The sequence below is a fragment of the Gossypium raimondii genome, chromosome 4 (assembly GCF_025698545.1).
Source record: "Gossypium raimondii isolate GPD5lz chromosome 4, ASM2569854v1, whole genome shotgun sequence".
NCBI classification, from domain to species: domain Eukaryota; kingdom Viridiplantae; phylum Streptophyta; class Magnoliopsida; order Malvales; family Malvaceae; genus Gossypium; species Gossypium raimondii.
The window spans coordinates 8,457,622-8,529,710 of record NC_068568.1 but is presented as its reverse complement, the minus strand read 5'-3'; the positions used below and the strand labels follow the sequence as shown (position 1 = coordinate 8,529,710).

Here is a 72,089-nt window from a genome sequence, read left to right as displayed (position 1 = left end):
TGATTGTACAAGAGCAACAATGCCAACTAACCTAAGGCTCATTCAACCTTTATAGAAGTTTTTAATGGTAACTTGTTTGGTAGATTTCATTCCCTTAGTACCAATATAACACTTATATTGATGAAGAATATTTTCTATGTTTTGAGTAAAAGGAAACTCAATAGCTTTCTCTTTAAGGCTACCCAAGAGCTAAATAGTTAAATTTTAATTTATATATTTAATGTCACTTATTAAAGATTATGTTTATTTAATAAAATATAATTAATAGGTTTATTTCTATGGAGCAGCTATAACTTTACTTAAATTTTGAGATAATAGGTTAATTTAATAAATATGTATTTCATAATTATGATTGTTTTTGTTATAAGTAAAAAGTTGTCATAAAGGATTAAAATAAAATATTGAAAATCAATTCTACTAAAAATATAGTTGCTATAATGAAATGTTGTTATAGAAAGTGATTGTTATAAAAGGGTTGAGTGTACAATATACATTGTGTCCTCGATATATTTCGTAATAACTATGTATCAAATCATAAAGTTTACTCAATCATGTTACACCAATGATGTAAGTGAAAGAAATTATTTTGAGCAAAAGAAAAAAAAATTTAAAATTTATTCAACAATGATCATTATTGGAGTGATTAAAAACTTGTGTTTAAATCTTATTAACACGGTTTCAATCCAGAGGCAGAGCTAGAGGGCTGGCAGAGGCCCCAAACCCCTAAAATGGAAATTTTAATTTTTAGCCCCTTCATAATTTATAAAATTTTAAATTAGTATATGATAAAATTTCACTTTACCCCAAAATAATAAAAATTTGATTCAATCCTTTAAAAATTATAAAGACATAAGCTATTAAAATTGTGAAATTGCATATTTGCTATTGTAGAAATTTGGAACTTAATTCTACCCCCTTAAAAAAATTTTCTGGCTTCAACCCTGGTTCAATCCTTAGGTATGGATAAAAGTGTTAGGATCTAATACCCTTAGTGTAGTGATATCATCAAATGTATTTGTAATTTTCTGAACAAATTGGCTTAATAAAATTTCATCATTTACATTAAATATCTTTTGTACAATGTCCTCAATGATTTTTTGGCACTCAAAGCAAAATTTAAGCAAATATTAGCTCACTGATTATCTAGCGTTTAAAGTGGCATGATGTGGTTGGATCATAATTCGAAAAGACAACTTATATTACTAGATAATCTAAATGGTTCATAGTCTAATCGAATTTAAGCAAGTCGAAAAGACTATTGTGTCATCTATCAAGTCTAAATGGGAGATACCTTGTAAGTTTGCATATTTTTAATTTTAGACTTACACTTTGTGTGTTCTGCATTTAATAAAGTTATGCATTATGTAACTTCTATGCTAGTTAAGTATGCATCAGAAATAATGACATGCATTATGTAACTCCCATGTTAGTTTAAGTCTGCATCATTAAATTAAGTCTTGCATTAAGTAACGCATTTAGTTTGCATTTCAAACCATGCATTTAAGCATCTTAGTTTAATAAATGAGTTGCTGGACATTTATTCAACTCATCTTAGTTTAATTAATAAGTGCTTTTTTTGTTTAACTTTATTTAATAAGTGTTGCTCTTAATTAATCTAGTTACTAGGATTATTTATTGATGCATGAGTTTAAGTTTATTTATGCTTCTTTAATTAACTAGTTGCTGGAATAATGACTCCAAGAAAATAAAGACATAAATGTGGTTGACTGAACTGACAGTATATCGAATAGGACCAAATTAGAAATATCCTAGATCTATTTATGGATTTATCCATTTGTGACATTCATAGTGTGACTTGTATACTTTGATGTATTGAAAGTCTGAGTTCAATTGGTAATAGAGTCAAAAGCTACTACATTGAATATACACTTCTACATGACATAGCTTCACTTACAGTAGTGGAATTCATAGCCCAATAAAAGGCAAATGATATCCTCTCATTGACATTACATGATAAGTGGAAAAGTAACGTGACCAAGGGTCATATATCTAGGACAAATGATTTAATTATTATGTGTTAATAATTGACTTTTCCATGAAGGAATATGTAATTGTTACCATGAGATAAAATAACATCACATTTGGTGAGTAGATTTAACCTAAAGAGATTAAGAATAACCTATGAGGGTAACACACATATGACAAGGTCATTGGACGAGCATTTGATAAGTAGTTTTCCTAATGGTATATAATAATGGAGAATTTGGTCATGGTACTTTAATAAAATGACTCCAAACCTAAATAATGTTATAATTAATAGACGAAAAGTCAGAGTTTAATTGCAAATTATTTAAGCCCAAATTATATATGTCTAATTGGTTCCTTCGTTACTGTAGTACAACTTTGAACGGTTTGCAATTGAATCAATATGATGAACGAATGAAAACGAGTTAAAAAATAGATCTCATGTATCACTATTCGTAGTGAATGAGTTTTCTCGCCATATGAAAGAGATGACTTAAAGATTAAATTAATTTCTTTGAATTATTAACTAATTGATTGTGATTAAATAATTGAAGTTCAAAATGAAAATTAAATTAAGTCATCATAGTTTAGTGAACAAGCTAATTAAATTCATTTACTCATATATTCTAGTACAATAAAGTCATCATGATTTTAACGAAATTAGAATTAGATTAAGGAAATAATTTGATTAAGAAATTAACTAATTTTATTTTCATTAATTAAATAATATTTTTGAGAAATAGAAAAATAATTATTAGGTTGGTAAATTGTATGAGTTGACTTAAAGACTAGATAATATATATATAATTAATATACATTACAATAGACAAACCTAGAGGCCCATTTGAGTAGCAAGAGGCAGCAACCCTAATTCCAATAAGGGGATGTCACCGCCCCATGTATTCCCATTAGGGAATATAAATATTTTCCTATTAAAATAATATTATTTATTTAGCGTTTAATCAATTGAGACTCTTCTATTTTTTTCTAAATAGAGACTATTGGCTTGGTAAAAGGTACACCACTTACGCACCAAGAGTCTGTCAGAATCTAGTGTGATTTATTTCCCAAACAAATTATATATTTTAAGAGAGTTCATCTTTTGGTTTCTAGCCTTTGAGATTTATTAATATTCCCACCAAATATCAATACAGTTTTCATTTTGTATGATCGTTCATGAAATTAGAGCCTGCATTCTAAGCAAATCAAACTTGGATTATTGGAAAAAAACCGTTTTGGTTAAGGCTTATTGCTTGTTTTAGAAAATTTTCAATTTTCTGCTATGCTAAAAAATCAATTTCTAAAATGAAATTTTCCAACAAAAAGTATCATAGAGCCCCCTGTACTAGGAGTTGGATTACATTTTACCTCTTCTATTCAAAAAATAGGTAAATTAGTCCTTGTACATTAGATCAAAGAGCAAACTAGTCCTTTTGTTAGAAATTTCATCCATTTTTGCTATTAAATGATGACATGACTGGCAGAGCAACCAAACAATAACATGTTTGTGTGCTATGTGCACCTCATGCTGATGTGGAGAGACTCATTCAAGCAAAATTGATGGATTTTTTAGCAGAAGAAATGGATAGAATTTTTAATAGATTGTGAAATTTTTGAAATTTTTTACATGAAGTGACTAATTCAAGCAACCAAACTGTAACACCCCTAACCCGTCACTGTCATCGGATTAGGGTTACAGAATATTATGACACATATCAAATCAAATAACAGTATATAACCATTCAATTATTAATTTAAATATCAAATATTCAAAACCAATCATCATTCATAGGATATATACGAATACAAGCCTTATAACGAGCTTACGGAACCTAAAAATCAATTTAGAAATAATTAGGGACTAATTTGAAATAAAATAAAAAATGTAAAAAAATTAAAAAAAGGGGTCACACGGCTATATGGCTAGGCCATGTGCCTTAGGGACATGGCCATGTGGCTCAGGGACATGGCCGTGTGGCCAAACTATGTACAGTTCGAAAATAGAATCACACGGCTGTGTCGTCAGACCATGTGCCAAACCGTATGTGATTCGAAATAAGGTCACGGCCGTGTGATAGCCAATGTTGTAACAGTCCGTTTTTCAGTAGTGCCAAAAATAGTGGTTTTGGGGCCACCAAATCTGACAAGTAGGTTCGTAAATATTATTATTTAATATTTACGAGTCAAATATGTTTTTAAAAAGGTTTTCGATTTGATAATTTATGTTATATAAGTGATTTATTAAGTTTAAGTGGTAAGATTCTAAGGTCAAGTGGTTTTAAAAAATGAGGTATCAAGACCTTGTTTTTATAAATCGAGTCGTAAATATTTTTATAAATATTTACGGAATTCCATCAAGGTGGTATTAAAGTTTCGTTGAAAAATTTTAACGTTTTGATAGTTAATTGCGAAAAGGACTAAATCATAAAAGTTGAAAAGTCAATCGTTATTAGTTTAAAAGTGTTAATTACTTAAAGAATTATAATTGGATGGCCTTAATGAGTAATTTACCCATACCTAAGATAATGGGATGGTGGATGCTTTAATTTCTTTTAACTGTATAAGTTTTATAAGTTATTTTATTATAAAAGCAATGAATAAAGGTTAAATTAATAATAAAAATAAGAAAACATAAGTTTCTTCTTCATTTTGGCATGTTCATCACCGAAATACACCATAGGAAAAGCTTCAAGCTTCGATTCTTCTTGAATGATGCATGGTAAGCTATTTTTCATCCATTTTTAATAATTTTTATGTTTTTGATATCATTACAACTAGGTCCAGCTAACATGTACCTTCGATTTTGAAACTGTTAAAGATTGTGAATGTTTCCATTGATGAATCTAGTGATTTTTATGTTGAATGATGAAATTGAAATATTAGTTGTTATTTAAAAGTATTTTGTTAAGTAATTTTGATGAATTTTCCAATTAGGGACTAAATTGTTAAAATAATAAAAGTACAAGGATTTTATGTGAATTTTTTCAAAAATGGCCTGATATGGAGGCTATGAATATTTGGATAGTGTAAAATTTCAATAAAATGGTTAATTTGCATGTTTTAGGCTCAGGGACTAAATTGAATAAAAATAAAATGTTAGGGGTAATTTTGTAAAAATGTAAAAATGACTAAATTGCATAAAACACATTGTTTTACTGTCTAAATTAATAGATTGATTAAAATTATTAATTTAGATCAAGATCGAGTGGAAAGTCAAGAGAATGGAAAATTACCAAAATGCCCCATGAACTTTGTCATTTCTGCAATTTAGCCAGGTAAGTTTGTAACTTGGTGAGTAAAAGTAATTACTGTTTCGATAAATTATTATATATCTGTGTATATATGTGAATCAAATTTATTAGCTTGAAAGGAAACGAATAAAACCAAGGTTGAAAGGCACTAAGGCAAACAACATAAAAATGTACAAGACTATGGTTAGACCATGACAATGTTTACATAAGACCATAGGCTAGGCTATGGCAGTTTTTTAGATACAAGACCATGGTTGGACCATGGAAATGTTTACATAATACCATAGGCTAGGCTATGGCATTTTTTTATACGCAAGACCATGGTTGGACCATGGCAACGTTTACGTAAGACCATAGTTGGGCTATGGCAGTTTTTCAGACGTAAGACCATGGTTGGACCATGACAGTGTATATATTATATGTAAGACCATAGCTGGGCTATGTCATTCTAATGGTAAGATCATAACCGGGTTATGGCACTATGAGCGTAAGACCATGGCAATACCGTGGCAGTGCACATGTAATACCATAGTTGGACTATGGCACAATATGAAACGTGTACCGAGGTTTTAATCATCTTTACAATGTTCATCGAATATAAAAAAGGAAGGTTTCGACCATCGATTAAAAAAAGGATAGTTTCGATCATCGTTTAGCACACTTTGTGTAAGCTTCGGTAAGGGTTCCGATTGATTTCATTACGACAATTATCGAAAGGTATGATGTATCAATGATTAAAGTATGAACATTCATGTTTATGAAAAGTATGATTTAAGTGATGTTATGTTTATGTACCATATGATGATATTGTTAAGTTATGTGTTTAATCACTAGCTTGTGGCTATGGTTAATGTTATGTGTTATGCAAATGAAATGGTAAGTGTTCAATATGAACCAAGACATGTATGTATGAAAGACTTTGAAATGGTGAGCTATATGAAAAATATGTTATGTTGAGATGGATGATAAATCCAATTGAATCATGCTCAAGTATAATGATTATCCATGTCAAATTCATATGAATCATGTTTAAATGAATTAACATGTGTTGTTGATGTGCTTAGGCTTATGCCAAGTTTGTGGATATGATTGATGTTTATGATTATGCTTGTACTATGCATATGAAACGGTAAGAAAAGGGAATGAAACGATAAGTACATAATTGGGATGTGTTATGATGTTAATAAAGGTTTAATGTGATAAATGATGTAATTGCATGTGAGCAAATTGTTTATGCTATGGATGAATCTACCTATGTCATGGATAAAAACATTGAATCAGGAATTAATAATGTTGTTTAGGCTTATGATAAGCATTGGGAACGGAATGGAAAGTAAGTAAATAAAAAGATATATGATCTTATAAAAATGTTGATGATTATATATTATGTCTCATGAAATCCTATCATGCTATGAATGGTCAATGAATATGTGACATTAATGGACTTATTCATTTATGAGTTGATGACTATAGTTTGATAAGTCTTGAGGCATTGTTATAGGTTTATATTTAACCTATAATGTTCATTATTGAAATAGAATGCTCTTACAAGTTGATACGAACTTACTAAGCATTCATTGCTTACGTAATTATTTTCTTTTACTTTACAGATTATCAGAAGCTTGATCGGGTTAGAAGCTAGTCGGAGATCCATCACACTATCCATCGATTTTATCGGTAGATTTTGATGCTTTGGTCGTGGTTATAATGGCATGTATAGGTGGACTATGTCTAATGTTTAGTTGATGACATTGGCATGTAATATTGCTATGAATTTGTGAAACTTATGTTATTTTGATGCCTTGATGGTTGGTGTGCTTTTGGCACTTTGATGCTTAATGGTTGGTGTTTATATGATCAAATTAATGCATAGTTTTTATGGCCAAAGTGGTAAACGTTGGCATGTTTGCAAAATGATCATTTAGGGCATGATTTGATATGGAACTTAGTCAAGTATAATTGGTTGAATTATGACTCATTTGGTATGTTTGAATGTGAATTTGGCTTGTGGTCAATTATGGTATAACTTGATATGAAATTAAGCTAAATATATATATATGGATGAGTTATGGTCACATATATATTTAAGTTAGGTATATGCGTATTTGAGATGCATGTAAATAATTATTCAAATGATAAGTTATATTCACATGGTATAAGCCAAGTATCGTATGCTTAAATATGCACATGTTTAGGTATGTTTGGAATGATCATGTTTGGTATGTTTATATAAGTCTAAGTGGAGTTATGCTTTTAGGTAAATATGAACTAATTGTAATAGTATAAATGTGGTCAATCTACGATGAGTTTTGAAATGCAAAATGAATTAAGTGTTGATAAATGGAATGTGTTAAGTACATATATATGTTTAGATAAATTGTATGTTTACATTTAAGGTGCCTATATGGCATATTGGTTGTAAGGATAAATGACCTAATAAATGGGCCTTAATATGCATGCTTTGGTATGTTTAAAAGCTTGATTATATGTGCAAATGTCTTATAGGTGTGAGCTTGAAATGGGTGAAAGGAATGACTTGAAATTGATCTATTTCTTGTCCACACGGCCTAAGACACGGGCATATGTCTCAGCCGTGTGTGACACACGGCCATGCGACACAACTGTGTGTCCCCTATAGGTTTTTAAATGTTACATTTTAAGAGTTACATGGCCTAGCACACGGGCATGTGGCTTGGCCGTGTAACCCAAGTCAGAGAGTTACACGAGCACGGACACAGACTGGGACACAGCTGTGTGTCATTACTTTGAATGCCCACACGACCTGAGACATAGGCGTGTGTCTCAGCCGTGTGAGTCACATGGCCTAGCCACACGGCTGTGTGACCCTTACAGTGTGAATTTTTTCATCTTTTTCCAAGAATTTTTAAATGTTTCCGATTTAGTCTCGAATCATTTTTAAAGTGTTTCTAAGTCCTCAATGGCTAGTAAAAGGGATGTTATGTATGTGTTTGATTGGATTTTGCAATGATTATGAAATGTTGGAAATGAATGATTTGAGTTATGTTGTTACGGTAATGCCCTATAACCGTATTCCATCGACGGATACGGATTAGGGGTGTTACATATGTCCTAGGCTGTGTGCACCTAAAAAGACTTCCAAAACAAGCCAAAACAATACATTCCTTAGGTGCTAATCCAAACCAAAATCAATGATTCACGTGCCTTCAAAACACACTCAAACAAGCTTAAAACATACCAAAACATCCAACCTAAGTGCCTAACCAATATGCCCTCATTGGCACCACATATAATCAACATTTATCAACCAATCAATTCATCCATTCTAGCACCCTAACTATCATTAAGCACACCAAACTTATTGCAATACAATCATCCAATAATACCATTCAAACATGACGTATAATTACACATTACCAAGATACCAAATATGCAATACATATACCAACTTTTCACATAAGTTCACTTACAACTAAAATACCAAAACATGTTCAACATTTGCAAAATAAGTATCATATATACATGCCACAAGTTGTAACAGCCCGATTTTCAGTGGTGTAGGAAATAGTGGTTCGAGGCCACTAAATCCGACGAGTAAGTTCGTAAATATTTACGAACTAGTTGTGTAGTTAATTAGTTTTTGATTAGGTGAGTTTGACTTAATTAAGGTTAACTAGATAAAAGGACTAAATTAAATTGATTGTGAAAATTTAATTATGAAATAGAAAAATCAAGGGACTAAATTAGTAAATAAACCAAAAATGTGACACTTGTGTAGTAATAATAAAATACATGTGTAATAAAATATATACATACATTTGTGATAATATGTATAATTTATTTATTATTTAAGTATACGATATTTTAGATTAAAATATTATTATATTATTATATATATATAATAAAAGAAAGAAAAGAAATAAGAAAGAAACAGAAAGCTTAAAACGAAATAGAGAATGAAAGAAGGAAAGAAAGAAAAGGGAAAATTAAGGTTTTGAAGTTCCAAGCTCAATTGGTAAGTCAATTTAGTCCCTATTCTTGTAATTTTTGAGTTTTTGGAATCCTAGAACAAATTACTACTTGATTTAAGTTGAAAATTTTGAAAGTTAGTAAATTTTTAGACGTTGTTCATGTTGAATTAATTGATGAATTAGGGGTTAAATTGATTGAATTTCAGGTTAGGAGTTAGTAAAGGGTTGATTTGTAAAATAAAACATAAGTTTTGAATAGTAGGGACTAAATTGAGAGAATTTAAAAATAGGGATTTATGGTGAAATTAGAGATTTAAATTAGTTTAAAGTGGGAATGGAATGAAAATATGAAATTAGTTTTGAGAATAAAAGTTAGCTCGGTTCAGGGACTAAATTGGAATTTAGGCAAATATTGAGTAAAAATTGAAATATTTAATGTGAGATTGAATCGTGTTGTATTGATGATTTTTAATTATTTTAATTCCGTAGCTAGTGTTGTACCGGAATTCTCGACTAAAAAGGGGAAAAATATAGTTAACGAAGAATAGCTCGGAATTCCTGGTTTGTATTTCTATAATCCGAATCTAATTATTAATTGTTGTATTTTGATTAAATGTTATAGTAAGTGATTGAGGTGAGAATTATTGTGTTTTACAATTGAAATGGATTGTCTTGATGAAATTATATTGGTTGAATTGAATTGGAACATATATATTATGAACATATATATATATATATATGTGTGTGTAAATGTGAAATTGTGCAAATATGATAATTGGATTATTTTTTATATGTATAAAATTTAGTTTTAATGCCCAAGTAGATGGAATTTAGAACTACTGGGATATTAGAGGCATTCCATTAAGGAACTTTAGCGTGCTCTCTGATTATTAGCACGTTAGTGCTCTCTGATTACTAGCACGTTAGTGCTATCTGTTTAGCGCATCTATGCTCTCTGTATAGCACTTTAGTGCTCTCTGTTTATTAGTGCATAATAATGCACCTCTGTATTTGTTCCGTATATTCGGTGTGTTCTATAAAATCTACTTTGGGCTAAGAATATGAGATAGTAAACTGAAAATAGAATGTGAAATATGTTGTAAATACATGGAATACATGAGTTATATGTTCATAAATTGATTGTGGAATGGATAGTGTCATTGTGTAAATGATACGTGAATAAATTATGGAAATGTGTTATATATAGCAAGTGATGACAATTGACTATTGTGTGATTTTAAATGTTCAATTGTGCTTAGCATTTTATTATACATATTTTATTGTTTTATTTTTTTAAAATTCGGATTATAGAAATACCATTGAGTTTTTACGCAACGTACGGTTTTGTTTTCCGTGCGCAGGTTAATTACTTAAGTTTGATCGCTGATTCAGCATCCAACAACGATCTCGAACTCAAATATGGTGATGTTTATTTCTTTGTGTCGGCACGTACCTAGAGTGTCTAAATATTAGTTATTTTGTGGTTTGATTGTAAATGAAATTATAAGATCTATTTTGGAGAGTTTATAATTTGGATTAAAATGATGCTTTGATGACTTGTTTTGATGATATAAAATATTTGAGATTTCTGTCTATTTGATCTGTAATCTCCGGTAATGTTTCGTAACCCAGTTCCGACGAGGGATGCGGGTTACGGGTGTTACACAAGTAACCATAAATTGAAACTTCAAAATCTACCGATGTCAAAAGATGGTAGGTGTGTGCTCCGTTGATCCCATTGACACGCTCTGGGTATCCAAAATCTACAGAACATATTAACATAAATAAGGATATAAATACTTAATAAGCTCATACAATTCAACTCAACAACTTACCTTAATTATTTAATAGTTAATTGAAAATAACCACTCAAAGTATTAACCTTATTACAACATAATTCAACCATTTCGAGTTAATAACTAATAAACATAAAGATATTCAGAGGTCATATTTTGTCCACTTTAAAGAAACAACTTCACACTGTACATCCTTTTATATTTTTCAGATGGAACTTTGTAAAATAACTCAATTTACAAATGCGAGAAACATATGATGCTCGTTTGAGCTATTCATATACAGAAATATATGTGATAGGTTACTCACCCGGGCTAAACCAGTGACATCACAGAAAAATAGCCAAGTTAGGGCTATAAATACATGTAAGGTTACCAATCCAAGCTAAACCTTTAAAATGACAACAAATTACCAGTCCAGACTAAATATGTGTCACATGTATATCCAAGTCCGCAACAAATGCTGGAACTCGGTCCAGAATGGAAATCATTCAGAAATCTCGTGTATGAGACTTCTACTCAATCTATCAAATTATCTCAGAAATTCAATTTTTTACCACATATTCTGATTTCCATTTCAGTAGTGTATACATGATTAAGCATCAACATTTAATAACAAATCATAATCATAGAAGATAGTATGAACTTACCTGTCAAATGATTCAACTATCAGGGACTAATCAACAATTTTTTCTTTTCCTCGTACATCCTCCGACCATTGAGATTCTTGATCTAAAGTATAGTTTAATTTAATTAAATCAATTCACATAAAATAAACAATCAAATGTATACATTTAAACCCCTTTCATTCATATTTTATAAATTTACCCCTAAACTTTACCCTTTATACAATTTAATCCCTAAGCTCAAAACTTCCAAAATTCTCCCGATTAAACCCAATCCAAGTTTAATCGAATTATTTAGGGGCTATGTTCAGACCATAACTTTTTAAATTTCACAAAAGTTCCATGCATAATTTAATATTTCATCAATTTAATCCTTTTACTAAAAACTAACCAAAATCACATTACTAAAATGATTCAAACACATCAATAAGCTCTAAACTAAACCACTTAACATCACAACATTCAAAAATCAAACATGGTAAACTTATGAAAATTTGACAGTTCCACAAATTAGTCCTCGAATTACTAGATTAAGTTGCAACAAACTCAAAAACATAAAAATCATGAAAAACATGTTGAAAAAATACTCACATGCAATAGCAATAAGCTTGGCTGAATGCTCCCCTAAATTTCCATGGTGATTTCTGTTCCAAACAAAACAAAATGGGGAAGACAATGACTTTGTTTTACTTAGTTTATGGTTAATTATTTATTTACCATTTTACCCTTTAATAATTATTCAAATTTCAATCCAAATCACCCTTAAATCGTCCACTCATATTAGTTATAGTCTAATTACCAATTAAAGCCTTCAAATTATAATTCCATACTCATTAAACACAATCAACTAATAGCATTAAAGTTTTGCAGCTTTTTTTATTCAGTCTTTTTTATTTAATTAACTATCTAAATGATAAAATTACTAGCCAAATTTTAATATGACATTACAGAAACTCTATAAATATTAAATAAATAATAACTACTGACTCACTAGTCAGAATCGTAGTCCCATAACCACTGTTCCCGACACCATTAAAAAATGGGATGTTACACAAACCGTGACACGCCATCACTTAACAGTAGAAATGGATGAAATTTTGAACAAAAGAGCCTATTTACTCTTTGATATAACGTACATGGACTAATTTTTCTATTTTCTAGTAGAGGGGGCAAAATACAATCTAATTTCTAATATAATGGCCTTCATAATACTTTTACATTAGATATACCATTTTAGTTCATTTATTTAAATATTATATAGAATGATGAAAAGATAAAATTACCGTCTAATAAGTTTTGACTAATATTAGTTATCATTTAAAAAGAAAATGGTAAATAAGTATTTTCCAAACCGAATTGGTACCCAATTAACCCATGACGTCAACTCAATCAAAAGCTTTATAATAAGTATAGATATTTTGTTTTAATTCACATTTCGACTTTAGTCAATATTGATTCGTCTTGATAAATGTAAAATTTTGATATTTATACATCAATTTTAATATTTTTATCTTAATTATTTTTTTATTGTTACATTTTGTAATAACTCGTTTTTTAATGGTGTTAGAAACGATGGATTCGGAACCTCATTTCCAATACTCGAGGTTAGTATAATGTTTAGTTTGTTCTTCTTCTTCTTCAACCTTACAAACCAAAGAAGAAAATTTTAGGGTTTGAGCTTTTAAACTTTCGGCATTAATTAGGTAAGTTCGATTTAGTCTTTTTTTTGTAATTTTTATATTTTTGAAGTCTTGGGAGCTTGATTTAGCTGACCTGTGTACCAATTTGCAAAACTGCTATTTTCCATTGATGAATGCTTAATGAAATTGGTGTTAATTTGATAGATTTTAAGCTCAGAAGTGAAAAAGAACTAGTTTGTAAAGTTTAATTGCTAGTTTTTGAACATAGGGACTAAAGTACATGAATTTTGAAATTGGTGTAATATTTCTATAATTATTGTTAATAGAGGGTTATAAAAGGATGTAATTGTGATATCGATGCTCAAATTTGAAAGTTATGGTAATTTTGATTTTAGGGACTAAATTGAATAAAATATGAAATTGTAGGAAACATTTAAAAATGGAATTGAACTTTCATATGCATATAATATGATGATATAAAATATTTGGAATTGATAAATTGAAATTAATTATCCTATAGATCAAGAATTGAATCAAACAAAGGAAAATCAAAGAAAAGGCAAAATTACGATTAGTCCTCGATGTTTTGTTTGTTGTTGTTTTTATCAGGTAAGCTCATATGGTGTTTTGTGTTTAAATTTTTATGTATTTAAAATTATAAATATATATGTTTAATTAAAATTGTGATTGATTACAATTTCGTATAGAAGGTGATATTTAGACTAAATTGTAAAGAAATAAACTTGAACTTATATGTTGAAAGTTACCCTGATGAAACTTTGTAAATGTCTCATACACATGGATACAGATTAATTACCGATGATTACCGAGATCTAACATTTGTTGTGGACTCGAACATACATATGACATTGGTTTAGTTCAGACGAGTAACTTGATATCATTTTAAAGGTTTAACCAGGACGAGTAACCTGACACGAATATATGTTCAGCTCGAACGAGCAACAGATGTGATTAGTACCTGTGTAATTGAGTTCATTACTAAATTTCATCGGGCAATACTAGTAATATAAAATGAGAAAATAAGATGACATGAAATGTATTTGATGTTCAATATGATATTAGTGAATGAATTAAATATGAAGCCTTGATATACATGTGTGATTATTTTAAATGCCATATATTGATATGTTGTCAATATGGTATATTACATGATTGATTATGAACTAAAGCTTGCCTTGTTGTTATGATTGGTTGTGTTAGGCAAACTTTTTCAAGTTAATTAGTTTGATTTGTTAAAATTTTAAATTATAAATCAAGGTAATTTTATCATTTTAATACTTATGAACTTATTAAGTATTCGAAATGTTGAAACAACACAAAATATAAATATAATAATAAATCAATTTATTGAACTTAATTAATTGTTGAGGGATTTCGAATTCTTTAGGAGAAACCTGTGAAGTGTTGTCTTATTGGAGTTGGAGAATTTTTCAACAAGTTCAATATTGTCTCTAGTAAGGGGTAGGACTCGTAAGAGCCCTATATGTTATACGACATAAGTTCGAGTCCAACCATGCGCAATGTGCATGGTTTGCCTTCTCATACACTTGATGAGACATTTCCACTATGTGAAATAGATGCCTCTTCAAGCCTTCGGTAAACTTGAGAAACAAAACTTCTATTGGGGGAAATGACAAACTTGTTGAGGGTGTCACCGGATCTGAATGAACGACATTCACAGACTACTCTCAAAGGAGTCAAAAATTCCTCAACAAAAAATGGTAGCATTCTCACCCATAAGACCAATGAACAAATTGTAGTAAACATGTAATTATTTTCTATTTATTTAAACAATGAACAAATAAATAAATTTAATTTCACATTTCACTATTATGTCTTTTGTATTTTCTGTCTTTTATATTTTACATACATGCAAAATTGTGACAAGCAAATATTAGCTGATTCATTGTCTAAAGTTCAAACTGAAGATAAGTGGCATTGTAAGAACATTTACATTGCGAGAAAGACAACTTACTTTAGTAGATAATTTAAATGAGTCTGTAATCCCATAAAAGAATTAAAGTAAGCATTTGATTCAAATACTGAGAAGGGTTATTATGTCATCCACAATTCTAATTGGGGAGATGACTAGTCTTGGCTATCGGAGCAGTTGACTACACGAGTAGAAACATAAATGTATTCATTGGTAGAATGATACATTGGACTAGACCCAAGATGAATTAATTCTGAATCCGTTTGTGAATTAATTTACTTGTGAAGTTCATGGTATGGTTTACCTAAATCTAAGTTAGTCACTGACCATGCGTATGCAACTCATGTGCTTTGATATAAGTGGAAGCTTATGCTCTAAAGATGATCGAGCCCATAGTCGGTATGTTGGGTACATGACTTGTATATGGTATGGCTTTACTAGCAACAGTGGAATTCATAGCTCAATTAAAGAGTTAATGATACCATTTCATTGGCATTGTGTGGATTGATAAATATAGATTGTGGCCAAGAGTTGCTTGTTCTCAAACGAGCAATTTATCACAGTCTTTTGTTGACAGTGATCATATTAATCATTAAGAAGACACAATGGTGACAATGAGATAAAATAGGATTGTATTGAGTGAACGAATTTAACTCAAAGGATTCAATGATATCATATGAGGGTAACACACACATGACAAGGTCATTGGACAAAACTGTTGGATGAATTGCTTTCGTAAAGAGTATACAATAATAAGTTTTCAATCATGGTACTTCTTGTGGACTAACTCCATGATTAAGTAATTGCGAATTATCGGATTGATGTTTCTAGTCATAATTACAATCACTATAGCCTAATTGTATATGTCTGATTGGTCCCTTCGCTAGCTCAACAAAAGCTCGATCGGACTGCATTTGAATTAGAAGAAAATTCTACGACTTTGGAAATAATTTAATTGAGTCGATTTATTCGATGTGGAATTAAATTAGGTGGTGGTGAGAATTGTTCAATTAGAGAATTTGATTAAAGATTTTTCTTTAAAAAATTAATTTGGAAAATCTAAGTGATTTTTGGAAAAATTAATTTTGATAAAGTAAAATTAAAGTAATCAAATTAGTTAAAATTAATATGATATTTTTGAAAATTAATTTTCAAGTTAAACAATTGGTCCAATGGGTAATTGAACTTAAAAATTAGACCTGAGATCGTAAATTGGGTCTGGGAGCCCAAAATCGAGACCAATACCCAAAAACTGGTCGAATCGGGCCGGCGGTCCAACTAGTGGCTCTATTGGACCGGTCAGTTCGTCACTGACCCAGACCGAACTGGTAGTAGCCGAATCGGCTCGGGGTGCCGTAAGGGTGTTGCACCTGCATCACCTGATACGGAGGTATCGATGATTGCAACGATGGCGTTCCAGTGACTGGCGGCGATTGGTCTTCAGTGGTTGAGTAGTGGAAAAGTTACACTCCTACTGAAACTCTACTAGAGAATTTGATTTCAAATTAACTATTTAAAAAATAATAGTATTTTAATAGTTTAATATTAAATTAAATTTAGTACTTATTTTAATAGAATTTATTAATTTAATATTAAAGTGATTATATTAATATTAAATTTAATTTAATGTTTATCTTGTAGATAAATATTCTATTATTTTAATAAGATTTAATATTTAATTTAATTTAATTTAATATTAAAGTGATTGAGTTTAATTGTAGTTGAACTTTCTAAACACTCCCTATATAAAGAGAGCGTTGGGTCATTATTTGACACACTTAAATTCAAGAGAAAATTTTTAGAGATATTTTTCTGATGTACAATTTGACCCAAAAGTTTAGAGAAATTACGAAATTACCCTACTAGTATTTTTTGTGAAAAATTTTTTGATTCGAAGAGAGCCCACACTTGGAGAACGTGAGCTTGGGGATAGCAGAGAAGACTACTCGGTCGAAGCACTCATCCTAGACGAATCGAAAAGGGAAAATTTTGATTAAGTGTTTATTACTTTTAGTTATCACAATCAAGATCTTATTTTGAAACATTTTTAAAATTCTGATTTTCCCTTAAATTTACTTTCCACTGTGTTTTCGAAACACATTTTTTTCCAACATATAGGGCATAGTTCAAGTTCGACCATATGTAGTACGCATGGTTTACCTTCTCATACACTTGAAGAGACACTCCACTTTATGAACTTAATGCCTCTTCAAGCCCTTGGTAAAGCTGAGAGACAAAACTTCCATAGGGGACAATGCAAAACTTGTTAAGGGGTCGTTATTAGATTCAAACAAACAACATTTTGCAGGCTTCTCTTTAAAAGGTAAAAAACCCCTCAACAAAATAAATAGAAAAGACACATATATTGATAGTACAAAAAATCTCAACTAATATAATACTGATAATCTTAATTTAGATTCTTTATCCATTCTTAACCCTCAAATCCTTAACTAATTGTAATAAGTTGAGGATATTATGAGCCTTAGTTCACTAGAATTTTAATTCTTTAAAAGTTTACAACAATATTGATTTTAAAATGTACCAAAATAGAATTGTATTATCTAGTTAAATTGGTGGTACAACCGATTTAATTAGTGACATATAATTGGAAAAAACATTTTCTAGTAAAAATAAAAAATTATGATTATGGTTTTTTATTTTCAATAAACAAAATTTTGAATTTTTTATTATGTCCTGATTTTTCTTTTTAATATTTTAATTATAAAAATTTATTTTATTTTTATTTTTTTAAAATGGTTGAACGGAAAGCTGAAGATTCAGTTTATTAATTTTCCAATTTAATTCTTACAACATTGGACGTTATCTTAATTAATAGGTGAATGTAACTGACAAATTCATCTAGTAAATGATGAGATCAAATTGATTCGTCTTCAATTTAGATTTTACATTATTTTAAATAAGACTAAATTTCAATAGATTTAACATTTGTTATTTAATAGTGTCAAGCTCATCATTGTAGAAGAAATATTTTATGTGGAGTTGATCTATAACTCTGATTAAATTTGATCCTTTAAATATTTTTAATAATATAAAATTTAAATTAATTAAATTTAACTTTTTAAATTTTTTTAATAATTGATTAAATTTGACTTTTTAATGATATAAAAATTAAATCCATCCACACCTTAATTAAATCTAACCGTAAGCAGTGAATCTACGTTAAAGTACGTACTTCAATTGTTGGATAACACGACAAGCGGCCCAAAAGAAAACACAAGACAAGTTCATGTCAGCACTCATCTCAACAGCAAGCACGTTTGGTTTTGCGGGGAGAGCCGTTCCGAAATCCTATTGGCCAGAGCACGTGCTATCACATCAAAACGCCACGTGTACCTAACGGCCTCAGCATTCCTTTAACCATCCTGCCTTCCCCAACTCTACTTCTTGCTCCCTGTTTCTTCATACAATCCCACATTTCGCTTCAAAGATCAAGATTCGCAACTCAAGAAAACAAAATCTTTAGCGGTGTTTCAGTTCTTGCGAATATGAAAACTCGACCGCCATTACTATTTGCTTTTCTGTTAACGTTATTGGTTTTACACGCGGAAGCCAAATCCATTGATCCTTACAAGGTTAGGAGCTTTGCTCCCTTCTTTATTTTTTATTTTTCACATGTTATGTGATCTACCAGTCGTCTTTTCAAAATAAAGATTAGAAACATTTAGATATGGAGACTGAATTGTTGTAGAGATTTAGCAAGAATTTATTATTTCCGTTAGAAATCATATAGGAGATTACAATCTTGAGTCGAAAGCTTTAGTGATTCGTTGAGGACATCAAGGATAAAAGCTTGAGCCCTCGATGAGAGTGACAAGAATAAGTAGCAACTTCACAGATTTGGGAATTGCAGTTTGATTTTTTTGGGGCCAAAAAGTTTCTAAAGAAGTTACTTGATGCTTAGGTACTAGGCGTGGAGAAAAGCGCGAGCCAACGAGAGGTTCAGAAAGCTTTTCACAAGTATGTTTTTCTCTGAATTTATCATCTGTTTATAAGTTTTTTGAATTACATTCCTCGGTGGACTAGGTTATGAACTAATCCTTCACTCGTTCTTGATGTGGTCATGATTTCGTAATACACATTATTTGAATGGTAGCCCTAATCAAATTGCACTGCACAATAAAGATCCACAAGTTCCATATTAGGCTCCCTATAAATCTGGAATGAATCAAATACTTTTTTTTTTTTTTTTCTGTTGAATAAGAAATGCTGAACTTGTGATATTAACTATTCACTTTCCTTATTCTTTCTTTCGAATCATATTTCTTTTGTCAGCTTGAAATGTTTATCATTACCGTTCTTGTTATGGTGTTTTTTGAGAATCTTGTAGGTTAATAATACATGCATGCTTATGCATATGCACATACATATATATGCCTAGAGAATCATGTAACGGCCTACTTGTTTTGCTTGAATTGTACTTAATAGGCTCTCCCTTAAATACCACCCTGACAAGAATAAAAGTAAAGGAGCACAAGAGAAGTTTGCTGAGATCAACAACGGTATTTCCAGCTTCTTACATATTGTTCTTCTTTGTTTCGTATACATATTCTTTAATTCATTCTCTTTTTCTCCCTTGGATTATGAAATAAGGTCTTTGTCTGCTAAATGATCTGATTCATCCTTGTTTGATCAGCGTACGACATTTTATCAGACGAGGAAAAGAGAAAAAACTATGATATGTATGGGGATGAAAAAGGTGGGCCTGGACAAAGTGGGTTTACATCTGGACCAGGTGGATGGCAGCATATGGGTGGGGACGGAAGTTCCCAAACTTTCTCATTTTCCTTTGGCGGCCCTAGTGGATCACGCTTCTTTGGTGGATCAAGTTTCTTTGGCTTTGATTATAATGATATTTTCTCTAGCTTCTTTGGGGGTGGTATGAACCATCAGGGTCCATTTGGCGGTTTCAGTGGTTCAAGCAGGTCTCAGTCTCAATCCAGGAATTCACGTAAGAGCATCAGAGCAATAAGTTCTGATGTCTTCAAAAAAGAAATATCTGACAAAGGGATGACTTGGCTTTTATTATCTTATACACCAGCGTTGCAGCAGGGGAAACAGCATTATGAATCTATCATAGACGAGGTGGCCGGTTTATTGCAAGGAGCTATAAAGGTGCAGTTGCAGTTATAAATATTTTTATAACTTGTATTTGCTAATCAGCACTTCTAATATCTGACTGGTCTCTTGCAACAGGTTGGGAGAATAAATTGTGAAACTGAGTATTCTTTATGTAAGGATCTTGGTATGCATCCAGGGAGAGCTCTAAGGTTGTTTGTTTATTCATACAAAAGAAATGAGAAGGGTACTCTGGAAGAATACAAGGGTGATTTGGTCGCTAAGAATGTCAAAACATTTTGCCAAGATCATTTACCAAGGTTTTCACGAAGGCTTAGCTTAAATCATTTGGACTTGTCTTCTAGTAATTTAGAAAAATACCCAAGGGTGATACTCCTTTCTACCAAAAAGGACACTCCTGTTATCTGGCGTGCTCTCAGTGGCTTGTATTATAGAAGATTCTCTTTCTATGATGCAGAGGTATGCTATAAATATCTATTTTGCGCGTCGAACCTTATGATTAAATGTTCCATTGATTTTATATTCAATTCAGGCTCTTTCTCTTTTCATGTAGGTTCATGATGTTTCTGAACCAGCAGCAAAGCAGTTAGGTGTTGATGCACTTCCGGCTATAATCGGATGGCTGCCCAATGGTGAGAGGCACATTCTAAAATCTGGTATTTCTGTAAAGGATTTGAAGTCTGCAATCAAAGATCTCAGCCTGTTGCTTGATAGTTTTGAAAAGAAGAATAAAAAGGTAGCTTCATCTCAGGCTAGCAAGAATCAGAAAGATTCTGCACAGAGAAAGTTACCATTGTTGACAGCATCGAACTCTGACGCTCTTTGTGGGGATAAAACTCCGGTCTGCATCATAGGTGCATTCCGATCATCCAGAGCTAGGGAGAAGCTGGAGTCCCTTTTATCTAAGGTGAAGATTTTGTCTCTTAAAAGAATGTATTTTGATGATGATTTTATGTATGGTGAATCATGTAGATACCACCATTCTATTATCTATTATATAAGAATCCATTTTTTGTTTCAATTGTTGCATGCTATGTACTTTCAGGTTTCACAGAAATCATTAACAAGGGGACCGAATGTGGCCTCGGGTTCTAGGGATTCAGTATCCTACATCTTCTTAGATGCTACCAAGCAACCATTATTTTTATGTGCATTCGATAAATCTGGATATAAATCATCAGATAACATCCTGGTGGCCTTCAAACCTCGGAAAGGGAAGTTTGCAGCATTTTCAGGTGACATGACCGTGGAAGAGGTAGAGAAATTCATAAGCTCTGTTCTTAATGGAGACATACAATTTACAAAGACAAGACAGAAGCCTGTTCTCAAGTGATTCAAACATAATGGTTTATGAAGACAGGCTCTGGTTTTTGAACATCAAGGTCATTGAACTCATAAACTTCTGAACAACAGAAAGAATACAAATACCTTGGATTCAGCCAACATGGCATCATGGTTCGTATCTGTTTTATGAGTCAAGGAACATGGGCATCATCAAAGTGGCATTTACAAAAAGCAGTGTTTGTACTTGGACTGGAAAATCAGGGATACCATGGGACATTCTTTTATGATTAGTTCGACAGCAAGTGCAACAGCTTAAAATTGATACGATTGTTTGATCTACTTTCCCAGAATTTCTGATAGAGTGGCTCATTGGGAAGAGGTTAATTCCTAGCTTAGAATGGAATTATTTCGGGAGAAAGATTGTATAAACTCAAGATATAGACATAGCACATTTATATCAATACATATACATGGACGTATCATCGATACCATTAACATCCGTCCAATAATGCTAAACCAAATCTAATGAGATCAGCAACATTTAATATGAATGAGCAAGGAGAACTTTTCCCGATCCTTACTCGTTCTCATAACTTTACAGAAGGGCGGCATTGCCAGATCTTAACATTTCATCTTGTAGTGGCGGGAAAATTATTAAAATAATATGGGTTCAAATTATTTACCCTGCAACAACAAAAAAAAAAGGCTTTATCAAGGTCCAAATCGGAATGGGGGTGTTTATTTGGGCCTTAAACACTGTGTAGATTCGATCTGATTGACATGTCCAATCCATATTAAATGTGCATACCGAGGCCCAATTCCACACCATTTAAATCCGGTTTTTTGACCCAAATCACATCACCTAATCCTAATAAATTCTTTAAACCCCAAACTCTGTTTTTCACTCACCAAGAAAAGAAAAAAAACCTTCTCCCCCCACAATTTCGAAGATTCCAAAACAAATTCCCAAAATATATCCAAATTTTGAAAATTACCCCCACAAAATCATCAAAATTTCAGAAAATACCCATAAAAATAAAAAATAATCCTGGACAATATTTTATTTTTAAATTAAATAATAAATATTTGTTTCGCATGTTTTAGCGTTATTATGGAGAAAATTAGTAGTAAATACGTAAATTGTAGTTATATTCTATTATGTTATATTGATTTTATAATTGATTGAATTAGTGGGTAAAAATGAATACATGTTCGAATCAGTTCATGGTTTAGGGTTTGTTTTTTTTAGAATTTAAGCAGTTTTCTGAAATATGTTGAACATATTTGTAATTATTATAATGAATTGGATATTAATAATATTTTTATTTGTAATTAGTTTGTTTACTTACATGTAAATAGTTAATTTTATTAGTAATATTTTAATTTGAAATACATTTGTGGTGAAAATTGTTTAATAGAAATATTTTATTATATGTTTGTACTGTTTGACATGAAGTTCAGATTTACATAAATAAGAGTTTGTGATTGTGATTTTTTTTTTAATTCTTTCGTTGTTTTTGCACGTTTTGCGAAATGGCATTGCTACGAATTCTGTAGGTATCTTGGAAGGGGTAAATATTACAAGGTTGTCTTTAACTAAATATATTTTTTTTCACTAATACGTGTTATATAAACTATATAGGAAGTGGATTGTACACTCCGGAGCAAGTTGCATTATTGCTCTTTTGGTGCTATTGACTCGAGAGTTCAAGTTAGATATGATCATGAACCAGGTCATTCATCCAAGTTTAAAGGCATGGTGAAAAAATGAGAAGTTTCGAGTAAAACTATAAGCTCGAAAAATGGGCTTAGACACAAATTGAGGCTCATTCTCTAAATACTTTTGGGCTCGGGCAGAATTTTTTGGTCCAGGCACAACCCTCTTTACCCCACCCCTACGGCCCACCCCATGCCAAAGCTCAAAAGAAAAAGGATCCAAACTGAAAAGTGAAAACCCTTTTGTCCTATGCATCCAAATAACCCCAACTTAAAAGACTAAAAAGTAAAAACCCAGCGACTACTTTCAAGTGTCAGCCAAACTTTCAGCGTGTCTAAATCATTCTTTTCTTTTTCTTTATTCAACATTTTAGCTAGATTTTGTCGATTTCTTCTGTAGATTTATAATTTCTTGGTGATTTTTAAAGAGAAACAATTGAAATAATGAACTATTAAAAATGAAAAGTAGTAAGAGAAGAAGTCGGGGACTTTTTTGGGTAAGGTTACGGCGATCAGCAATGGTGGTCACAGAGGAGGAGTCATCAGAAATTAGAAAGAAACTAACCCTTTTTTTTTCTAGGTTTAATAAAAAGAAAATGAAAAGATTGAGAAAGTGGAAGAATCCGAAGAGAATGGTTAAAAAAGACTTCAACTTATATATTTCCAAAAATAGAGATTTCAATAAATTATATTTAAAATTATTTTAAATGAAAATTTAATAATTTTTTTTAATTTATCTAAAAATATTTTTAAATTATATTTAACATGTTTGTTTTTTAAGTTCTCTATGTATACTTGTATATACATTGTTAAAGGTCTAGTTCATCCCTCATGCTATTGACTTTTGTTAATAGATTTTCTTTTCTCTTTAAGTTTAATCCATATTTTAAGCTTTACATGATTATCTGTCATTTATATTGCTTAATGATTTGACAGTAGATACTTGATATGCATATATTGTTTAAATTTGTTTTGATATAAAAAAATAAGCTAAAAGAATTAAAATGGGTCGATTGGGTCAAGCTCGGGTTTAGCATTTATAATCTGGGTTGAGTTTGGGCAAAAATGTAGACCCATTTTTCAAGTCAGGTCGGGTTCGAGCCTAGAAAACGAGCTTAAAATTTTGCTTTGACCCAACCTGAACCCGACTGGCCCTAACCCATGACTAGGTCTAGTTTAGGCATGCCTAGACACAGTTGGGTTCGGGTGCGTAGTCTTGATTAAAGACATCCAAATCTATCCGAATTTATTAGTTGCATTGGTTGAGCGGTGGAGGCCTGAGATGCATATGTTTCACCTACCTTATTGTCTCGAGACATCCACACAATAGTACAAGTGTTGGGTCCTTCATACTTTGTAATCTCCCAAAGTTGTGATCTTTTTATAAATGCAGCTTGCAACCATCGCTAGGATGCTAGCACTCGTCAATGTATAATGTTGGATTCAATATGATGACCTTGTAATCTACTAACACTTTCAGGCTATAACACTTAATGGCAGAAACGCAAGCTTCTTATTTGGAAACTTCAAACCCATTTGTAGCTCCTCTAATCCTTCATTTAGTTGTACGATATGGCTAGGAATGATGTCAGGGTATTCAGGAAACTCATTAGCATGGGTCGTATCTGGATCGACGCTAAGCATAAGGATCGATGGTCAATTATGTAAAACAATCCCACCAGTATTTGTTCGAACAATTTGCAAGAATTCATCAAGTATTGACATGGTCACCGTCTTACCCTTCACGGGGCATTTCTTCATCCTTGGGATCATTGAAGTCCTCATGTTGAACATTGGGGGCCTTATCATCCTCAAACTCTTCCCTTAAACCCTCTCTAAACCTTAACCCTGCATGGAAACCATATACTAATGGATCTACAATTGCAACATTTACATCAAAGTCAAACCCGTTTGTAGAAGACCTCTCACCAACTTATTGTCTTAGTGGGTTTATATATGAGGCTTCACCTTGGTAATATTGGTTTAAGAATCTAAGATTATAAACATTATGACCAGAAGATGATGACAACAACACACCCATATCTGCTCCCTCCTCCTTCACCACCTTCACCAACTTGACGTAAAGCTTGGCGGCATTCATAAGTCCAAACCAGATATGAATCCATATCATGGTCTGTATGTCTTCATCATCCATCAACACTAATGTATTATACATATGAGGTGTTGATGACATCGAAAACATGTATATTAGTCTCGATAACCTTCGATTACATCTTTCCTCTAGTTTCAAACTAACATTCCTCTGTATTTCAACAAGGCTTGCATTACTACTGAACCTTATTGCAAGTTTGTTGTTTGATTCAAAAACTATGTCGTTGTCTGTCCTAAGAACTATTGGATCCAGTGCCTTAAGTGTAGTAAATTCGTTTTGTATACTTATATTTTTTGAACAAATTAATTTAACAAAATATCTATTAATTAAATTAATACCCTTTGTATATTTTCCTTAATGTTTTTACATGCAAAGCAAAATGAAATCAAATATTGGTTCACTGGTTATCTGAACATTTCACTAATACTAAGTGATATTACGTGGTCAGATATTAATACTAAAAGACAACTTGTACTAGTAGATAAACCTAAACATGTCCTTAATCTAATAAAAAATGAACAAGCCAATTCAAAGAATAATATGACGTCTATCATCTCTAATTAGGGAGATGTTTTGTTTTAAGCATCAGAGCAGATAATTCCCAAAAGATAGAGACATAAATGTGATTGATTGGACTAACAGTACATCGGATAGGACTCAAGTAGAATAAATCCTAGATCTGTTTATGGATTTATATACTTGTGACTTTCATAGTGTGGCATACTTTAATCCTAAGTGGATGATGGATTATGTATGCATAACTCGTATACTTTAATGTCAGTAAAAGCCTTAGTTCAAATAGATAAGGAACTGGAAGCTTGTGTGTTAGCTATACGACTTGTGCAGTATATAGCATCATTCACAATAGTGGAATTCATAGCCCAACAATAGGTAAATGATATCCTCTCATTGGCATTACATCATAGACGAAAAGTAAACATGACCACGAGTTGTTTGTCTTTGTGACAAATGACTTGATTACTATTTGATAGTAATTTACTTTTCATGAAAGAAGATGTAATAGTTACCATAAGATAAAATATGATCATATTGGAAGATTTATTTATCCCAAAGAGATTAAAGATATCCTATGAGGGTAAGACACTTATGACAAGATCATTGGACGAGTACTTATTAAGTAGTTTTCCGAATGGTATGTAATTAGGGAGAGCTCAGTCACGATACAATAGTGGAATGACTTTATGACTAAATGTGTTTACACCTAATAGGTGAAAAGCTAGCACTTAATTATAAATTATTTGAGTCCTAATTATATATGTCCAAATTGATCCTCTTGATAGCTCGTCAAAACCGAAATGAATTATATGTAGAACCAAATGAACAAAATGAATTGAAATGACGAAGTTAGAAAATGGGTCACATTAATAAATGAATGTTTTTCTCACTACGTATAGAAATAACTTGAGAATTAATTTAAGGTTTCAAATTATTATTTAATTAATTATAATTAATTAATTGAAGTTCAAAAATAGAATTAAATTAATTAGTCATTATGAATCCGTTGAACAAGGAAATTAAATATATTTTCTCATAAATTCTTTTACGATAAAATTGTCGAGTTTAACAAAATTAGAATTGAGTTGGAAAATTTATTTAATTGAAAAATTAGTTTATCTAATTAAATTAATTAAATATATAATATTTATTTTGGGAATTAAAAAAATGAATATTGAGTTTGATTATATTATAAAGTGTTGAGTCAAAAGTCTAGGAAATACATATGACAAGTGAGGGGCAGCTTTACTAGGGTGTGTCACCTACCTGTCTCCTAGTTGGACTATTTAAATAAAATTATTTGTTTAAGCCATATTTAATCAGAATTTTTCTCTCTCCTTATAAATAGATGGCGTCGGTTGACCTAAAAAAGACACATTTTGAGTATTCAGTTATTGTTATTTTGCTAGAAAGCAGTGAATTTTTACTTACTTAAAATAAATTATATTTTCTGGGAATTATGATCTTTACCGGTTTTTATAGAGAGAATTACTTTCATACTGAAGGTAATAAAATCGTTTTTTGAACTGTGTTTGGTTCGTATTGCTCGAGCCCGCACTCGATGCAATTTGTGGTACAGGGATAATAGAGAAGGTTGTTTGGTTGAAAGCCAGGATGGACTCGAATTTGTCTCGCACAAAATACAAGTACTTTTTGGTAAAATTTTTTTTTTATAAATATCATAAGTCAACTCAATTTTAAAAAAATTGAAACTTCTACTATAATTGAAAACTGTTTCTTAACCAGATTTTTCCAATAAAAATTTCCCCTTCATAATATACGTAAACCATAAATTAGTTGCTAATTTTATCCCTAAACCCCAGAACTGTACAATGAATTAAATTGATTTCTAATTTCTTACATTATCACATAAAAAAAATTGATGCATCTACTGGATGAATAGTTGCAATGCAATAGGATCTTTTTGTGACTGAGTTTGCGAATATTATTGCTCGTAACAAGCTGGATAAATCTTTTTGCACCTTCCCAAGCGATACTCGTAACAAAATATTTAACCAACCTTTCATATGAAACCTGCTTCTTATGATGCCATAATCTATCTAACTTAACATAAATAAATGTTTCTCTTAAAATATTATATTTCGCCTAGGATCAGGGTAACACATAAAAATAAGTTTCTGCATTAACCCACTTACAACAACGCATGTTAACTGCATCTCAAGATTAGCCCTTGTTTCGCTTTACGCTTGAGTCCTAATAGGAGTTCCAGGTCGATCCAATTATACCAACAAATACTATTACCACTATCACTTACATATGCCACTAAATTGATAATTTCCTAACCCTAACATATCTTTTAATCATCATATTTCTCAATAATAAACGTTCACCTACAAATGTTAAAGACAAAATTAAAATAACGATCGCTTGCATATACAATGATTTGCTGAGAAATATTGTTTAATATTCAAAAGCATGGATGATTATTTAAAATAATGTAAATAATTTTATTCTATTAAAACAAACATATATAAATTTTAAATACTTTATTTATTTAAAATCCATAATAAATATTAATTACTTATAAAGATGAAAATGAAAAGAAATTATGATTTTTGTAGTGTCTGTTGTATTATTTTGGTGGATAGAAAAGAATAAGGATTTTAGGGTTTTTTCGGTTGTCCTCTGATTTCTTTTGTGTTGTAATATTTTTTTTTTAGGATTTTTAAGAGTTTATATAGTGAGAACTGAATATTTGGATTTTTACCCATGCTCATGTTTAGGTTTTTGAAGATGTTTGGGCAAATATTTTACCCTAAACTTATGCCTATCGCATGTAATGATTAAGACCTAAGTCAGCATCTTTTTTGTTAATCTAGACTCAAATCGAAAAATGTGTCGACTTAAGTCTTGATCTTTACATTTATCCTTTCAACTATGGCAAATATATGATTTAGATAAATAATTTTGAACTCTTATTTCACTAATAAATTATTTTTCATATTATTTTAGTAATTTTCTAGGAGTAGCCCATCAATATTATGTTTTAACATATACTACTTTTATGAGCATAAAACTTTCAAATGAATATAAAAAGAAAAGAAGAAAACAAATATAGGTAATAAATAATACATATGATATTATGAGTGAAAAGCTTTTATGTAATAATTACACTTACTAAATATTTATATAAAAATTAGTTTTGGTTGAAAAGATAAAATTGAAGAATTGAAATTTATTGCATCATTGGTTAAAATCCTTTCATAATAGTATCACATACTTTGTTTACTTTCAATGTATGATTTTTGTTATTTTTCAACTAAATTTATATTCGATTAATTCATATCACCAGCTCAAAACATACCCTTTTTTTTTCAGAATCTTTGGGGATTAGCGGTAGCGGGCAAGGTCCCCTCGGCTCCCCATGAGGAGCCGCCTCCAAGTCAGCCACAAGCAAATTCATTTCTAGGGCTGACAAATCAAGCAAAATGTGATACTTTTACCACTGTTTTTCATTGTATATACAGCAAAAATTGAGGGAAACATGGTTTACAAACACCTAGGGGTCACAGCCAGAGTTAGTTTTGCTCAGGCACTAATCGACCCTTTTTCTGTAGATCTGCAGGGAAAGGAGCTTGGCAGCTGCTGATATGTGATTTTAGCCTAGGAATGTTAGGGTGAGCACTTCTACACCGGTGGCAACGCAACTCCATTGACATTAGTCTCTTCTCATCTTGAATTGTTGCTTTCCCTTGATTATTAATTTCCTCCATTACATCTACAGAATCACGGAAAAATGCAGTGGTGAAAGAGTTCCAATGCTTCTTATGCTTGAGATTTTTGGAGTCGAAATCTTGGCTAATAACGTGCAGGTGTAGTTGGCGCATTGAAGGGACCTGCAGGAGGAGATATATGCAACACACCATAGATTCAAATGGCGCATTCCAATGTCCACCAATCATTGAAGATGACAAGACACGGACCAAGACACATGGGTAGATTGATTGTAATCTGAAGCATAATAAAATGCTAGATTCTCCTATACGGATGACCATACTACCCTATTCTTAAACTTCTTCACAACTGTTAAACGATTGTCGTAAAATATTTTTGCTATAAGTATTTAGTTCTTTATCCATAAATACATTGGGGCCATAATATTATCTCTTTGTCTGCATCTACAAGATTACAACATATATTTTCCTTTGGCCTTTCTACAACCTTTGCATCTGGCACGTATGCATCATACTGCTATTAATTGGATGCTGCATTGAAGTGAGTCTAATCAAATGATTCTTGTGTTTGGTAACCCACATGCTTCTGGATTCAGTCAAATCTTAGGTCTAGTGGCATATTCAACTAAGGTTGTTCTCTTCATGCTACATATGTTCCACTTGCCCGAGTTTAGGAAACACTATGACTACCAGCATGCGATATCCAAGACAATTTCAATCATGTACTGAGTTGTATCTACGTTTATCAGACCTAAAAACTATGTGAACAAAAACAAAATTAGGAGAAGGGTGTTTAGCATACCGAATGATAACCTAGGCGGAAAACCAATGATGCATCTTCACCTACAAACTTATCAACCCATCTCAAACCCACTTCGTGCATTGTCATTAACAAGGGAAGGTGCTCTTTGCGTGCATCTGCCAAGGTATCAAGACCTTTAATTCTTGCCAACACCAAAAGATGCTGTTTTGCCTGCAGAAGGAAGAAAAAGAATCCAACTTTTCATTTGTTGAAAAATCATCATAAGAGAGACTGGAAGAAGATGGTGGGTATTTACCTTTGGATAAATATCATTTAGTACAACAACATCGTCAGATGCTTCCAGCACTTGCTTGTTATGCTTCTCAGGCTGCATGGCTATGTTATAGAGAGCCTGAAGGCATGGAGCCCACGTTTTTGTCTTAGTTCCACTAATCTCATCTTCTAGTTTTGAAGGCCCTGACAAAATACTTCCGCTACTCCTGGGAACCTTAACTTGGGTATTTGCTATAGATAAAAACCCTTTGAACAGTGATGAGTAAGCATCCTCAAGAACTTTGCAACCTTTAACATAGTCATTGTCTAGACAATTTGGTCTACGTGGGTTCATATTTGGCCCAAGAACATGTATCACATGGGTCACCCCTTCCTTAGAATACAAAGGAGAAGTTGATGGCAGAGGGACAACAAGGGCATTCCCGGGAAGAAGAGATCTAGCCTGCTCCTTGGTTGCAGCCTCTAGGGCAGGACCACCAGCATTGAAAATTGCAGCATTTACACCTCCACCTCCAGGCTTCAGACGCCTGAACAAAATAATCTCTTGGTTTACATTTATAGAAAGAAAAATTATGTATAATCTGTGAGAAGTATCATGTTTCACGTTACTACAAAGCAGGTATGATATGCATTCACACTTGACAGAAATACTTCCATAGCTATTGGATATCCGATCTAACTATTTGTGAGATCCTAAAGTAGGAAGATTAAAGATTCCATTTCAGACAGAATGAACTTGCCGGAAGGTTTTTTTATGGTCTAAAATCAAGTTAGACAAATTGTTTCATTCCTTGATTTCAGACACTGGTATGCTCATAGTTAACATCATCAAGGTAGACAGAATGAACTTCCACAACATTATAGTTAAAACCAGTGACTGATCTTTCCTCATGAATATTATTAATTCTGGAGGATAAGCTCTACAGCATTAGTGCCCATGGTGTTCTATATCACTGAACCCGAAGGACCCAGAAAGATGAAAAATAACTACTAGCAAAGTTCCTCTACCTAAAAGTTTCTATCGTATTTGTTCACTTAGCTACCAGACATTAGAAATGTATGTTATATATACAAAAGGCTTACCAGTTGGCAGCATTAGCTATTACATTGCAGCACAAACCTCCCTTTGTATAAAGTTGACATATATCTCCTATAAATGTAAAGAACCTTTTGGAGTCGATTTTCTTTTCTGCAGCTTTAGCCCTAACCAAAGACAAAATCTTTGATCTCTCAGTCAAGTCCACTAAAACAAGCCTGGCATTACCAAGCTTATCCATGAATTCCTCTACTTTCCCAACAATAACATCAGATGCCTTCTCGAGGTCAAATTGGAAATCTACTGTGGAAATAGATGGAAATGCCAGAGTTGGAATATCAGATTCATCGTGACTAATAGAACCTGGCGCCATGTCTTCACTGACCTTTATCTTCTGACTAGCCATGCCCGACGATGATGAAACAGTTTCTTGTGTTTTGCCGCATGGACCCTTTTCCTCAGTAAGTTGAGAAGGGACAGAATCCCGAGCATTAGTTTCATGGAGTCGTTTTAAGAACCTCATTATACCAAGTTGAGTTTTGGCATTGGGATCCTTCTGACCAAAACAGCCATGTGGAAGAGTGTCCAAAGGACCAACTGCTGTGTAGGTTTTAACAGCAGCATCAACATCAGTCTCGTTCCGGCAAAAAGTGATCCGAGAAAACCCTTCACTCAGCTTAGGCAATTCTTTGTTTTGCAGCATTCTATTCACAACTGCTGCAGCTTTTCCACCTTGCAGATTTCCCTCATGCCCAGTGCGTTTGACTATACGGGATATAGAAAGCTTGGCAGGGAGATCAAGCACAACAGCATGCACTTCCACTTCTGGACCACCAAGATTTACAAAATCAACCCGCTGCTCTTTATCTAAGTTGCATCTATCAATAAACACACTCTTGCCCTCTTTCAATGAAGCTGCTGCACTCTTTAAGCACTGTGGCTTTGTCCCACTTTTTCCATTATTAATAGTATCCTGCAAGCGTAAATAAATCGATCTTTTCTTTAACATTTTAAACACCTCACTTGCTAGCAGCTCCAATTCATTGTTCTTAAAATAGCAGGATCAAGAGTCAAAACATCACATAAATTTCCACTCAAAACACCGGATTTCCGTTAATGAGAGAAAGAGAGAAACCTGGCAGACGCGAACCCAGGGACGTGAAGAGCCCCGCATGACGTTCTCGCAAAAAGTGGACTTGCCGCTTCCTGGTGCGCCCACCAAAATCGCCGCGATTGGCTTCCCCTTTGCCTTTTCTTCATCTTTTTCAAAGAAGAGAAGGGCGCATACACGGAGAAGTTTAGTAATGAGTACGATGATACAACCTGAGAATAGGATCGAATCATAGGACCGGGAAAAGGGGAATACCTACCTTTGGGTTTACAGGCGCTATCGATGTCCATTTCCATTGTTGTAAGTAGTTTCCAAGCACTGTTCGATTATGATGGAAATGCCGAGGCTTGTCCTACAAGCTTCAAGTGCGATAGCCGATAGGCATAGTATCAATGGGTAGAAGGTAAGTACCTTTTATAGCTACGATTTAAGAACCCCTTCCGGTCTCTGTTCGGTTACCGGGAAATGGACCTCTTTCCGCGTCAAGGCCCAAGGGGAAGCCTTTCTAAGGGAACAAAATCCTTTTTTTTCTTTTTTTAATTCTCCGTGTTGGTTTAATAGTTTATATTTAAGGTTACTCTCCTTCCAACAACATCATCTCCAGAAGATGATTTTGTATTGATAAAATTTAAAACGAAATTATATTTAAGTTGATGCTTGATCTAATTTTGAAATTTGCTACTCGAAATTTAGTTTGAATTTGATGGAATACGATATGATCCGTTTTAAAATAAAATTGAACTTATTTACACCAATTAGTTTCATGTGTTTATTTTGGGTAAATTAATAGTTCAATTAAACATATAATAGATAAAATAAAACTTAAGGACTAATTTAAGAATACTTCTCAAAAATGCTTTTGAGAAAAAAGAGAAAATAAAGTACTTTTGGACCAATTTTTTATTTGGAAGATGCATTTTTCTCTAAAAACAAAGTTTGTCTAAGAATACTTTTGTCCCAAAAATACTTTTGAAAATCATTCCGATTATTAAAGATACTTAAACTCAATTCATTTGAGCTCAAGCTAGAAATGATCCCTAGCTTTTTTGTCCTTTTAAGTCGAATACTGATCCATGTTTCATTTCCACCTTTCTCATGTATCCATTTTTTTCTTTAGCAAACCTGGCAGCTCCCTTAGTCCCCTATCTATAGAAAATTCAGAGCATTTACACACAGCTTCCCCCTTCTGTAAGAAAGAGAATTGAGGTTGGGAACAACAATGAAAGCCGCCATGGAATCAAAATTTACAAATTAGGAAACAACCTTAATTTTTGAGATGCCAATAAAGAGCCTTTGGTAGATTATTAACTTAATTGTAAGGTGCCCATGCAAACATAGTGACATTGAAATTTAAAGAAATGCATCTTTGTTGTATGACATTTGTTGGTAAGTAGCATACCATTTACTGCTATTGCTGCTTTTTCCGTATTTCTGATTCATCTGTTTCAGTCTCCCAATCATCTTAACATTTTAGCTCTCGCTAGTTTACCCATGAAAACACGTCGATTTACTAGGGTTCTTTCTATTATACTGGAGACTAGCAGAGAAATTTTTTTATTATATTGGAGACTAGAAGAGAAAATTCAAATTAAACTCCAATCTTAAAATCTGCTCCTTTTTTTTTTTTTGCAATTCACTGTTCTCAACGATGATACATCATCCCACTGCTGGATTAGCACCAACTTGAAAGACAATAGAAACCCAAGAGAAAAAAAAAGCTTAAAACTGAAATAAAAATGGCAGATAACTAAGTGGACCCTAAAAGTACACCGATATTAGCTAAGACATTTAGAAACCTCGTATAACAGAGGGGCTGATGGTTCTGTCTACTTGGATCTCTGCCTCATCTTTCGGCGCTTCCGCTTCAGTCTTCTCATGCGCTTCTTCTTCCACTGTTACATATCATGTAAGATGCCATAAATGAAACATTATTCAAAGATCTATTGTATAAATAAGAACAAATTGAGACAAAAAGGAAAACAGTATTACCTTGGCTCTCATGGCGATAGGATAGAAGGAAACTTGATGCCGCCTTCTCGGTTATTCGTTGAACCCTAACCGGATGCAGAGGCGGCAATCAATTGCTGGCAAGGATTTTTACCATCTACACCATTTATATATATATAAAACTTATAAAGCCCTAGCAGGAAGGGATACCGACCCGATCCAGATTCAACAATATTGGATTACTTGAACTTGGGCCAATGGTTTAGAAAATAATTTCTGTCCAAATGACCCAATATCATATAGGTTTCCCTGAAAGAGAAGAACACATATTGCTCCAAATTGTTATTTACTAATTTAAATTTATATTAAATAAAGAGTGAATTTGGGTTAAGGGTCGAGACGAAGAGTGGTAAAACTGATTAGCTCTGTTTGTTTCAGTGGAGGCTAATTAAATACAGGAAAACCATGCATCTGTGAAATTTAATTCCAGCAGGGCAGCTTCAATGGATTTGCATATGATTTGCCATGATATATACAGTATGGATGGCAATCGGTCGAGTAGGATGGATCTCAGGGCGAAGCCACAACAATTTAATTTTTTAAGGGTAGAATGAAATTTTAATTTTGTTTATAGTCTACATATTTATAATTTTTAAAAGATTAAATTAAATTTTTATAATTTTAAGGGGGTTAAAGTATAATTTTACTTTTATTAATTTAAAATTTTAAAAAAAATTTAAGGGTCTAAATAATAATTTTCTATTTTAGGGGAGACCGGCGCCCCTGTCAACGCTCTAGATTCGCCTCTAATGGATATTTTTATATTAATTACCTTTTCATAATTGGATGTATAATCTTAAATTTTATTATCACTTCCATGGATGTTGGATGCAAGTTGCTATTTATTTTTAACTTTTTTCAATAGTTTTATAGTCAATTAAATATTTAAACATAATTCTTCAAAAATATATTATTTTTCTATATTACATTTTTACCCTTTTAATAGTTTATCTATACAATAGTAAAATAGTAAGTGTATATAGTGGACCGGGTAGGAGTTGATAAGAGCAACCCGACCCAACTCAAGGTCTATGATGGAAATAGGCTTAATTTTTATAAAGCCCAATCACAAAATTCAAATCCAAGCAATTAAAATCAAAACTCAATTTATTTGTTTAAGACTTTATCACAAACAAATTTCGAGAAGAAGAATTCAAGCTTCAAAACCATGGATTTTGGAGTTCAATACAGAGTAATGATAAATTAAAAGGGTCCAAATTTATTCATGAACTTAAAATCTCAATTCATGATAACAAGCCCATGTGGAAGATATTAACAAGTTTAGACATTACACTTCAAAGATCCCATTCAAGCACACATGCCTAGCAATGTTATAATCAGTCGATTTGCAGTGCATTTTTGAAAGGGATTCGGGCATTTTTAGGTCAATATGTCTTAATATTGACCGAATATTATTCTCTTAGCTTCGCAATGCACTTCGAATCACTCGATTTTTAGTTCAATAACTCAAATTATAACTATTTTAGTAAAGACTATGCAAGTAGAATTTTTGGACAAGATTGTTATGAGAAATTATGAGTTTCTGGCTTTAATTCGAGTATAAATCATATTGCATTCGATAATTAAACTTAAATTTTATTATATATGAGTCAAATATTGTATTTATTAGGTTTTATTATTTTATTATTTATTTATTTCAAATTTTAAAATATTTTGTTAAGTATTTTAAGTTGTTTAAGAGTTTTATATTTGTTAGTAAACAAGAAAATTAGTTAACCCATATAAAGTTTGTCATTGTTAATTAGAAACAATTATTTTAATTAATAAAATTTCAATTCTGAGAGTTAGTTCTTTTATACAATATTTTGAGAGTTAGGTCCTTAATTGAATTTGTTGGATTTATATGTCAAAGGGTTCAATTGAACACTTATTCGTTTATTCATCGGTTTAATAATAAGATTGACACGAGGTTTAGAATTCAATCCCTATCTTTATAACTTTTTTTTTCTATTATAGCGTAATTGTCCACTTGTATAAAAAAGGGTAAGGAGTATAAAGCAAAATCTCAGGAAATAGTGAACAGAATTCTGTGTTTGTAATTTACTGTATAAGGATTGAAAGGCCAGCTTAATTGCATGCACTCATAAATAACTGGTTAAATAGCAACTTAGCGTGCATGAGGGGATGGTATGATTTGCATTAATTAATACCAATAAAGTCTTTGCTTTGATTTTTCCAAGTTAGCTGAAACTTCCAACGAGCCAAAGTCTTCATGACCATAACACTAGAGAAAAGCCGATAGAAGAAGAGTAGTGAGTATACACGAGAAGTTTACAGCAAACAATAATACACAAAGAAGGCAGCTTTATCGTTGGTGAAAACTTACATTCCTGAAGGTAATTCGGAGGTTTCTCGATTCAAACACCAATAATAGTTCACAAAGAAAGAAGCGGAAAAGGCAAACCAACTTCTTGTAATATGGCGTCCAAGACTGACTGCTCAAAACTCAGGCCTTTCAAGGGGAAAATGAAAGATTTGATTGGTCTGCTCAAAATTTCCAAGGTCACATTATAACTTGATTGGGTGTCCAATTGGTGGATATTTTATTAACGAAATTGAAAATTCTAATAGAGACTTCTTTTTTTCTTTTTTTGCAATTTTATTCTCCAATCTCCATTGACTAATTCGAGTCTTCCTGCAAAGCTTTAAAAGTTATGCCGCATCCATTAATATGGAAACCGGTTTTTCTTTTTTCATGAGAGATTGAGTTAGCCATTTCTCCTTCATTGCTTTCCCTCTGACCTCTGCCATTGTCTTTCTTTATGCTCAGAAAAAATGAGGATTTCACTGCTTTCATGGCTCTTCTTTTATTCATATATTGCAACTATCTTTATCATCACTGCGGTTTTGGTTTCTGGTGAATGTCAAAGCCATCAGCAAGAGTTGCTGCTCGGATTGGGGAAAACCCTCAATTCTTCGTTGTCTGCAAAGATGCGGAACTGGAACCAAAGCACGGATTGCTGTTCTTGGGGTGGTATAACCTGCGATCAAAGTGGTCGGGTTATCATACTCGACTTGAGCAACCAATTAATTTCCGGAACAATTGATAATTCGAGTAGTCTTTTCAATCTTCAGCATCTTCAGCAGCTTAATTTGGCTTATAACACACTCAGCTTCAGTTTTCCTTGTGGGTTTGACAAGTTGTCAAATTTGAGCTATCTTAATTTGTCAAATGCTGGTTTTACAGGGCAAGTTCCGGCTGAGATTTCACGCTTGACAAACTTGATTACTCTAAATTTATCTGTAAATTTATTTCTTAGAGATGGACGACCCTTGAAACTTGAGACGCCAAACCTGAAGATGCTTGTTGAAAATCTCACAAGGCTAAGATCTCTCCATCTTGATGGGGTCAAAATTTCTGCAAGAGGAAATGAGTGGTGTAAATGGTTATCCTCACTGACCAATTTGGAAGAGTTGAGCATGTCCAACTGCAACCTTTCTGGACCAATTGAAGATTCCCTTCAAAAGTTGAAGAATCTCTCAATTATTCACTTGGATAGGAACAATTTATCTGCTGTGGTTCCAGCATTCCTTGCTCATCTTCCAAATTTGACTTCATTGCGGCTCAGTTCTTGCGGCTTGCATGGACAATTTCCAAGAGAGATACTCCAGGTAAGGATGCTACAGTCTCTTGATGTACTTGACAATGAGAAACTTCAAGGTTCTTTGCCTGAATTCCATCATAATGGGTCTCTTCAGAACCTAGTTCTTAGCGGAACAAACTTTTCTGGGTCATTACCACAGTCCATAGACAAGCTTGTGAACTTGACTATACTAGACCTTTCGTTCTGCAATTTCAGCGGAGCAATTCCGAGTTCAGTCTCCAACCTGCAACAACTTGTTTACTTGGACTTGTCATTCAATAACTTTACCGGTCAAATCCCATGTTTTGATTTGTTCAAAAATCTTGCCCGTGTAGATCTCTCTTACAATAAACTGAGTGGCAAGATCGAGTCATTTAAGTGGGAAGACCTTCCAAACCTTACTCGTATTGATTTAAGGCACAATTCACTTAATGGGAATATTCCTTCCTCCCTTGTGGCACTCCATTGACTGAAAAGAGTTTTGCTTTCCAACAATCAATTTGATGGTGAAGTTACTGGTGCTCCAAAAGTGAGAGAATCCTTACTGGATATTCTTGATCTCAGTTGCAACCAATTGCAAGGGCCGATACCTGCGTATGTTTTTGAACTCAGTAGACTTAGCGTTCTGGTGCTTTCTTCCAACAATTTCAATGGCACCATACGGCCAAGAGACATTCGGAAGCTTGTGAATCTCACATATCTCGACCTTTCACACAACAACCTGTCTGTCATTGCAACTGAGAGTTATTCGGTCTTGTCATCTTTTCCCAAGATTACTACACTAAATCTGGCGTCCTGCAAATTGAATGTGTTCCCTGATCTAAAGAACCAATCAAGATTAACCCATCTGGATCTTTCACAAAACCAAATTTCAGGTGAAGTACCCAATTGGATTTGGAGTGTCAGTGATGACCTCGTGCATCTGAACTTTTCATTTAATCAGCTTGAGGGTCTGCAGAAACCTTATCAAATAGTGCCCAATCTTTCAGTCCTTGACCTTCGTTTTAACAGACTCACTGGTCATATCCCAACTCTGCCTCTATCTGCAAGCTATCTGGATTTTTCAAGCAATAATTTTACTTCTTTACCAAGTAACATTGGTAACTACCTCTACTACACTATTTTCTTTTCTGTCTCAAGCAATGGCCTTACAGGTGCCATTCCTAAATCAATATGTGAGGCTGTTAATCTGCGAGTTCTTGACTTGTCCAACAATAGTCTGAGTGGTGCCATACCAAAATGTTTAATTGGACAGATGGATCTTCTAGGGGTACTGAACCTTAGGGGCAACAATCTCAGTGGCCAAATCCCTAATGCATTTTCAAGAAAGTGTTCCATAGAAACACTAGATGTCAATGGCAATGAGCTCACAGGTAAGATCCCAATATCCCTTGGTAGGTGCAGAAAGCTTGAGGTATTAAACCTTGGTAACAATCACATCAACGACACCTACCCTTGCCATTTGAAGAACATAACCAGTTTGAGGATCCTTGTTTTACGATCAAATAAATTCCATGGGGGAATTGGTTGTCCAGCCGACAAGCGCCCCTGGCCAAAGCTTCAAATTATGGACTTTGCCCACAATAGTTTTAATGGAAAATTACCAAACAAATTCGTAGCAAGATGGAAGGCAATGGAGGTTTATGACGATGAAGCTCAACTAAATGTTAAACACCTTCGGTTTGAGGTTCTACGATTCTCTAGAATTTATTATCTAGACGGTATTACAGTTACCAACAAAGGTCTACAGATGGAGCTGGTGAAAATCCTAACTATTTTCACCTCCATTGACCTTTCTTGCAACAACTTGGAGGGGCCAATACCAGATGTGATCGGAAAATTCATAGCACTGTATTTTCTCAACCTGTCACACAATGCTCTCAGTGGAAAAATCCCACCATCTCTAGGAAACCTGCAACAGCTGGAATCCCTGGACCTCTCAAGTAATAACCTGAGTGGCAGTATTCCTCAACAGCTTTTGAAACTAACTTTCCTTGCAGTCCTTAATCTCTCATACAATCAACTGGAGGGATGCATACCAGCTGGAAAGCAATTTGCAACATTTACTAATGATTCTTATGAAGGTAACAGGGGACTATATGGGAATCCATTGACGCAGCAGTGCAAAGATGCCATTCCCAACCACGGGCAAGATTCAAATCCCAGGACTGGTAACCATATCAACTGGAATTTGATAAGTGTTGAGATAGGGGTTTTCTTTGGTCTAGGAGTTGTCATTTTACCTCTTACGTTCTGGAAGGGATGGAGGATATGGTATTTTAAGCGCATTGATCGTCTTCTTTTCAAGTTTTTCCCTAAGCTGGATCGCAGAAACAGAAATCATAGAACGATATCTCAGTGGATCCAAGGAAGGAGGCTATAGCAATAATAAAAAGGAGCGTCGTAGGATGTTGGTCTGGAAACAAAGCCATCATTTCTACAGTTTTAGGCAACACTCAGCTTGTTGAACATTGCTGTTGGTGTATAAGTTTTCTTTCAGATTGCTGAACAATAGCTCTTTTGAAGCTTTCTCTTAGATTGCTCTAGAATTGCAACGTTAAGTGACTTTTAAGTTGATGCCTTGTGCTTAGATGTTAGCTTTGGATTTTGTTTTTCAAGGTGATTTGTTTAAGTGTTGATCTTTGTTAATGTGGTTGTCACTTATGCTTTGTGCTCTCTGTTTTGTACTCCTTAAATAATTATGTTATTGGCCAAGAAAAGAAAAGAAATAAAACTTGTCCAGGATAATACTCTTTTGCATGAAAATAATTCAAAATACCTCCTTGAATAAGTCCTGCAATCTTTTTCAAGATTTGGGACTTTGCGGACTTTTAATCACACCAACAAATTTAACAAGAAAAAAAAAAACCACAAGTTAACAGTTTGGGTTAAATTTTAAAATCTAAAGAATAGAAGGTATAAACTTATGACATATTTTAACCTCCCAAATAACATGTTTCTCTCAGCAAAAGGTAGATTCATGATAAAGATTTTTCCTCAGCTTGAAGGAAAAAAGATGAGATGCAAGAAGGGCTAAAGAATTTAGAAAGGAAACTATTGCAAAGGTGAAGCAATTGTCCTTGAGAGCATTTGCTTGACTGGTTTTACGTGCATTAATGAGAAGAAAAGCAAATCCAGGAAAGCATAGTAAGAAAGACCGCAAAATCAAAAATATTGGCATTGTTAGTGACAAAATGTCTATGGAATTAACTCAGGGTTCTGCCTAGACATGGAAAAGCCAGCAATATTCGAACCAGCCTCGTAATAGAGATATAAAAGCCAGCAATTTGCTTCAGCATGAGCATGGTTTCCTCTAATCATCCAAGTCTTGAAGAATATATTGAAACATTTGGTGCTATGATCATTGATACTTCATATCCAATTCAACACTTGCTTTCATATCAAGAGTTTTAAACCTCATCTTCCTTAATACTGTAAAACGAATGGGGAACTGTATGTGGTTTTGTTTACCTTGCAATATGCAGACTAATAGAGTCAAACACAAGTCTTGGTTGACCATTAATTCTCAGAAGGGAAGGGATTTGTTGGAAGACTATGGAACTTTACCAACATGCTGCTGCTGAAACTTATTGGTCTGCTTGTATTCCGATAGCTGGCATAATCCCATCAAATTAATATTTAGAATGGAATTAGAAATTCCAATTAAACTATGGTTGAATTTTGTGTAACCATATTTAATATTTAAGATGAGAAAGTCAGCAATGGAGCTATTGTTTGTAATGGTATTTGCCAAAGGCAGAAGCTGGTTTAAAATAAAGAGCAAATGGGTCCAAGAATGAAAAAGAGCTGTTTGAATGCAAATACCTGGAAAAGCTTCCATTTCCCCCTCTTTAATGTTCAAAGTTCAAACATTTCCATGTCTTATTCTTACATGTAATTTTTAGTCTTTTAACGTAATAACTAAATTCATTTTAATATTTCAATTTCATTGGCCCGCTTTAGTACTTAAATTGACAATTAGATTTATTTTTATCAACTTAAAATATGTAAAAACTTAATAATGTGACATAATCTCAAAGTGTCAAGTTAAATCTAAGTTAATGAATTTAAACGAACTTATTTATTAAATTTTAAGTACAAAAGTAATCGGAAAAAAAACAAATATTGAAGTGGTTGATTTATGTTTGAAAATTTCACCCATGTAAAACAGTTAAGAGTTTGAATGTTTAACCCACAAAAGCCAAGAAACAGTACAAAAGTACAAAGAAAATGAATTGAGGGACAGCTTAATTTCATGCACTCGTAACTGGTTCCAAACTGAAGCTTAGCATAAATATGGGGATGGTATGGTTTGCATTCATTAATACCAATCAAGTCTTTGGTTTGATTTTTCCAAGTTCGCTGAAACTTCCAACATAACAGCTTTGAGCCAACGTCTTCATGAAAATAACACTAAAGAAAATCTAATAGAAAAACACGTCTTATGCAGAAGAAAAGTCCACAACGAACAATAATATACACAAAGAACGTAGCTTTATCATTAAGGAAATTACACATTCAGATATTACTCGATTCAAACACCAATAGTTCGCAAAGAAAGAAGCAAAGCAACTTCTTGTAAGATGGACCTCAAAGACTGACCGGTCACTACTCACTAGTCAGGCCTTTCAGGGGAAAAGAGAGATTTGATTGATCTGCTCAAAATTGTCTTCCATTGTCCTCACACAAATGAGGACTTCAGCACTGGTTTCATGGCTCTTCTTCTATTCATATGTTGCAACTGTTTTCCGCATTAAGGCTGTTTCAGTTTCTGGTCAATGTCAAAGCGATCAGCAAGAGTTGCTGCTCGGATTGAAAAATAGCCTCAATTCTTCATCGTCTGAGAAGTTGTTGAAGTGGAATCAAAGCACGGATTGCTGTTCTTGGGATGGTATAACCTGCAATGCAGATGGTCAGGTTATTGGACTTGACTTGAGCAAAGAATTGATTTCGGGAGCAATTGATAAGTCAAATAGTCTTTTCCGTCTTCGGCATCTTCAGCGACTTAATTTGGCTTATAACAGCTTCAAATCCAAGTTTCCTTCAGGGTTTGAAAATTTGGCAAATTTGAGGTATCTTAATTTGTCAAATGCAGGCTTCACTGGGCAAATTCCGGTTGAGATTTCATACATGACAAAGTTGGTTACTCTCGATTTGTCAAAATCATGGCTTCTTGATCTTGGATCACTGAAACTCAAGAAGCCAAATTTAGTTATGCTTGTTCAGAACCTCACACGGCTACAGAATCTCTATCTTGACGGAATAAATATATCAGCAGACAGAAATAAGTGGAGCCAGGCTTTATCATCTTCACTGCCTAATCTGCAAGTGTTGAGCATGAGCGGCTGTCATCTTTCAGGACCTATTAATCCTTCCCTTGCCAAGCTTATGTAATAGCTCGATTTTAGGCCTAGTTAGAACAGTGGTTTTGGGGCCACAAATCCGACGAGAAAAAAAAATGTAATGGCCTGAATTTTTAAAGGTGTCGGAACGGTGATTCGAGATCACTAAATTCGACAAATAGGTAGAAAATATTATTAATTTAGTAAGTATAAGTTAAATGTGAAGTTAGGAAAATTTCTGAAATAGTGAATAGTGCACTAGAAATAAATATTAAAATAATTAGAATCAAAATGAGGTATCAAGACCTCGGGGATTTTAAACTGAGCCATAAATATTTTTAAAGTTCCGATAATTAATTGAACAAAAAGGACTAAATTGTAACAAATGCAAAATTTTGAGAAATGATTAAATAGCTTAAATGATAAAAGGAAGAGGGGTTAAAAGGAAAATATACCCAAGGTCTATTTGGGCTGGACGGCAAAGGCATGAAATCAGTAAGAAAGTAAGAAGAATTAAGGGCAAAATTGGAATATTACAAAATTTGCTTAATAAAGTTAGGACCAAAGAGGAATTATCTAGATTTCTCTTCATTTTTCTGAATTCTCATCAGCTAAAACACCATGGAAGGGCTTCTTCAAGCTGGTTCTTCATATTTTTATTACAAGTAAGTTCAATTCTTGACTATTTCTTGAAATTTTTGTATTTTTATGACTTTTACAACTAGACCCACTTGTTAAATTCATTAGTTTTGATTTTATTAAAGAATTTGAAAGTTGATATGAATATGTTCTGGAATTATATGATGATTTATCATTAAATTAGAGTTTTAAATTGTTCATATGCTGATTTTATTGAAAGAATTGAATAGAAAGTGAATGTTTGGGACCTAATAGTAAAAGAGTTTGAAGATAGAGTTATATGTGGAAATTATGAATTTCAATAGTTGTGTAACAACTTATAATGTCTAGGTAAAGTATTAATTGAGAAAACTAGATTAATTGATGGGTTAATTGAGAAAGGACCGAATTGTATAAACTGTGAAATTTGGGGCAAAATGGAAATCAATATTTTGCACTAAAGCAGTTTTGGACAGCAGCAGTAGTGTAACTTTGAAAAATCACCAAAAATTGTATAGATTGAATTAGAGGATGAATAAAATATGAAACTAAATCTTATTGAGTCTAGTTTCTTATAAAATAAACGATGTAAGCAATGGATTTGTAAATCATGAGATATAATAGATTTTGTGAGACAATGTCAGAATGAATTTGGGTTCCCCTGTTCTGACTTTGGAAAATCATTAAAAATAGTAAAAAAATGATTATGAGTTATAGTTTATATGGTTATAATCCTTAATGAGTCTATTTTTAGAAGAAACAAACAAAAACATCATCCGAATTCTGTACAATGAGATAATTAATTTTTAGTGAAGAGTGGTTGGAACTGTCAGACAGCGAAACAGGGGAAACTTTAAAGAATAAAATGTACTATTTGGCTGAACCAAAAATTCTGAAAATTTTATGGTATAAAGATATGTGAGTCTAGTTTCAGGGAAAATTAACGGATCTTAATTTGGTGCTCTGTAGCTCCAGATAAAAATAATTTAGTGACTCTGACTCGGATAAACAGTTTTGAATATACATGTGAGTGAATAGTGAAATTATAGCTAATGTTGTTTAAGTGTGTTATACACATCAAGGATGTGGAATGGAGAGGAGGAGGAGGAAAATTGGAAAATATATGAATGATTTGTGTATAATTGGTCATATACTTGATTTTAATTGATAAACGATGAAATAGAAATGATGCTTATATTTGTGCATTATTGGTCATGGTTTAAGCTCATGTGTGAAAATAAAAGTTTCATAGTATGTGTGTATGGTATATTTGGTATATGATTTGGCATGAAATAGTGTCATGAATGGTTTATGAATTAACACATGTTGGTAAGCCTGATACATGAATAAATGTTGTGCTCATCCATGCTTATAATGCTTATGCTATACGTGTATTTGGCTAACATATTTGGTGTATATGCTTAGACTTTGGCCAAGTAGTGGCTAGATTATGCCACGTTAAATTTATAAGTTATGCATTGAAATGGTTTATCGTGTGGTTAGTTCCAAAAAGAGTTATGTTTAAATACACTAGCTTGCAACTATGGTTGAATGATATGCTTATATCTTGTGTGATGTGCATAGAAACAAGTGTGGAAAGATAATGAAATAATAAGTTCATATGGTTGAAATTTAATGATTAAATGTTAATTTCATGAATTATATAATGTATGATGAAATGTATTCATTTTTGAAATGAGAATAAAATAAAAATAAAATGATCAAATTAAGCGGAACGTCGGATTTGAGTACTTCTGATCAAGAGATAAAGTGATAAGTGGTAGCTTTAGCTACACTTATCTGATCAAGTGAAAAAGTGATAAGTGATATATTTATCTGATCAAGTGAAAAAGTGATAAGTGCTATACTTATCTGATCAAGTGACAAAGTGATAAGTGTTAGCCTTAGCTACACTTATCTAATCAAGTGAGAAAGTGATAAGTGGTAGCCTTAGCTACACTTATCTGATCAAGTGACAAGTGGTAAGTGATCATACGTAAGACCATAGTTATACTATGGCAAAGTGAAAGTGAAGTACTCAATTTTCCGTAACCGTTCCCTAATTTGATTAAGGATGGTAAGTGACAAATGGGCCCAAAAGAATTAAAGTAAATGGATAAGTGGTAGTGTATTTATATCAGGACGATGTTGTTATTCAAGCTAAAGTGATATTTTCATTGCAAAATTGAGAATTTCATAAATGTGTTATTGAATGGTATAATCAATAAACATTGAGTTAAATGGTAAATACGTATTGGTGTTGAACTTGATGTAATTGAATTGTACGTGAATTAAATGGAAATTGCTAGTGATATGATCTAAATCGTGAGCATGAGAAATTACGAATTGAAGGAAATGGAAATGAAGCATTGAATTGCATGAGTATGTATCGGTTCTCGTAAGCCCTAATTATTATGATTATAACATTTTGAGGATATACTGTGAAAAGTTATAGGAGCATGTTAATTATTTTGAAAGTTTTAATTTAGATGAAATTTTATAACTCGGTTAAATATGTTTACAAGTGCATGTGTTTTGGTAATGCCTCTTACCCTATTCCGGTATTGAATACGGGTAAGGGGTGTTACAGCTTAAGTCTCTCTCAATTATTCGTTTAGACAGTAACAATTTGTTTGGTCCATTCCCAAAATTCTTTGCAGAATTTCAAAATTTGACTTCCTTGCATCTTGGTGGGAATAACTTGAGTGGAAGTGTACCAAAAGAAATCCTCCAGGCACCGAAGTTGCAGACTCTTGATTTGTCTTTCAACAAACTGCTCCAAGGTTCTTTTCTATGGTTTCCTCCAAATGCATCTCTTCAGTCACTGCTAGTTGGTGACACAAATTTTGGGGGGTGGTTACCAGAATCTATCAGCAACCTCGGGCAATTGACAAGAATAGAGTTGACGAATTGCAAGTTCAACGGGCCACTACCTAAAACACTGGAGAAACTTACACAGCTAGTCTATCTAGATTTTTCCTCCAATAATTTGAAGGGCCTATACCCGAAGCCATAGGGGATTTCAGAGCATTATACTTGCTTAACTTGTCAAATAATGCTCTCACGGGCACAGTCCCGTCATTTTTAGGAAACTTGCCCAAGCTAGAGGCCTTAGACCTTTCAAGCAACCACCTAATTGGGCAGATTCCTCCGCAGCTAGCAAACTTAAATTTCTTATCATTCCTAAATCTCTCCAACAATGAATTGATAGGAAAGATCCCATTAGGTACTCAAATTCAGTCATTTCCAGAAGCTTCGTTTGAAAACAATGCAGGATTATGCGGGCCTCCTTTGAAGGCACCATGCGAATCCCCTCCAGTAACAAAAGTCGGCCCTCCAAATCCCAGGACTGGTAACCATATCAATTGGAATTTGATAAGTGTTGAGATAGGATTTGTCTTTGGTCTAGGAGCTGTCATTGTACCTCTTATGTTTTGGAAGAGATGGAGGATATGGTATTCCAAGCGCATTGATCGTGTTCTTTTCAAGTTTTTCCCTAAGCTGGACCACAGAAACAGAAATCACAGGACAATAGCTCAATGGATCCAAGGAAGAAGGCTATAGTAATAATAAAGAGCATCGCAGGATGTGGGTTTGGACAAATAAGAAGCGGGTTCACTCAGCTGGCTGAAACCCTTGTATGACTGCACCATGCACTATATAAGAAGGTTCATCAGAATCAGTAAACTTGTATGCATGAAAATAAAGAGGGAAACTCTCCCTAATTGTTCCTGTAGCTGTTGTGTTTTGATTCCTCGTAATCTTTGGATGTACTTCAGTCTCGTTTGTAACCATTTACCTCTTTAAATAGAAGTATCTATCAATGAAGTCAGATATAAGATCAGCTAATATGAAACTTTTTTTTATAAATTACCTTGGCTTTCATGGTGATAAGTTGACAGAAAACTTGATGCCTCCCTTCTCCTTGGTTACTCGATGAACCCAAGCCGAATGCAGAGGCGGAGGCCACTTCATTAAATGGCCGGCAAAGATTTAACCGTCTACAGTTTACACCGGTATATGACCCGACCCAGATTTCAACAGTGATGGATTAATTGGACTTGGGCGATAAGAACATATACAATGCTAAAATTACAATTTTGATTCTCTCAAATTTTATTATTATTCAATTTTGACCTATCCACTAATGGCAGATTTACAGCTTAACCGTAAAAATTTTAAGTTGATACAATAATAAAATTATATTTTAATCTTTTTAAAAAATTATAATTTAATTCTTGATTTCCAAAAAAAAAAGTTATGGCTTCCCCCCTCTAACTATAAGTTATGAATTGCTGATCATCATATTAAATGCATTTCCATTTTCCAACTAAACTTCCATTTCTCAACACTTGAATTTCTTTCTCCTTTATACTACAATAACACTTGCAATATTTTAGTTATGAATTGCTGAACATCATATCATATGCCTTTAGATCGAATTGAATCGAATTGAGTGAAAATTTTTTAAGTTAATCGAGTTGATAAGTCCTGTTTTATCATACTAATTCGATTTGAAATTTTCCGAATCAAGTCGAGTGAAATAAAATTTGAGTCGAGTCGGATCAAGTGAAGTTATTCGAGTTAAATTAAAAAATTAAACATGTCAAATTAAATTCTTCTTAAAGTTTAACTAATTCCATGTTAAAGCATATAAATTTCAAACCATATTTCAAAGTAAAATAATAAAATAATAAAAATATATTTTAGTATGATAAACTTGAATGATTAATCAAACTATTTAGTTCCCAAAATTATTATTTTAGGAAATTTTAAACCTTTAACTTTATATTTTTTATTTTTATTTTTAAAATATAAAATTTGAAATTTTAATAAAATATTTTAAAATTTGAAAATTATTTTGAATTTTTGAAAATTATTTTGAATTATTTTGTAATTTTGTTGAGACAAACCAATTTGCTCATTTTCAAAATTGACAAGGACTAAAGAGGTATTTACACCAATATGTTATTCAATTATTTAAGTTATTTGAATTGTAAAATTCAACCCTCAAATTTGAAACTCAAATTACTTATTTGATTTAACTCAAATAACTCAATGCAATTAACTTAAAATTTGAATTTTTTTTTCAAATCGAATCTCACCCCTACATTTACGTTCAAAGTTCCAAGTTTAAACTTGTAAGTTTGGTTTGATTTTATATTCGAGTTTATCGAACTGTTATTTTCTTTTCATTGCTTATGGGCAATGGTAATTATTACTCCCCTTAGGGTGAGTGTTCGATCAAATTGAGTCAAATCGAGTAAAAAAATTCGAGTTGGTGAGTATTATTTTATCAAACTTTTTTTGAATCAAGTCGAATCGAATCGAGTGACATTGTTCGAGTTAACTTAAAAAATTAAACATGTCAAATTGAAATATTTTTATAGTATAACTAATTACATGTTAAAACACATAAATTTGAAACCATATATATTTGAAAACTTTTCAAAGCAAAATAAAAAAAATACTTATGATAAATTTGAAATAATTAATTAACTTATTTAGGTCCAAAATTATTATTTTAGAAAATTTTAGAAAATTTAACTTTCTTTATATATTCTTTAGAGTTTTTTAAATTTTTATAAATATTTTGAATTTTAAAAATTATTTTGAATCTTTTTGTAATTTTTGTTGAGAGAGACTAATTTGCCCATTTTCAAAATTTTCAGGGACCAAAGAGGTATTTAATTCAATTTTTTATTCGAATTATTCGAATTGTAAAGTCCAACTCAACTTGAACTCGAAGCTTGAATTACTTATTTGAGTTGACTCGAATAACTCGATTCGGTTAATTCAAAATTTAATTTTTTTCGAATCGAATCAAGTTTTACTCACCCACAATTTCCCTATTACACTCTACTAAGTTCTATATAGAAAATCATTCATGATCGATCCTTAATGGGCGTCGAAACCACCAAAAATAATTCCTACAATAAAATAACTCTAAACAGTAGCAAAGAGTGGTAGTAGGGTCGAGTCCACAAGGATTGGTACTATAATAAACTTTCCATTTAACTTATGACCAGAATTTTTGTCGTGTCGAAAGTCATGGCAAAAGTCGTGCCCACAACTCCAAACGGACCTACAAAAAAATAAACAAATAAATCAGGGGAGTTTTGAAAATGTTTAGAAACTAAATAACTGAAACAACATAAATAAATAATTAAATAAATTAGAAATTAAATTGGAAATTAAATTCAGATTTTGTGATCAAAGATAATAAGCCTTAGCCCTAAACTCGGTGGATTCTAGATTTTTGAATCGATCCTTGAAAATTAATTTTCTCCTCAAAACAATAAGCTGATTATAGCAGTTAAGAACGTCCTAACCACCAATTCTTCCTCTCGTAGCTGGTCCCAGTACGACCTGCAAACCAACCCTTACCGATTATCTAACCGAGATACACGTGTTCCCGATTCAAGATTTTGGCAACCTTGCGCTCTGAAGAACCCAACTCGAATTAGCAGCCTCAATCGCGTGGGTTGTTTAAACTCGATCACTTCTTCATTGATTTGTTCTAGGAGATCCGAATACAGCACGACCGACTCGTTCCTCCAACATCAGCAAACACGACTTCAACCCAACATGCACTTTTTGACTTGAAATCAACTTAACTTTAAGGGATGAGTTGTCAATCTCGATACTTACGAAAAATGTGAATACCGATTGGAAGGATTTTTGGTATGGATACGTATCTCACGATTCCCGACCGAAAAGAACACCAGCCTAAAGTTAAGATGGAATTTAGTAGAGCATGAATTTAGTCGTGCTTTGTAGGTTTATGAATGGTGATTTGATGATAATGGAGGAAATTGGGAAAGAAAATGACTTGAAAGGCAATTAAACGAATTTTGAAAGAACAAAGAAATGAAAATGGAAGCATCAGAATGCTCATACCCAAATTGGAAGAAAAAGAATAATTTCTCTTAAATTCCAAATGAAAATCAAAGATGTAAAATTAAATGTGTTTTTCCTAAATGCATTAAAACCTTATTTATATACATGTTATTTACTAATTTTGGATTTAACCACTTCAACATATAATTAAAAATAAATAAAAATTATGTAACACCCTTAACCCGAATCTGTCGCCAAAACAAGGTTACGGAGCATTACCGAAATTTACAAATTAATTTTTAGACATTTTATTTCATCTAGCATTCATATTTGAAACCAACCAAAATCAAAATATTAATTAGGTAACGTTGACCAATTTAACTTATACATGCCATTCAATGCATTATTCCCCTAACATGTACAATCTTACCAATTCACTTGCATATACATTTTCACACTTAACCTTTATCACATATGTTCATTCTTTTCAAATGTACCTGCATGCACACTTCATTTCATATTCACTTTAGCTCGTTATTAACCCCGTTGAACACTCGAAATATACACGGATACGTAGAGAATTAGCACATAAGTGCCACACTGATATGTAGTCGAAGCTACCACTGATATGTAGCTGTAGCTACCATTGAAATGTAGCCGAAGCTACCACTGAAATATAGTCGAAGCTACCACTGATATGTAGCCGTAGCTACCACTGGAATGTAGCCGAAGCTACCACTGGAATGTAGCCGAAGCTACCACTGATCAATAACACTGGAAATGTCCATGGGCCTGCTCACACAAGCTGTCAGGTGTCTGCAACACATGCTAGATCACCCAGCACCCGAGACTCACTGTAATACTGTAACACTGGTCTCTAGTAACATGTTACTTGTATCCACTTCTATTCCTAGGTTCAACTGGGAATTTACACTTAACACTTTATTTTCAACACTTTATCACTTGAATAATTCATGAACAATTTTCCTTCCACATTCAATATTGATTCACATATCAAATAAAATTCACAATTTATAAAAATATATTGCTATTATTTACACGTAACTTACGAGGCTAAATTGCAGAAATATCAAAATTTAGGGATATTTTGGTAATTTTTCATTTTCTCAATTTCCACCCAAATCTTGATCTAAATTAATATTTCATTCAATTTATTAATTTAAATGATAAAACAATTCATTTCATGCAATTTGGTCATTTTGAAATTTTACAAAATTACCCTTAAAATTTTACTTTTATTCAATTTAATCCTGAACCTAAAAAATGCAAATTAGCTATTTTAAAATAAACTCATATTAGTTGAATATTCACATATATTATTTTTCCTCCTCCTCCACTCCATTCCACATCCTTGATATATATATATATTACCACTATTGAATCATAGTCATTAAATTAATTATATCTTAAGCTACAAAACTTTGAATTGAGATCCGTAAATTTTATCTGAAACTAGACTCACATATCTTCTTTAAAGTCATCCCTGTTCTGCTGTCTGACAGTTTCGACCCTTATTCACTAAAAATTAATTATCTCCTTGTACAGGATTTGGATGATGTTCTCGTTTGTTCCTTTTGAAAATAGACTTATTAAGTATTCTAAGAATATAAATTATAACTCATAATAATTTTTTAACAATTTTTAATTATTTTCCAAAGTCAGAACAGGGGAACCCAAATTCATTCTGACCTTGTCTCATAAAATTTATTATATCTCATAATTTACAATTCCATTGATTACACTGTTTATTCTATAAGAAACTAGACTCAATAAGATTTAATTCCATATTTTTTCATCCTCTAATTCAATTTCCACGATTTATGGTGATTTTTCAAACTTAACCTCTCATTCTTGTCTAAAACTATTATAGTGCAAAATGTTGATTACTAAATTTATAACACCCTTATTCCCTTTCTCTATAGTATTTCCCATCACTTTCTCTTATTTTTCTTCACTAACATATCAAGAACATAGAACCTTATATAATAAAACCCTACATTAGCATCAATTCCATACTTTTTCAATAATATCAAACTAAAAAATATATTGAAATCTTGATGTTCTTACCTTGCTCTATTGATTTCAATCTTTAACTTGATTTTCTCTCTCCTCCAGCCTCTATTTCTTGAATCTAACTTGATATTCTAGTTCCCCATAGTCTCCTTATCAATTTCCTCTCTTGGTGGTTATGGAAATTTCTTTGAATTCTAAGTGAAAATGGTGAATTTTTGGTGGGAGGACCAAATTGTAAAGAAAACAAAACTTTTTTTTCTTTCTCTCTTCTTCTCATGTTGATGCATGGAAAAATAGTGGGATGGTGGCTTCCATATTTCTTTGGACATATATATATACTGAATAAAATAATAAAATATCATTAATAAAATCAAATCAAAATATAATAAACTAATATTTATTTATTTAATCTAAAATATCACCAACATCATCATCATTTTCTAGATTTCTCTCTCTTCTAATTGACCATTTTGCCCTTTAGATCTTTTAAAATTTCATCATTGAGTCATCACTTAATTTGGTAAAATTATGATTTAGTTCCTCATAATTCTTCATCTATTCAATTTGATCCCAATTCATCCATTTTCCTGAGTTTCTAGATTATTCCACCCTTAAAATATTTACACTATTAATCCTTCAACTTTTTTATATTTACGTTTTAGCCCCTCAAATTTTGAGTATTTACTATTGGGTAACAAAACTTTTCTCACTTTTGCAATTTAAGCCTTTCTTGAATTAATATGTCATAATATACTTCCCAATGTTGTCATAACTCAAAATTCTCTTTTTTGTCACTTTATTTCCTTACTATATCAAAAATAATATCTTATTGTAAAAATTTTCGGGGTATTACAAATTAAAACTAGATTTTTTTTTCTATTTTTGGCTTTTACAAAGTCAAAAGAATCTGATAAGTCCTTGGCCTTTTCCACATTTTTTATTCGGCCTCACTTTATTGATTGTGTTTCAATTTGGTCCTTTTCCGCTCGTTTTTTACTCTTAGCGTCCCAGTTGCATCTCTGACAAGATTAAAACATAAAAAAACTAATTCAGCAGGGATCAATTCAAAAATTAACCGAATTTAACAGAAAAAGTCTAGCAAATTAACATGTTATCAATCCTAATATAACTTTTTGGTCAAATTCTACTATTAGTCCTTATACTATGCATAAAATTCAGATTTGGTCCTTATTATCACATGTGTAACCTAGTGTCAACTTGTTATTTTCACATAATACTCACAAAAACATTGCCATTATAGTTAATAAGATTTAGCGGCTAATGTTAGAGTCAAGATTCAAATTTCAAAATTAAAAAAACAAATAAACGAGCTAAATTTAACCAATTTAAAAAATATAAAAATTAAAATTGATCAAATTAAATACAAAGATCAAATCCACAATTTATACATTCGAGAGATTAATAATAAAATTTAACCTTACTTTTTCATTCCGTAATCTATTTGTTTCGATGAAAGACTAAAGAAATGCAAAAATGCATCTCATTAAAGAAAAGTAATACAATGTTATTGTACAGCCCAAATTTTGCCCGGGCCCAAAACCCATTACCAGCCCAACAAATACAAACCCAACAGACCCAAGTTACCAGCCCAAATCTAAAACCTATCACACCCAAAAAAATAAAACCCTAAAGGCCCAACAGGCCCAAACACCTAAAACATTTTAAAAAAAAACCCTAGCCACCTAACCACTAGCCGCCGCACCTAGCCCCTAACAGCCCTGCCACCGCCAACTGCTCTGCTGCCGCCGCACCAACTCTTTCTGCCACCACCATGCCTGCTTCAACCACTCATCTGTAGGGAAATAACAACAAATATAGAAAATTATTGTAAAAATGGCTATAAAGCCATTCAAACCAATGTAAAAAGGGGGTTTTTTGGAAACAAGAACAGATTCAAAAACGCAAAGAGATCCATTCCTAAAGGGATTTCAGTTTCTATTACTTTGTTCTCTACTTTTTTGATACACAAATAACTAAAAAGAATAGATCTGAAAAGCGGACATTTCAAGGTGATTTTCATTTGTTTTTTTTTCATACTCATCTAATCTTATTCTTATTTTTTTATTTCTTTTTTCCGAAGAATAGTTTATTAGCATAAAATATAAAAAAATAAAAAAATTTAACTTTTTTACTTTTCCGGCCACCGCGTGCGGTAGCCGGCTCGGCCGACGTGTCGGCCCTGTTCGCCGATTTCTGGGACCTGGCCGGATGCTTGAGAGAAAAAAAGGAAGGTTTTTGAGTTTTTTTTTCTAAAGAACGGCAGCAAATGAGTTTTTTGAGAAAAAAATTAATTTAAATAGGGGTGCAAAACGGCGTCGTTTTGAGCTAGGGTTAACAGGCTCCAAAACGACGCCGTTTAGCTCCTGACCCGAGTACCCGACCCGCTCCGCCAAGGATCCGCGTGTTTTCTAAGAAGGGGTATTTCCGTTCGCGGTCCTTCCGATTTTGCAAATTTTCGCAATTTGGTCCCTTTTCCTTCTTTTCTTTTATTTTAATTTAGCCGCATAATTTTATTTTTGTTTCATTTTAGTCCTGCTTAAAGTGATGTGTTTTGGAAGCGGGGTATTTACTGTTTTTGTCCCTCCCCTTTTGGCGCGTGTTGCAATTTAATCCTTTTTATTTTGTATTCGCCCAGTATTTTCATTTTTATTTCGATTTAGTCCGTGTTTTAGCACTTTTATCATTTAGTTAATTATTTTAATGTTATTATTATTATTGTTATCATTATTATTATTATTATTACTATTATTATATTAATATAATTACTTCTATATGTATATACCCACATGTACATATTTAATATTTACATGCATATATATGCTTTTTATATTTTATAATTTATATACATGTATGTATTTATATTTGCATTTTAAATTTTTGTATATACATGCTTACATGTATCTCTTTTATTTTAAAATCTATATTTTCTTATGTATTTTCTATAGTTTATAATTCAAGTGTATATATGTTTTTTATATATTTTCCAATGCATACATTCACATATATATATATATATATATATTTCATTTTCATAAATATACGTACATATACTTACCTACTCTTTATACTTTTAAAATATATATTTTGTATATTCTTATTATTTTATGATTCCTACATAATATATATATATATATATATATATATATATATATATATATACTTTCCATATTTTATGATAGCTACATATGTATATGCAAATGCTTATATTTTTATATTTTATAATTCATATATGTATATCTTTTATTTATTTTCTTCATTTATTTATTTATTTACATATCCGTTATTATTATTTGTTATGCTTTAGAATTTTTATTTATTTATTTATTTGTTATGGTATATACATGATTGATTTGTTTTTTTATTATTCGTTTTTTGCTCATATTATTTTTGCTCACATTGTCATATTTATTATTCCATTTGGTATATTAATACGATACTTCAAAAAAGGAAAGTTTTTCTAAATGAGGCAATATTTAGGGTTTGAAAATTCGAGAAAACGTGCCCTAATGTGCTGGGTTTTGATTTTTCTCGTTCAACCAAATAGCTAAATATCCTTTTAAAAAATTCAAAATAAGGCAATGTTTTGCGTTTGGAAATTCGAGAAAACGTGCCCTAAGGTGCTGGGTTTCGATTTTTCTCGTTCAACCAAATAGCTAAATATCCTTTCAGAAATTTCAAAATAAGGCAATGTTTTGCGTTTGAAAATTCGAGGAACGTGCCCTAATGTGCTGGGTTTCGGTTTCTCGTTTAACCAATTAGCCAATTATCCTCTTGAATTTTAATCCATGTCATCCGAGTTTTTTTTACGGATCGTATTTTAAATCTCTCTAAAGTTTTCAGTTTTTCGACACTAAGACATTAAGTAATCAACTAGGTACCAATTTTGAGCGTATCGAGGGTGCTAATCCTTCCTCGTGCGTAACCGACTCCCGAACCCATTTTTTTTATTTCGTGGACCAAAATCGTTGTTTTAAGAAAATTAAATCATTTATTAAAAACAACTACTTTTCGAGGTGATCCAATCACACCTCATTAAAAAGGATTGGTGGCGACTCTCGTTTCATTTTTCAAAATCCAAGTCGTGTCAACACTTATATTACTTAAAAATATTCAAAATAAATTATTCTTTATGAATAAATAAGTAAACTAAGTGCCAAGCCCATTGAGTTAAGCCTATTTGTGGGGTTTTATATGTTATTTGTCAAAAAAAAAAATGAGCACTTAAGTTTGATATTTCTAATGCAACACAAAATTATACCAATTATTTAACAACTTTAGACATAAAAACCACAATGAAAATGTGTCACGTCTCAAACCTCTATTATATAATTATTTTCCATACATATATAAAATTTTATAAAACCAATTTTATTGTGTATGGTCCCTCCAATCATCCAAGTCTTGAAGAATATATTGAGACATATTTTTTGATTTTGGAGCACAATTCTTGGTCTACATACAAGTATCATATACTTGTTTGTGAGCTGGTTATTGGACCAGATTCAAAGGTCCGTTCAAAATTTAAGAAGATTTGAATAAAAAAATTAAACTCATTTAAAATATGAGTTGGGCTCGGGCTTGAACATTCAAGGCTTAAGCTTGACTCAGCCCGACTCATTTTTAAGTTTATAATACTTTATATAATTTAGAATACATTAAAAGAATAATCTTATATTAAATATATAATACCACTCTACTGTGAATATTAAAATAATGTTAAGATGGCTATATAAAAATTTCAATAAATAAAAAATATAAAAATATTAAATATTAAAATAAAATAAAATAATTTTTTAAAATGATGAAAGAGAGCAACTTTTGGACCAAGAAAAACTAAAGAAGAAACCCTGGCAAGATTTCACAGTATGTTCACCAATAGGACAATAAATAGGGTCAGACCAGCTTAGACTCAAACACCGGTCTTGGTTAAGCATTTGTTCTCACGGGACACGTGGAGAAATTTACAAAAAAGAAAAGTCAATATTCTTAGAGGAACTTTACCAATTGAGTCTCAGCTTGTTTCTGGGATTTGGTTTGGTGCTAATGGTCTTTTCTTAATTTAACTAAGCTGGTTTACAGCATTAAAAGTCATTTGCTATTCAAATAAAATTCAAACTAACGTAGCATTGTTGTCCGAGGAACGCGGATTTGAATGTTGCGTGCTACGTCGTCTAATGCTTATAACCTCTGTCAAAGTTTTCAAACATTTCTCACTTTGGACAGACAATGTCAAATTGTACCGTTGATTAGTCATTTCCACTTCCTTTACCGTATTTTGATTCTTTGCTTGCATGAATATTACCATGTCTAATTCTGCTTTAATCTTTTTTTTTTATATTTTTCTACTTTGAATCATAAAAATTTAGTTTCTCTACTTTTTTGGTTATATGGCATTTTTAAAATTAAAAAAACAGTCACATAACCAATTTAAAACTCCATGAAAACCATGTAAGCGTGATAAAAATATTTTACTTTTCTAACCGTGTTAAAAAACCTTATAACCTCATATTCAAAATCATAAATCTTATGTTTAAAACTTGTGGCTAGCATCTACCCCCTTAATGGGCCTATAGAATGCAAATGATTAGCTACTGGGCTCGTTCCGGTAGATACCTTAAGAAATAAAAAAAAATCAGAAACCTTATAATCCTACACTGAATATTTTTATTTGCTTGTTTGACTTTTTAAATATGTAATATTGACTATGTGATTATTTTTTTAATTTAAAAATGTTATATAATTCGATTTACAAGAATTTCTTTAAGGGTCTCATCAATATTAGACTTGAATTATTAAATAAATCAATAGAGTATAGGGACTAAATTCATGGAATTAAGAGTTATATAAATTTTAAATGTTTGAAGAGTACATGGACTAAAAGCAAATTAGACCATATTAAAAGTAGAGTAGAGGGACTAATATGTTATTGCTCTTCCTGCTCCTTAACACAACATTCTTGCTGGGAGAATTACTCTTCTAAACATCGCATTTTTCTCCTGAGTCTCTAAGTCATGAGGTTGGAGGCCTGATGCCTGTTGGTGAGAACCTTGGTCTAGTGGAATAGGAGTTGCAGTTGGTGGAGCGGGCGTGGCCGTGAGGCAAGTTACAACTTCTTGTAAGCATTGGGCTGTATGGTTAAAAGGCCTAGGAAGAGTCACACTAGGCTATGATTAAGGCATTGCAGCAGCCAAGGAGTCGAGGTGACTAGAGGAACAGTTCTTATTGGTACAACAGGAGTTGTAGGGTTGGTGGCTAGAGGATCTTCTAGAGCCTTGACTAGTTGTTCTAAAGTGGGAAGAAGGACGCTTGCATATTGTAGATGAGCTCTAGCAGGAATGGAGGCAGAAGGAAAGGTTTGTGTAGAGTTCAAACCAGTAGAAATACTTGAGACAGGTGAGATGAAGGTGTTAAGTGAAGTGGAAAAGTTGACTTGGTTAGTTGGGTTATTGATCTGGTTGGTTTGATCAGTTGGGGTGTCACTTTGAGATTAAGAAGCCATGTTGTCCACACTAACCGCACTAATTGTTGATACAATATACAACAAGAGAAACATATGAGGAAGAGAAGGGTGGTTGCTATGGAGGTTGGTTCACTTAATCGGGGTGGAGAGCTAGAGGTTATTGATAGCAGTGGAAAAGAGAACGTAAAGGTTAAGGCTTGAAAGAGTGTTGGCATAGTGTAGGCTTAATATTCTTGAAGGGTCAACCAAATCCTTCTTTATCGTTCCTGATGTTAACGTATTGGACTTGGCATCCAGCCATCATTACGGGGAACGTAGGAGGGATGTCTTAGATGAGATGAGGATGTTTGTGACAAGACAGATTTTGTCTTTCATTTTGACTTGATGGGATAAAACAATTGAGCTCATGTAATATTTAATGAGCAACAACTTTATGTTCCCAATGAAGAGTAGGTCACCCATTGCCTACGTGGTCACTCTGGAAGGGTGAGTACGCAGGTGGCCTCTAAGCTTACTAGTGGCAGGCTTACAACTCAGGTGCCTTTTCGGCTTATCATGCATGTTTTGATACAAATGTGGTATAACAATGATCAAAATTAAATTCATTATAATTATTTAGAATTAGATGCTAATTTTAAATTAAAATGTACGAATTAGCATGTTGATTAATTACTTTAAATTTATTATTTAAAATATTTAAAAAATATTTTATCTCAAGGGTCGGTCACATATCTTTATTTAATCACAAGTAAATATATGAGATAACTTTTTTAAATACATTTAAAATATATAAAAGTATTTTTCTAATGAATCTTAAATCAAAATTAGAGTCAACATGCACATAAACCATTTAAAAACATTATTTAAAATTAAAAATAAATAATATTTAAACAAATTTCCATTCTACTCGCTCGATTGTGAATTGTAAATTAATTTAAGAATCAATATAAAGACTGTTAGTACAAATCTCCGGTGAGGAAAATCTTAAACACACAAACAGAACTCGAACAGTAAAAGAAGAAAAAAAGGACAAGGCTTCAAGGTGTGTATCAAGCACTATCTTTAAGGTTATATTCGCCTCCACCTATCTTCGGTGTGCAAATGAGTTCCAAGCAAATTAACCTTGAGGATACAATGAAGCCAATGACTATTTGCGTTTTGCTCTGACGAGAGTAGTCCACTACGCACTGAGCAATGTATAACAAAAACTCAATTTCTACAAAGGATTTCTGCAGTAATACTTTATAGAATAATCTAATAATATTAGAAAATGAAGGAAGGAAAGAAATAAGATTTAGAATTTGTTGGTGTGATTTCCAAATGAAATCCCATTCCTATTTATAGAAATTTTCATGTCTATTCATAAAGACATCTTTCAATAGGTGTCTTTATGAATAAATAAATAATAATTATTCATTTAATTTTATAACTATTCAAATAATATTTTTGAATAGTTATAATTCTTTAAAAATCAATTGATATAACTTTTGACCAATGACCAAAAGATTTATCTTTTGATTAATTACAACTTTTCTTTTATAGTTATTAGGGTACTATAAATATTTGAAAATGTTTCAACAATCTCTCCCCATTTTCAAAATATTTAGATTTTGATATTCTTGGAAATTAATTTGCATAAATAAAGGTGTCTTACGATTGAACCTTCACTTAGTGAAAACATGTTAAAGTTAATCGAAATTGCATGGTAGACTAAGCTTTGAACCAACTATTCCATTTGATTAACCAAACACATCTCACACAATGATTTCAACATCGATCAATGCATAGTATTTAGGGACACTATTATGGCCATGTGTCTGTGTCATCTTTTCATGAGTGATGTTAGAGCCAAGCTCTTGAGCTCCTAGAAGTGGCCACACTTCCATTCACATAGATAGATCCCATCAAGAGTGTTCTCATAATTATAACACTCTAACATATTTATGTTATGGGTCCATTAAGAGTACATTACTCATCCTTCCCTTATCATTACGGGTACCTAGCACTTTAATCTTAGGATGGATTTATTTATAGTGCTAACAGTCACATACTAATGATGTACTTTGTCTCATTAAACTCAAGACTTGACATTATACCAAGCGTTGAGTCGAGTTTCCATCATGGGTGACTCTAATTAATGGGCTTGAGTCCCATCCCTTTTGAGGTCCTTTTTACTGTATCTTTAGCAAGACTTTTTGTCAAAGGATCCGCCAAATTTTCACTTGACCTCACATAATTAATAGTGATCACTCCATCAGAAATTAATTGTCGGACATAGCTATGTCTTAATCCAATGTGTTTAGACTTTCCATTATATACTTGGCTATATGCCTTTGCTAGAGTAGCCTCATTATCACAACGGATAGAAATAAGTGAAATTGGCTTAGGCCATAAAGGTACATCATAAAGCAAATTTCTTAACCATTTTGCTTCTTTAGATGCAACGGCTAATGCAATGAATTCTGCTGCCATAGTGGAATTAGTAATACATGTTTGTTTCTTGGAACACCAAGAAATGACTCCTCCACCAAGAATGAAGATCCATCCACTAGTAGATGCATGATCTTCCAAACTTGTAATCCAACTAGCATCTAAATACCCTTCTAAAACTAGAGGATATCCATTATAACACAATCCATAGTTAATAGTTTTCTTTAAGTACCTAAGTACTATATTCAAAGTTTGCCAATGCAAACTACTTGGATTACTTGTGTACCTACTCAATTTTCCAATAACATATGCAATATCTGGTCTTGTACAAGTCATTATGTACACAAGACACCAATTAGACTTGCATATTTCAATTGATCAATTTTCCTACCAGCATTAGATACTAATTTTATTTGAGGATCCATGGGTGTAGATGCTGGTATACAGTTGAAAAGATCAAACTTTTTAAGCACATTTTCAATGTAATGTGATTGTGATAAAGCTATAGTGCTTTCATCTCTAGTTATTTTAATCCCAAGAATAACATCTGCTACACTCATATCCTTCATAACAAAGTTATAGTGGTTTCACAATCGTGAAGCACAATTCTTGGTCTACATAGAAGTAACATATACTTGTTCGTGGGCTAGTTATTCGACCAGATTTAAAGGTCCTTTTGAAATTTGAAAGGATTTGAATAAAAAAATTAAGCTCATTTAAAATATGAGTTGGGCTCGAGCTTGAACATTCAAGGCTTAAGCTTGACTCAGCCCGACTCATTTTTAAGTTTATAGTACTTTATATTATGTTATTTTTATATATATTATGTAATTTAGAATACATTAAAAAATAAACTTATATTAAATATATAATACTACTCTACTGTAAACATTAAAATAATGTTAAGATGGCTATATAAAAAATTTCAATAAATAAAAAATATATAAAATTATTAAATATTTAAAAAAATAAAATATTTTTTTTAAAATTAAAAAATAATATAGGCGAGATTAAAATGATTTGGGAAAATGATGAAAGAAAAGAACTTTTGGACCAAGAAAAACTAAAGAAGAAAACCTGGTAAGATTTCACAGTATGTTCACCAATAGGACAATAGTATTTGACATGAATTAAATAGGGTCAGGCCAGCTTAGACTCAAACACCGGTCTTGGTTAAGCATTTGTTCTCACGGGACACGTGAAGAAATTTACAGAAATGAAAAGTCAATATTCTTAGAGGAACTTTACTAATAGAGTCTCAGCTATATTCTCCATTAAAAGGCCCTACTGTTCTATGTTCTTTTTTTTTGCGTGATTTGGTTTGGTGTTAATGGCATTTTCTTAATTTAACTATGTCGAAACCATTTTTTTGAAAAACAAAATTTTTAGGTTGTCGACTTTAAAAAAAACAAAATAAATGGGAGTCGCCACCAATCTTTTATTGAGGTGTGATTGGATCACCTAAAAAAAACAGCTTTGGTCTACGAGTTTTAGAAAAACGGATCCGGGAGCCAGTTGCGTACGAGGAAGGATTAGCACCCTCGTAACGCCCAAAATTGGTACCTAGTTAATTAATTAGTGTCTTAAGGTCTAGAATTTGGAAAAACAACGTAATCCTTAGCAAAACTTAAAAGGCTACGTATTAAGACCCTTATTATTTCAGAGCAAAAGATACCACACCCAATGCGTTAGGGCACAACATTCTAATTTTCCCCAAAATAAATCGGGCCAAAATACTTGTACAATAAAACTTTAAAAGAACATCCACTAATCCAAGATTTAAGAAATCACACCCAATACGTTAGGGCACGATTCCTCTAGAATCCCAAGCTCAGAATATTTCCTTTTCTTTAAAAGAACATCCACTTATCCAAGATTTAAGAAATCACACCCAATACGTTAGGACACAATTCCTTTAAAATCCCAAACTCGGAATATTTCCTTTATTATTTTAAAAAAATCTTCATTTCGAGAAATCAATGCGTCACATCCAATACGTTAGGACACAACGTGTTGAATTCCCAATAATGAGTTTTTTTTTGATTGAAGAGAAATGCTTGATTATCGGATTTAACGAAGAAAATCGGAACCCAATACGTTAGGGCTCAATTCCCTTGAAAATCTTAAATACGAACATTATCTCAATTTTAAAAAAAAATTTCTATCTTTAAATTTGAGTAAAAAATGATGTAATGTGATTTTATACATGCAAATGCTATAATAACAATAATAACAATAATAAATACATCATCGACATAAAAATAATATAAGCAAATGAATAAACGAAATAAAAAAGGTAATCCATGACATGCAAAATATTAAGTGTAAACACAATTATACAATGGATGGGATAGCAAACAAATAAATAAGGATCAAAAGATGTACAAATGGAAATTATGAAGATTAAAAATATACATATAATTTACAAATAAAATTTTAGGTTATGGAATTTATATATAAATACAACACATAATATACTTATGAAAATAAGAAAAAAATAATTATACATACATATATAAAATAATAACAAATAAGTATATTTTAAAAAGGAAAAAAGGTGAGTATTTAATCACTTAAAACGTAAATATATACATAAATATATGAAAATATTCATTAAAAAATAGCAAAATATTCGTTTTTTAAAATATATATATATGTGTGTGTGTGTACATATAAAAGGAATATATATAGAAAAAAATTAGAATAAAAATAATAATTACACTATTAATTAATAAAATAAATAAAAAGAATATAAAAAAAACTAAATTGAATTGCAATTAAAATATCTGGGGTAAATCCGCAAATAAATAAAAGTAAAAGGACTAATTTGAACGCGCGAGTTACATAGAGGGGCTGGAAGGGAAATTTTCCCTTCTCCTCTAAAATGTTGTCGTTCAAACTTCAAAAGGATTAAATTAGAATTTAAAATAAATAAAAGGGTAAATTAAAAAAAATAAAGAAAACTTAATTACAAAAATATTAAAAAGCGGAGGGGCTAAATAAAATAAATAAATAAAATTCGCAGTGGTATCACCTTCTCCCTTTTTTAAAATCATAAATAAGTAAAAAATAATAATCGAAAGAAAAAAATAGTAAACCAGCTTTAAAAAACTGCCAATCGTTCTTTTTTTATTCCTCCTCCTCTTTTTTCTTTTTTTTTTACAATGAAGGGAGAGGCCTCTATTTATAGTTGAGCCTCCCCAAATCCAACGGTACAGATCAACGGCTGAGATTAAAGGGTATCTACAAATTAAATCTCTAAGATTACAAAATCAAATCTTCTAAGATTACATATCATATCTAAGATTGCATATATCATATCTAAGATTGCATATCATATCTAGGATTGCATATCATATCTAAGATTGCATATACTCAAAAATTATGTTTCCATATGTGAGCCCGGGCTAAAATTGGGTATTACAAACTAAACACACCAAATTTATTAGGACAAAAGAAAAAACATATAAAACTAACGTAGCATTGTTGTAGGCCATATGAAGAATCCGAGGAACGCGGATTTGAATGTTGCGTGCTACGTCGTTTAATGCTTATAACCTCTCATGTTACTCACATTTTCTGTCAAAGTTTTCACTTTGGAAAAAGAAGTCAGACAATGTCAAATTGTACCCTTGATTACAGTCATTTCCACTTCCTTTACCGTACTGTAATTTCTTTCAATATTTGATTCTTTGCTTGCATGAATATTACAATGTCTAATTCTGCTTTAATCTTTTTTATATTTTTCTACTTTGAATCATAAAAATTTAGTTTCTCTACTCTTTTGATTATATAGCATTTTTAAAATTAAAAAAGTCACGTAACCAATTTAAAACTCCATGAAAATTATGTAAGGTGTAAAGGTTTTTGCTTTTCTAACTGTTAGAATTAAGTGACTCGAATCATTATTTAAATAAAACATAGTAGTAAAATAAAATAAAAGTAAAATCCTATAGAACTATACATCTTTTATTTTATTTTAGAATAAGGTTTTTAAACCTTATTAAACTCCATCTATTTGATATTGATTAGAATAAGGTGTTTCAATATTACTACAATCTTATTAGAATATAATTTTACAAGCCTATAAATAGACATAGTCTACTCCTCTTGTAATTATTTGAATTCGATATAGTGAATTATCTTCTCCTCTGCCCGTAAATTTTTTTCCGAAAGGGTTTTCACATAAAATCTGTGTGTTCTTTATTTCTCTCTCTTTTACTTTGCGATAAATTATCATTACCGACGTTCTATTTTTTACAAATTGGGATCAGAGCTTCCGGGTTGTTCATCTTAATCATAGTAATGACGTCTTTGAAGTATGAAATTCCGTTGTTGGATCACAACACCAGATTCACATTGTGGCAAATAAAGATGCAGACAATTCTTGCACAGATGGACTTAGAGGAAGCCCTGCTAGGGGTGGACAAGATGCCTTCAACATAGAAAGGAGGAAGAGAAGAAGCGCAAGGATCGAAAGGCGTTAACTCAGTTACATCTGTATTTGTCTAACAAAATTTTGCAAGATGTGATGAAGGAGAAGACCGTCACTGGATTATGGAAGAGGTTGGAACAAATATGTATGTCGAAAACTCTAACTAGCAAGCTGTATATGAAACAACGTCTTTATGCTCATCGTTTGGATGAAGGTGCATCTGTGCACGAACACTTAACAATGTTTAAAGAAATTCTCTCAAACTTGAAGGCTATGGAGGTTCAATATGATAAGGAAGATCTAGGGTTGATTCTACTTTGCTCGTTGCCCCCGTCTTATTCAACCTTTAGAGATATGATTTTATATAGCCGCGAGTCTCTCACAATTGATGAGATTTATGATTTTTTAACCTCGTATGATAAGATGAAGCATCTTGTGGTTAAAACCAACTCTCAGGGAGAGGGTCTCATTGTTCGTGGAAGACAAGATCGAAATGCTGATTATGATCGTAGAAGGACACAGGAATAGAATCCTCGTGGTAAATCTAAGGGTAGATTGAAGTCTTCAAACAGAGGTAAAACTTGTAACTTCTGCAAGAAGAAAGAGCACATTAAATTTGAGTGTTATAAGCTACAGAACAAGATCAAAAGGGAGGCTGCGAATTAAAATAGAAAACAACCAGAAAATTTCGGTAAAGCTGATGTTGTAGAATACTACAGTGATGGCGAACTTCTAGTCGCTTTTGTCAACAATTCTAAAGTGAGCGAGGAGTGGATCATTGATTCGGGTTGCACCTTTCACATGAGTCCCAATCGGGATTGGTTTACAACTTACGAAACAGTGTCTGAAGGTGTTGTTTTGATGGGAAATAATGCTTCGTGTAGAATTGCAGGTGTTGGAACAATTAAAGTTAAGATGTTTGATGGAGTTGTCAGAACACTTAGTGACGTATGACATGTTCCTGAATTGAAGAGAAATTTAATTTCGTTGAGTACTCTTGATTTAAAAGGGTACAAATACATAGCTGAAAGTGGGGTTTTGAAGATTTTCAAAGGTTCCCTCGTTGTGATGACAGGGAAGAGAAAGACTTCCAAGTTATATATTTTGCAAGGTTCTACTGTTACTGGTGATGCAGCTGTCGCATCCTCTTCCTTGTCAGATAATGATATTACTAAACTTTGACATATGCGCCTAGGGCATATGAGTGAGAATGGTATGACAGAATTGAGCAAAAGAGGACTTCTTGAGGGACAAGGAATTTGTAAACTAAAGTTTTGTGAGCACTGCGTTTTTGGAAAGCAAAAGAGAGTTCGATTCACCAGAGGAAGCCATAACACGAAAGGAACGTTGGGGTATATTCACTATGATTTGTGAGGGCCATCCAGAGTGCCTTCGAGAGGTGGAGCTAATTATATGCTAACTTTTATTGATAATTTTTTCAGAAAAGTGTGGGCGTTCTTCCTAAAGCAGAAAAGCGATGCGTTTTCCGCATTTAAGTCTTAAAAAACTATGATTGAAAAATAGACGGGAAAACAAATAAAATACCTCTGCATAGACAATGGCTTAGAGTTCTGTTTTGATGAGTTTAATAAACTGTACAAGTTAGAAGGGATCGTGAGACACTTGACAGTTCGTCATACTCCACAGCAAAATGGCGTCGCAGAACGAATTAACAGAATGATCATAGAGAAGGTTTGATGTATGTTGTTAAATGCCAATTTACCAAAGTCATTTTGGGCTACAGCAGCCTCTACTGTATTTTTTTGATCAACCGATTTCCATCCGTTGCCATTGAGAAAAAGACTCCACAAGAGGTATGGTCTGGTAATCCTGCTGACTATTTTGATTTAAAAATCTTTGGGTGTCTTGCGTATGCTCATGTTGATAATGGAAAATTGGAACCGTGATTCATTAAATGTGTTTTTCTTGGTTATAAAGCTGGTGTAAAAGGGTATAAGTTATGGTGTCTTGAAAATAGAAACGTTGTGATTAGCAGAGATGTTGTTTTTTATGAAACTGCTATGCTACCTAACTTATCTCTTAAAGGCTCTTCCAATAAAGAAAATCAAAAGCAGGTAGAACATCAAATTAATCTAGAATCTACAACAGAGTCGACTCCTCAAGCCAGTACAAAAATTCAGAATAGAGTTGCTTCTTCACAACAATACTCTATCGCCAAAAATAGAACTAGAAGAGAAATTAAACCTACAAAGAAGTATGCCGAGGCTGATCTAGTTGTTTATGCTTTAAATGTGGCTGAAGATATAGATACAAATCAAGAGCCATCTAATTATTCTGATGCGGTTAGTTGTGAAGACTCAGAAAAGTGGATGTTTGTTATGCAAAAGAAGATGAAATCACTCCACAAAAACAAAACATGGGATCACTTCCTAAAGGTAAAAAGGTTGTTCATTGTTAAATGGGTGTTTAAAAAGAAATAAGAGACTCTAGGAGTTGAAAAAACCATATATAAAGCAAAGCTTGTTGCAAAGGGTTACAGTGAAATTCCAGGAGTGGACTTCATAGATGTGTTCTCCCCAGTTGTAAGGCATAGTTCGATTCAAGCTTTGCTTGGTATTGTGGCCATGCATGATTTTGAGCTTAAGCAGTTATATGTAAAAACTGCATTTTTGTATGGAGAACTTGAGGAGGAGATTTACTTGCAACAACCAGAGGGTTTTACAGTCTCAGAAAAAGAGGACTATGTTTGCTTGCTGAAAAAGTCCGTTTACGGTTTGAAACAGTCACCACGACTGTGGTACAAGAGGTTTGATTCCTTTATGACTTCTAATGATTTTAAAAGAAGTAGCTTTGGCAGTTGTGTTTACTTTAAGAAAAACAGTGATGGTTCTTTTATGTATCTACTCCTTTATGTTGATGACATGTTAATAGCAGCGAAAGATAAATGAGGGATAAAAAAGGTCAAAGCCCAACTAAGTGAAGAATTTGAGATGAAAGATTTGGGACCAACAAAGAAGATACTTGGTATGAAGATTCTTAGAGATAGAAAAGCAAGTAAATTGTACTTAAGTCAGAAGGGGTACATTGTGAAAGTTCTTTGCAGATTCAATATGCAGAATGCTAAGCCTGTTAGTACTCTTTTGGCAGCCCATTTTAGACTTTCATCGACTTTGTCTCCACAACTAGATGATGAGATTGAGTACATGTCACATGTTCCATACTCTAGTGTAGTGGGATCTCTCATGTATGCTACGGTTTATTCACATCCAAATTTATCATATGCAGTCAGTGCAGTTAGCAGATACATGGCGAATCCCGGTAAAGAATATTAGAAAGCACTTCTGTAGATTTTAAGATACTTACGAGGTACTACTGATGTTTACTTACAGTTTGGAAGAACTAGAGATGGAGTCATTGGGTATGTTGATGCTGATTTTGCTGGAGACCTTGATAGAAGAAGATCTCTCACAAATCATGTCTTTACAATCGGAGGTTGTGCAATCAGTTGGAAAGCCACTTTGCAAACTACAGTTGCTTTGTCTACCACTGAAGCTGGATGTTGTAAAGAAACTATTTGGTTGAAGTGACTCTTTAATGAACTCAATAAAGACCTTCAAATCAATACAGTATTTTGTTACAGTCAGAGTGCCATCTTCCTTAAAAAAGATCAAATTTTTCATGAGAGAACCAAACACATTGATGTTTGGCATCATTTTATTATTGCTCGTGGTGATATTGTTGTGAGCAAAATTAGTACTCATGAAAATCCTGCAGATATGATGACTAAGTCACTTCCTATGAGCATTGCTTAGACTTGATTGGTATTCATTGTTGGAGTTAAACCCTTAAGGGGTTTTATGGAAGAGGTGGAGAACTTATTCGTTGAGAGTTCGCGATGAAGAATTTGTTCATTGAGAATTCGTGTCAAGGTGGAGATTGTTAGAATTAAGTGACTCGAATCCTTATTTAAATAAAATACAATGGTAAAATAAAATAAAAGTAAAATCCCTATAGAATTATACTTCTTTTATTTTATTTTAGAATAATGATTTTAAACCTTATTAAACTCTATCTATTTGATATTGATTAGAATAAGGTGTTTCAATCTTACTACACTCCTATTAGAATATGGTTTTACAAGCCTATAAATAGATATAGTTTACTCCTCTTGTAATTATTCGAATTCGACATAGTGAATTGTCTTCTCCTCTGCCCGTTGTTTTTTTTTCCCAGAAGGGTTTCCACGTAAAATCTGTGTGTTCTTTCTTTTTCTCTCTTTTTCTTTGCGATAAATTGTCATTATCAACGTTCTATTTTTAACACTAACAGTGTTAAAAAAGTTTATAACCTAATATTCAAAATCATAAACCATATGTTTAAAACTTGTGGCCAGCATCTATCCCTTTAATGGGCCTACAGAATGCAAATGATTAGTTACTGGGCTCGTTCTGGTAGATACTTTGAGAAATAAAAAAATTAGAAACCTTATAATCCTACACTGAATATTTTTATTTGCTTGTTTGACTTTTTAAATATGTAATATTGACTATATGATTATTTTTTTAATTTAAAAATGTTATATAATTCGATTTACAGGAATTTCTTTAAGGGTCTTATCAATATTAGACTTTAATTAAATAAATCAATAGAGTAAAGGGACAGAATTCATGGAATTAAGAGTTATATAAATTTTAAATGTTTGAAGAGTACATGGACTAAAAGTAAATTAGACCATATTAAAAGTAGAGTAGAAGGACTAATACGTTATTGCTCTTACTGCTCCTTAACACAACATTCTTATTTGGAGAATTACTCTTCCAAACATCGCATTTTCTCCTGAGTCTCTAAGTCATGAGGCTGGAGGCCTAATGCTTGTTGGTGAGAACCTTGGTCTAGTGGAATGGGAGTTGTGGTTGGTGGAGTGGGTGTGGTCGTGAGGCAAGTTACAACTTCTTGTAAGCATCGGGCAGTATGGTTAAAATGCTTAGGAGGGGTCATACTAGGCTGTGATTAAGGCATTGCAGCAACCAAGGAGTCGAGGTGACTAGATGAACAGTTCTTATTGGTACAACAGAAGTTGGAGGATTTGATAGGTGTCGATTCCACCAATATAATCCTACGCCTAATTTGCAAATTTAAGCAGTATAGGGAGTAGGGTCGATCCCTCATAGACTGGGTTTACTGCAAATTGTTGCTCTCTTGACCAGATTTATGTCGGGGCAGTTGCTGTGCCCAAGAAGTTCAGGGGGATAAAATTTGAAACCTGAAATAAATAAATAAAATTCATAAAAAGTAAAAGCTGAAGACAGAATAATAAAAACAGTTAAATAAATCTGAAGGGAAATTAATTAAACTTAGCCCAGCTTCAGGCACAGGTTTTTCCTCGTCTTTAAACCGATCATCAAAATTAGATGAACTCCTCTTTTCCAATAAGCTAGCTATAGCTACCAAGGATGCCTCAGACACCAACTCTTCCTTGTGTAAACTAGTTATGGAACATCCAATAACTAACCCTTACCGATCGAACAACCA

General features: G+C 32.4%; 5 protein-coding genes and 2 long non-coding RNA genes across 9 annotated transcripts; 4 read left to right on the top strand and 3 right to left on the bottom strand.

Annotated features, from left to right (window-relative positions):
* Positions 1–18,592: 18,592 nt before the first annotated feature.
* LOC105779442 (dnaJ protein ERDJ3A) lies at positions 18,593–22,132 on the top strand. 2 transcript variants are annotated; one of them, XM_012603197.2, is made up of 7 exons: positions 18,593–18,793; positions 19,123–19,178; positions 19,647–19,720; positions 19,855–20,333; positions 20,415–20,756; positions 20,851–21,204; positions 21,343–22,132. In XM_012603197.2, exons 1-7 carry the CDS (start codon positions 18,707–18,709, stop codon positions 21,628–21,630), a joined length of 1,680 nt encoding a protein of 559 aa, XP_012458651.1. In that variant the 5' UTR covers positions 18,593–18,706; the 3' UTR covers positions 21,631–22,132. The 2 variants fall into 2 exon arrangements, with proteins under 2 accessions (XP_012458651.1, XP_012458652.1); XM_012603198.2 differs by lacking the exon at positions 19,123–19,178 and having other exon boundaries at positions 18,656–18,793.
* A 7,234-nt stretch (positions 22,133–29,366) lies between these two features.
* On the bottom strand, positions 29,367–33,254 carry LOC105779441 (transcription factor bHLH140). The gene is made up of 6 exons (XM_052629338.1): positions 33,064–33,254; positions 32,829–32,953; positions 31,741–32,666; positions 30,680–31,184; positions 30,424–30,594; positions 29,367–29,783 (listed from the first exon to the last, which is right to left on the bottom strand). Exons 1-6 carry the CDS (start codon positions 33,098–33,100, stop codon positions 29,466–29,468), a joined length of 2,082 nt encoding a protein of 693 aa, XP_052485298.1. The 5' UTR covers positions 33,101–33,254; the 3' UTR covers positions 29,367–29,465.
* A 1,138-nt stretch (positions 33,255–34,392) lies between these two features.
* On the bottom strand, positions 34,393–35,142 carry LOC105779445 (uncharacterized). The gene is made up of 2 exons (XR_001128999.2): positions 34,794–35,142; positions 34,393–34,696 (listed from the first exon to the last, which is right to left on the bottom strand). It is a non-coding gene; the product is annotated as an uncharacterized LOC105779445 (long non-coding RNA).
* A 2,465-nt stretch (positions 35,143–37,607) lies between these two features.
* On the top strand, positions 37,608–38,885 carry LOC128040408 (receptor-like protein 6). Its single transcript, XM_052629155.1, has one exon. The coding sequence runs from the start codon at positions 37,608–37,610 to the stop codon at positions 38,883–38,885; it is 1,278 nt and encodes a 425-aa protein (XP_052485115.1).
* Positions 38,886–38,887: 2 nt separating this feature from the next.
* On the top strand, positions 38,888–41,164 carry LOC105779440 (receptor-like protein 33). Its single transcript, XM_052629339.1, has one exon. The coding sequence runs from the start codon at positions 39,672–39,674 to the stop codon at positions 40,797–40,799; it is 1,128 nt and encodes a 375-aa protein (XP_052485299.1). The 5' UTR covers positions 38,888–39,671; the 3' UTR covers positions 40,800–41,164.
* Positions 41,165–42,950: 1,786 nt separating this feature from the next.
* Positions 42,951–48,217, top strand: LOC105779444 (receptor-like protein 7). The gene is made up of 3 exons (XM_052629154.1): positions 42,951–43,808; positions 46,995–47,259; positions 47,364–48,217. The coding sequence occupies exons 1-3, from the start codon at positions 43,106–43,108 to the stop codon at positions 47,938–47,940; spliced, it is 1,545 nt and encodes a 514-aa protein (XP_052485114.1). The 5' UTR covers positions 42,951–43,105; the 3' UTR covers positions 47,941–48,217.
* A 6,452-nt stretch (positions 48,218–54,669) lies between these two features.
* Positions 54,670–55,532, bottom strand: LOC128040527 (uncharacterized). 2 transcript variants are annotated; one of them, XR_008195081.1, is made up of 2 exons: positions 55,396–55,532; positions 54,670–55,063 (listed from the first exon to the last, which is right to left on the bottom strand). It is a non-coding gene; the product is annotated as an uncharacterized LOC128040527 (long non-coding RNA). The 2 variants fall into 2 exon arrangements; XR_008195080.1 differs by having other exon boundaries at positions 55,404–55,523.
* Between the last annotated feature and the right edge of the window lie 16,557 nt (positions 55,533–72,089).

What these genes read in the sequence shown, in the direction of transcription:
- LOC105779441 (XM_052629338.1), bottom strand. Translation starts at nt 33,100, where the DNA reads ATGGAAATGGACATCGATAGCGCCTGTAAACCCAAAG. An exon ending in TAGCGCCTGTAAACCCAAAG is followed by an intron (nt 32,954 to 33,063) that starts GTAGGTATTCCC and finishes TCTTTGAAAAAG; the next exon opens with ATGAAGAAAAGGCAAAGGGG. An exon ending in TCCGCCTAGGTTATCATTCG is followed by an intron (nt 29,784 to 30,423) that starts GTATGCTAAACA and finishes CTCCTCCTGCAG; the next exon opens with GTCCCTTCAATGCGCCAACT.
- LOC128040408 (XM_052629155.1), top strand. Translation starts at nt 37,608, where the DNA reads ATGAGGATTTCACTGCTTTCATGGCTCTTCTTTTATTCATATATTGCA.
- LOC105779444 (XM_052629154.1), top strand. Translation starts at nt 43,106, where the DNA reads ATGAGGACTTCAGCACTGGTTTCATGGCTCTTCTTCTATTCATATGTT. An exon ending in TTCCCTTGCCAAGCTTATGT is followed by an intron (nt 43,809 to 46,994) that starts AATAGCTCGATT and finishes TTATTCGTTTAG; the next exon opens with ACAGTAACAATTTGTTTGGT. An exon ending in GAATCTATCAGCAACCTCGG is followed by an intron (nt 47,260 to 47,363) that starts GCAATTGACAAG and finishes TTTCCTCCAATA; the next exon opens with ATTTGAAGGGCCTATACCCG.
- LOC105779440 (XM_052629339.1), top strand. Translation starts at nt 39,672, where the DNA reads ATGGATCTTCTAGGGGTACTGAACCTTAGGGGCAACAATCTCAGTGGC.
- LOC105779442 (XM_012603197.2), top strand. Translation starts at nt 18,707, where the DNA reads ATGAAAACTCGACCGCCATTACTATTTGCTTTTCTGTTAACGTTATTG. An exon ending in TATTGCAAGGAGCTATAAAG is followed by an intron (nt 20,334 to 20,414) that starts GTGCAGTTGCAG and finishes CTCTTGCAACAG; the next exon opens with GTTGGGAGAATAAATTGTGA. An exon ending in TCTCTTTCTATGATGCAGAG is followed by an intron (nt 20,757 to 20,850) that starts GTATGCTATAAA and finishes CTTTTCATGTAG; the next exon opens with GTTCATGATGTTTCTGAACC.